At 38.1% G+C, this 72,089-nt stretch overlaps 1 long non-coding RNA gene across 1 annotated transcript; it reads right to left on the bottom strand.

Annotated features, from left to right (window-relative positions):
- Window positions 1-36,104: 36,104 nt before the first annotated feature.
- On the bottom strand, window positions 36,105-56,694 carry LOC136993187 (uncharacterized). The gene is made up of 3 exons (XR_010885420.1): window positions 56,661-56,694; window positions 45,341-45,417; window positions 36,105-36,159 (listed from the first exon to the last, which is right to left on the bottom strand). It is a non-coding gene; the product is annotated as an uncharacterized lncRNA (long non-coding RNA).
- Between the last annotated feature and the right edge of the window lie 15,395 nt (window positions 56,695-72,089).

Genomic DNA, 72,089 nt, shown 5'->3' with positions numbered 1-72,089 from the left:
ATATGACTACCTTACAAGTAGATACTTGCGCTTGCCTGTTTTCGCATTTGGGTTGAAGCACTGAGTAGAAAGTCTATTGATGCAGCTCAATATTAGTATGGAATATATTTTGGGATTTGGCCCAGTTTAGAAGAGCTGAGCAGAAAAAAATATTTTAATCAAACATGGTGGATGGTTTGAAAATTATCAGGTTTTGAATAAAATTAATTCCATTATCCAGCAAAGATGTATACCTTTGCTTCATACTTCCTCCTTCAGACCATTAAAGATCAATAAGAATATTCACATGTCCAAAATTAAGTTTGTGTATAAGTGCTTTCTTGATATATCCAGTACCTAAGTCTTTGTAAGATGGGAACAAAATCAGGTGCTATAAATTTTTTCAAGTAGAAAAAATGAGCATTATCAGTAAGGGCAAACCTGTATTTCATTATGAAAATAATTTGGATATTTCAGATTTTTTTTTCAGTTATATAGTGATATTTTTCTGATATGTAAATAGTTGTACAATATTTAGAGAACAAACAAGATACCCAGTACTGATCAGGTTTTTTTAACTACTAAAGAAAACATTTCATTTCAAGGATTGCAAAACATTCATAAATGGGCTGGACATAGTCACAAATTGCTTTTCAATTGTGATCAGCCTTTCCTAATGAATTTGGATTTCCTAAAACTTCTCAAATTGAATTTGTATGCGTAATGTTTCTATGAACTTTTCAGATGTTCACAAATAATTGCACTTGGCAATGGATCTTTTGAAAAAGGATTGTATTACCTTTTGGAGAACTTGGCTTGAAATATGCAAACTTACTGGTGAAATAAGTAATGGTCCTACAGAAGATTATGTTACTTAAGAATCTTGGCCTTTTCATGTTCAAATTTGTGATGTAGCTTTTCACTTTGTGTACCTTGCTGCAGCTAGCATTTGTGGAATTAATGGTATTTTTTTAATTTAGAGAAGTTTAAAAATCATAGAAAATATTTTTATCACTACATTTCAGATTCTTTATACTACTGTTAGGTGAGTTATATGGAAAACTGTAAAAAATGAGTCAGTATCAGCCTTTTCTCTGTTTTAAAGGCTGGGTTACTTCTTACCTTACTGCTTTCAAAATAGTATCTTTGTGTGCTGGGACACTTCAGATTATTGTGCTCTGTGTCTCTCCTTTTCATAACTCACTATGTGAATAAAACCAAAAGTAGCAAAATAACAGAATGGAATAATTATGCTCTCTGTTACTGTGCCATCTTTTAGGAGAATGTAGCATGGATGATTTGAGTAGACTTTCTTATAGACCACCAGTTAGGTTCTCTGTGTTGTGTGGACTGATCTGGAAACTCTGCCTGTGAGACATATTCGTCTAATAGATTGATTTAAAATATACTAGATTAAGTGTTGAGTAAGTTGGTATTAAATCCCTGCTGTATATTTGCTATATTGAAGACTATAACCTCACCTCTGGGGGTTAACAAATTTAGTGGCTTAAATTAAAGACATTTTGTAAATACAACCCATAAATTACACATTATTTGAGAATAATCCAGATTGCACTATGGGACACACATCTAGACTACAAAGTAAGTCAGGGTGGCCAACATGTGGCTTTTCCATTGCATGTGGTTCTCAGGAATGTTCTCAGGTATGTTTCCGAGGTGGGGGCTTTGCCAGCCCGTCAGCGTTTTGCACTGGGTCGTGGATTGTGGGAGGAAGTGAAGCAGGAAGCGCTGAGGAAGCCAGTATGGCAGGTCATGCAGAGATCCAGACCCATCTCAGGGTGGAGAAGTGGCACTGCTGTGGGTCCGCTGTCACTTCCTGACTGCAGACATGTTGGAGAAGCTCCGCGCTCAGGGATGTGAGTCACAGGGACCTCAGTGGCATCAGGATCCTTGTGTGAATCTAGGAGGGTCAAGAGGCCATCCTACGTTCTCTTTCTTCTGCCTGTTCTTCTATACAGCTTTCTTTATAATGCCGTATAGTAGCAAAAGTAAAACCTGTTTCTTCCCTACCATTAGTCCTGAAGCTGCATTTCTTAATATGGAGCAACTTGATTCTCTACTGCTAACAGCTTGGTATATCTTTTCTACATTTAGTTGCATCATCACACATTGTGCACTACCAAGTACACTCAGGAAAAAAGCAGTTTTCAGTATTAAATTGGGATAGCCTGTACTAATAAGGAAGCATGTATTTCCTGCCCCCCCCCCTTCTACTTTCTAATATAACTAAATTCAAATTAATGCTTTCAACTTACTATATGTTGGCCTAACTTACATCATGGATAAATCTCATATTTCATTCGGTCCTGTGATCTGATATACATTGCCACATGCATGTGCTACATATTATGAATAAAGCTTTAAAAAGCCTCCTTTTATAGCTGTTTATGTTATGTGATTGAGTTCTTGTAGAGAGAGAATTTGCCAGGACTAAAGGTTATTACTGGCTGTTCTGTAACTAATATTGCCCAGAACTGAAGCAATTAGGCTTGACAAAATATGAGCTGCTTAAAAAACCGTGCTTTTGAAAGTTAGGCCTGTAATGGAACTTGATTTAATACATGCTACTGACATGAAGATTTTAATTAAAAGAAAAAGAGAAAAATAGCTGCACTATTAAAATAGGAAGTGAAGGGAGATTGTTTTGCAGGTGACCAGAGCAGAGTTCTTTTTGTAGAGGAAAGCAATATCAAACCTCTAAGGGGATGGATGAGAGGACAGATGTATTCTGAGTTGTAGAGCAATGATTAACATAAAACTGTGCAAAAAGCTTATAAGCATTTTGTTGTTGTCTCTTTCCCTCTTAGGACCCCAGAAACATTGGGTACTCGCTGGTATTTTTCAATGGATTGCCTTCACTAGGCATAGCAAACCCTAGAGGTTTTGGCCATGCATCAGGAAGTACTAATTTCCATGCTTTATTACGTGGTTGTCAAAAAGAAGAAGATGAAAAAAATGCTATAAAGTTGTCCTTAAGATTCTCACTCCTCCTTCTGCAAGTGAGCCCTATTTTAGACCTTTTAGTTTACAGCAGCTGTATCTAAAATATGATGAGTTCTTTATTCTTTTAATTTCTCTGGCCCATAGCCAAAAATTTTGGGCTTAGCAAATCATTCTGAGTCACTATAAAATGAAAACCATTTGGCTTTCTCAAAAAAAAAAAAAGAATCCTTAAAAACCCAAACCAAAATGCTTAGTTCAAAAAATAAAAGTTTTAGTTGGATTATTTTTGCAGTTTTAATTTTAAATTAAGTAAGCTTGAAATGTCTTGAAATAGTGTTTAAACAAAAAAATAGTATTTAAGTAAGACTGATTTTTTTTTTTGAATTATGGACTTTTTTATTTTATTGTTGGCTGAAACTCTTGCCTGAATTATTTGGCATTCCTTATCTCTTGCTCAACTCTTGGAAGAGGAAGCATTGCTATTTCCATTTACCTGAGCAGGTGGTACTCCCCCATGAATCTCTTCCCTATCAGTGTTAGTATTTTTTAAATTGTATTTTACCAGTGCTGTTGTCTCATTTGATTCTCTCAGTCTCCTTGGATTTAATTTTCAGTTATCAATCACTGATAAACTGAGGTAGATATTATACTTACAATTCTCTGTTGTTTTCTATACTGTGAATAAACCGAGTGTCATCTTAGAAATAAGTATTATGCTTAGTGCCTTGAGTGCTACGTTCTCCATTAGTTGGTAATTTAGCACTATTTCAAACAGCTAGATTGAATACAATTATAATATAGTTGTACCTTATACATAGTGTTTTAAATCAAATGCTATTTTCTAAGAAAGATTTAGCTTAAAATTAACCATCACTTAGATAAGCAAAATGCACATACAGAAGACTGTTGGCTGCTTTGTGGAACTGGCACACGTGTGTGTCCTCTAACTTAAGTTCTTTCAGATAGTTTCATTCAAGGTGTTATGACAGCTGTTTTCTTGTAATCTTCCTGGATTTTTCATCAGACTTGAGGCAGAAGAATTCATAGGATGCTTGTTCATGACAAGCTGCAAGTAGTGATGAGGCAGGACGTTCTCCCAGCAGATACTCAGCTGCAGTCCTGTGGCCCCAGCCAGGTGTTTTGACTGAGCATTTTGCACATTACCCCTGGGCTGTGCTGCATGGTTCCTCCTCTTGAGAGGCTGAGCTCTGGCTGTGTACATGGTGAAGTGAGCTACTTGACGAGGAGTGAGCTGTGGTCCTTCTCCTTACCCAGTGTGGCTCTTTAACATTTTCCTTCCAAGCAGGTTGCGTTGGAGAATGGAGCAGGTGGTCTCAGAGGTGCAGGGCAGGCAGTGATGCCCTTCGGTGCGTTCAGGACTTCTGCATAGTTGTTCTGGCAGGTGAGTGGTGAACAGAAGAGCCTGGCTGATTATATGTCAGCACTTTCACTTCTGGACAAACCTTCGTATCCTTCTTTCATTCCTTACCACAAGCATTCAGATCTACTCTGGACATGGAAGAAAGAGGATATACACAACACGAGTTGTTCTAATGTGGTTGGACATAGCTCATTTAAGTTAATCTGTTATAGAAGGGGGTGTGCACCTGTCCATCTTGCTTTTGTTAACTGCAAGGTGGTATTTAAGATCCAGCCTGAGCTGAAAAGATGCGTTCAGCCTTGCATCCAAAACCTGCCCTTCAAAAGGTAAATGAGTCCTGCTGTGACTAACTTGAACTGTGAAAGATTGAAGACCATACTATTTTAAATCTGTGCAAAGTGATGCCATTCCCTGCTTCTTTTCTTTAGTTAGGTTTATCACAAGAACTGATTAATTATCTATGTAGAAGTCCATTTGTTAATTTACTGACCAAAAGTTTTATGTGGCAGTCTAAGTTTGTATCCAGTGAGAAACAATACTATAACTGATCATTCACAAGCAAGAAAAACAGCTCAATGTTGATATTTGTGATTAAACCATAAAGAAAAAAATAATTAAAGGGTTTTTTTTCTTTTTTTTTTTAATGCATCTTTTAAACCTTGTTGGAAAAATGCCATTCAGCTTAATGACATTAGACTAGACTAATAGTTAGATAACATTAATAAATATATGCATACAGTAATAACAGGCATTCATAATTACTGACCTAGGTGGGAAAGCAATGGACTGAGAGCAACTAAAACTGCATGTAACACTGAGTAAAATTTAGGTATAGTGACAGTAGTCCTTAATATAGCCAAGAGAAACTGTATAATCTCAAAGTGATTCTTTTAGAAGCTTTTTAAAATTTTCTATTGTGATATATTTTGTGATTTTTTTTTTTAATTTCAAGGGTTTTCAATCAAATGGAACCATTTACCATAAAAAAAAAATCATATATATGCTGTTAAATAATATTGCTGTGACATATATCTAGGAAAAGCTTTATTTACAATATCTGTCACAAGTGTCTATGGAGATTGCCCATATAATGAACCAAAAATCTAGTTTACTGAATGTATTTTCAAGTGTTTGACAGTTGAAAGACAGAAAATAATGTGAATTACTTTACATGCAGAAGGCCGTAGAAACCTTCAAGGTTTTTTCAATTTAGAATCCTAGTGAATCATAAAAAGAGTATAATTATTTTTATTTTGCCCTGTTTTCCAAACTGCATAATACAGTCATTCTTCTGGATCTTAAAGTTGTCATTTTACAGTACAGTTCAGGACTGCAGTGGTAACATATTTTCCAAAGGTCAGTTTTCCAATTATAATCCAAAATTTGACGTTAATATTTTTTCTTATAGCCATGTTGTAACCGCATTCTGTTAATTTCATAAAGATACCATTTAGCTGAGGTAGGTGGTATTCTGGGCATACGAACAGTCACCTAATGTCAACAGTAAGCAGTAACTGTAACTACTGACTTCCCATCATTTGCAAAAAAATATTTTCCCAAAAATTATAGCATGTAGAAGTAGTCAGCATCCAAGTTTTTCGGTGGGAAATTACAAAGATTTTCTTATTGCTTTATGTAGTCTAGGTTACTTTTTAAGTCCCATTAGATTTTGCAGGCTACCTCATATGCTCTTCCATTAATATCTGAGATACACTTGTTTTCAAAGTGCTAAAAATTGTAGCTAATAACAACTCTTTAATATTTTTATCTAATTCCTTTAGATCTTCTGCAACTAAAACATACCTTTAGTAACTTTCAGATAAGACTTGAAATAACTAATGTAAATATTAGAATTGAAATAAAAGATAGTACTTCTTTACTTATTGCTGTTTTTCAGGTTCCTATATTTTCTTTACCCTGTTCACAATAAACTTGTTATTTATACACTTAGGAGTATTTAATATAAGCTTCCATGCTAAAAGTTCAAAAATGCTGAGATGTAACCTCAGTGTGACAGCTGCCATAGAAATTCTGTAATTTGCTTTGGCCTCAGATATCCAAAAGCTCTTCTGTTCACCTCGTTTTCTACTTGGTTTTACAGTGCGAGCTGTAAGATCCTGCTCTTTCACATTTTCCTAAAGCCAGTGTGCATAAACTGCATACAGGTGAGCTAAGTTTTATTCCATGATAAAGCAGGGATAGACAGCTGACATCTCAGTAGTCTAGACAACATGGCTTTTACCCATTTTCATATCTGTCAAATGGAAAAATTTTACTGACTTTTTTTAAATGTATAATCAACTTGGCACAATTTGAACTTTAATTCAGCAGTAGTTTTCTAATCTGTATATATGTAAGTAATCTAGCATTTTGCAGTCAGCATTTCAGTGTTATGTCACATAATTTCTGCTCAATAAATGTTGTCTCTGTTCTAATTTGAGCTAGTAAGTGAGGTGTACGCTCTCTGAAGCAGATAATTATCTGATGGCAAAGGCACTGGTTCATGGTCAGATCCAGCAACCAATTTAAGAAAATCCAGTTACTGAAAGGAACAAAACTCCCTCCAATAAATGGTAAAAGACTACTTCTCTTCCCATTCTGAAGCAATGGATACAACTCATTTCATTCAGGCTGATGTAGAATGTTAGAATTTTATGTTAATGAACTATGTAGCACATTTCAGTCACTGTAAACAAACAGGTAGTTTCGGGTGCAGTTGTTCAAACACATTCCAGGTGAAAATGGTGAAGGGTTGAGAAACCCTTATGGATTTTGCCCTTTTGGTCATTTACTCATGGATATTCTAAATGTGCCACTTGGGATCTGAAAATCTCTTACTGGAAAGGCTCAGGAAAATTTATGTGCATTCATTCTGCAAGCAAGACAAATACCTCTCTGGCACTTTCATGTTCTGTGTCTAAAAGCAGAATTTTCAAAAACGAAATATTTAAAACAAATTCAGTGTTGGCCTATTTCTTGACCTTTACATCATTTCTTTTAATAATTTAAATAAATTACTGAATTCTGGGAGGAGTAATTACTTTCTGGTAATTTTGTTTGATATTTCAGATAGAATTAGTGTGTGGTAAAGAACAAAAATCTTTAATTTTGTCCAGTTATCCAATATTTAAGTTATTTTATAGAAATGTATTTTCAATAGATATGTAACATAATATATTTTCAATTGTAATGTTTTGTAATGTTTCTTGAAGCACTTTTAAATCAGAAATGACTGGTTTCCTATTTCCTCATTGTTTCTATTTGGAATAACGCAGACTCTGCGGGGAAAATGTGGCAAAATGAAATGACTATAATGAAATTCCAGTTTCATTGAAATTAATGAAAAAGCTCTGAGTGAAATCAGTGGAGTCAGAGCTTCACCTTTCAGTTTTTCTAAGTATTTTTAATTACTTTACAAAAGTTCTCTGAAAAACTTCAGATTTCAGCTGCTGGAACATTTCTAAAGTCTTTTGAAATCGAACAGAATCTTACAAAAAACTAAAATTTCTTCTGTATTACACATATAAAAGGATAATGTCTTTTGCTGCTAATCATCAGTTTAGAGATTCGTGGTGAAATGGATGATATGCATGAGGCTGTTACCTCTATAAGATCTATTCATAGAGCAGGCAAGCAATAATGTTTTCCCACATACTCCAGTTGGCATACCGCAAAGCCAACCTGCAGCATTCCAGCTATTTCACTCTGGTCTTCTGAGCAAAAACATTCAATTGAGTAGATGTGTGCCAAATTATGTGGTGGTTTTGTAGCATATGGACAAATGTGTTTTGCTTTGAGACCACCAAACTCATTTTCACTTGTGACTTGAACTAAATTTGAACCCAGGACTCCAGAAAGAAAGGAGTAATACATTAACCCTCTCGGCCCCCATTACATTTAATGTCAAAGACTATGTGCAACCATAAACACACAAATATCATACGTGTCTGCCACAAGTGATAATGTCTTCCAGGTAATATTTTTATATAAATACCTATGTAAAGTTACCTTAATATAATAAATATTAAACTAATAAAATAGCAGATTAACATTCATTTTACTTCACAATTTGTTTCATTTCTCATTTTACACTTGTAGGTACATTTTGTTTTCAAGGAATATTTGGAGAAACAGTTATACATGGATATGCTAAATCCTTGCTTTTGATATGCTCTGACAGAGCTGCTCTTATGTGTTAACACCTTCTACATTGCATTTGGGAAATAAATATTTGATTCAGCAGGCCAAATTCCATTTTCGACCATACTCTGCATTTTCATTTATCTACAGGAAAATGAATGTAACAAGTAACTACCCTGAAATAGTAATTATTGGAATCAAGTATATCTGGTGCAGGAAGGAGGTGTGGAGTTCTTTCATTTTTGCAGTGCATGATAAATCATGCACATAAATGCAGAAATCGTGGATAAATAAATGACTTGTTTTAAGGAAGGAACAGTGCATTTCACAGTGGAATATTGAATATGATGCCTAAAAGTCTTTCCAAAAAATAAATCTTATTCAACACGTGATTGTTAGAGAAATTTTTAAAGGTACTGTAGCAAATTTTTTATAAGTCAGTCCTTCCTAACTTTACGCAGTCATGTCATAAAATACAATGTTCATTTAACTTCTGCTGGATATCCAGCTGTGGCTTCCACAAACTGTTAAAAAGTTTTTTACAAAATAAATTACCAAGTGCTTTCTGCATCATTGATACTCACTCTTCCATGACTGTTAAATGCAATCCTGGGTAAGCGAAGTTTAAGTAAAGGAGAGCTTTCTTAAGGACACGATTTTGTACCTTTATTCCCACAATCCTAGAGCTTTGTCTCTGAATCAGAGTCGAAAAAATTGGCGCTTGTATTTTAGTTTTTGATTATCTTGGTCATGTGGTTGTTTCTGAGTGGTTGTGCTACCTGAGATAATGAAACATTTTAGTTATAATTTCTAAAAGGTCTTGCTATTGCAAGAATTGTTGTTTAATGTGCAGTTTATGTGATTCAGTATTCATTACATGTTGGAACTACCTTTTTATTCATTAGGACATGTCTGTTACTTGAAACACTGACTTGGAGGAAGTAATTATTGCTGTTTTTACATAGTGGGCTCAGTGGCTCAAATCTGAAATGAGATCTGCATCTTCCTTGATATGACAAAAAAAGAAAAACATGCTGGAAGTTTCTGTTCAATGCTTGCAAGCTGACAGTGTTACTTTTTTTTCCCTTTAGATTATATCCAAATAACCGTGCATCTAACACACCAGTGCAGAGAGATTCTTCCAGAGGAATTAACAGGATAGCTCACCTACTGTTAGTAAGTTTTGCAGTCCTGGAAGAGAATGTTGAGAAATTTAGTAGGAATAGAAATGTTCTGTTAGGAATGAAGACTTGAAGTTGTGTGAAAGGTGCATCTGTGGAGAAAACTTATGAGCAGGTTAGCTGAGAGAAGGAAAAACTTGGTCTGAAATTTGTCCTTCGTTGTTTTGAGTTATAAATTCAGTCAAATCTCAAGTGTTTTTGGATTAAGCACACTGGAGAGAACATTCTTTATTTTGCTGATCCTTTAGGAAGGCAAATCTGGCAACGTAAGACGCCTTGAAAGGGCTGAAATTGTTCCCTTCATAGTTATGCTTGATTGCATGAAACTGGCCAAAAGTATCCCTCCTTAGCTAGTAAGGCTGGTGGAAGGGGCACAGGTAGAGGGCAGCTCTCCCTGGCTGCTCTGGGCTCCTGAAAGGGCTGTCTGTAGCCACCACTCATTTAAACAGCTCTGAAGATACTCTGACTTACATGACTTGGGGTGCCTGAAGTGTTCATGCAGAAAGTTGCTGAAGGAGAGTGAATGAAGTGGGACCTTAGGAGGAGGTATGACTGAGGCATGACTGTGTGCCTCTCTGATCTGTATCTTCCTTGTGATGGTTGAATGAGCATTTGAGAGTGGAGGAGGGACAACTGTATTACTAGGTTAGCAGTTGCTTCTTTGCTTGTCTGGCTTTGGGTTAGGAAAAACCTGTTCTGTGGATAGCGGCCCTACCTCTCACTGCAAGCATTGATTTCATGCAGAGCTGGGATTAAGCACTGCAAATGAAGATGGTGGATGTATGGTAGTGAGAGGGGAGTTGGGAAGTATTTAATTCTGTAGCAGCTGTGCATGAATGTGCCTGTGTCAGCAAGCTGCCTAAGAGCCCTCCTTTACTATCAAATCTGACGGAAAAGAACAGCTCCCGACAAAAAAGATTCTCCCCTCCTTTCAACCCTCATCAATTATGCTCTCACGTTCTTTTACCTATCAGTCAAGCTTGTGTTTGCTCTCTGCCCTTTCCATTAACAATTCAGCCTTGTGTATGTTTCTGATTCCCCCTAGGTCCTCTGCGTAGGCATCACCCAGCCAGTCCGCTCCCATTCTGCCCATCCATGCCCATTGAGCAGACTTGCCATCCATCTCTGATATTTGCAGTAATGGTGCACAATATTGATCCTATAAAAGTATTGTCATATCACTGGAAAACTTGTTACACTTGTGCGTGTTGAGTCCTTGGCATAAGATATTGCAGTGTCGAACTGTAAAGTTTTGGTAAAACCTATCTGAGCGTAACCATCACACGAAAGCTAAATATAGAGATGAAACTTCTTTTTTTCTCCTCAAAATTGTGAAAATTGAAGATTTATTGACAGCTCAAAAAAAGGGGGGAGGGAGCACAGTATTCAATCACTACGAGTGCCAATGAGCCCAGAATTTTCCACAGAAAAATGTTTTTTCTACCCAAATTCCTAAGGGTGAAGCATAAGAGAAGTTCATAATGGTAACTCACAGAGTACTGGTAGAGAAGAATGTTGGTGGGAAGATGTATTCAGACTAAATTTTTCAAGAACATTTTTTAGATGGCTCCTGGCTTGTCCTGTTTGACTGTTGCTTAATTTGAGAATGAGAAGACTCCTGGTGCAGATGGCCCCTTCGCTATCAGATTAAGCAGCTCTGGAGTAGTCTGTGCTAGCCATTGTTCCAGCACATAAAAGCCGCCTTCAGAAGGGTGATAAACAGCAGTACTGGCACCTGATGATGGTCCCATGTTCTTACATAAAACTTAAAAACTGGCTGTAAGTATTGTGCAATGCAATAAAGTAGGAATAACTCACGCCTCATTTGTAAGTGCTTAGCCATAAAATATAAGCCTGGCTTCTATCCTGCCAGTTTGCATATTGCTAATTAATGAAGCATGTATAGGTATTGCCAATCAATTTAGTTTGCAGCTGGTTGCTGTTGATCAGGTTTATGTGCATAGCACATGTATTTTGAATGATAATAAGAATAATAATTAAAATAGACTCTCGTAGACTCTAAGGCAACATTGGTTATTAGTTGCTGTTGTATTGTTTGTTAATGCTGCTTTATTGTACATGTTGTCACTTGCTCATGAGTTAGGCAGTTAGACCTATATGTGTTCATGGGTTTATGTCTGTAAGTTGGTCCCAAATAAAATATTTCTAAATGCACATGTTATTTTTGAGAAATGCAACAAACTTACATAGCTAAATATTCTCTACATGTGGTGTCAGATAATTTGAAAATCACATAAACTGTATGTTAGGTAAAAGATATCTTCACTATACTTAATTATGGGAGTTAGAACTAAGGCAGTTGGGGAATCTGAAAATTTGAACAGCATGTTTTATATTTGCATATGGGAAACTAAACTGTGGGTTTAACAACTAACATAATAAATTAAGGAAATTAGACGCTAAGTTCATCCCTAGTATTTTCATTTGATTATTTCACTATGCATTTTGTTTTAGGAAGCTGCCTGCTACTCTGCAAAGCTAAAGAAAAATCAGAGCTTCTGAGAAGAATCCTTGTAAAGGTAAAAGCATGCAGTGGTATTAATGGAAGGGAAGAAATGACAATAGTGTGTTGAAAGATGGCTAGACTGCTAACTTCTTGCTAGCAGAGTGATTTTGGCAAGGCCAAAGGACAATGCACCAAAAGCAGTTGAGCTTTGATTTGCTTTGTTGTTCTGACAGAGTTTGTGTTAATTGCTTTTGAACAGATAGTAACACCTATCAAAGGATGAATGCATTTTTCACAGGCCTGTTAACAAATAGACATTCATGAGCAAACACAGGTGTAAACTCCTAAATAGATTTCTTTGGCTTCTTTCTTTCATAAGGATCATTATCCTTATAAAAGCCAAAATATGTATATTCCTTTTGCCTTAGCTGCTAATAAAGAATTATTTGGATATTCCAGAGCATATTATACGCAGTTTGAAATAAGAGCTGATGCTCTTTTTCTAGCAATAGTTCAGGAGTGCAAATATCTGTGCAAATTTTAAGAGTTAAATTTTCGTTCTTGATTAACAGTCCTACATTTCATTTGAGTTTTATTCAAAATAAGCTTCAAGTTCCATTCATCATAGAAGTGAAACAATTTTGAGTTAAGTTTGAAGTAAGTTATGACATGCACTAAACTGAGAATAACTGCGAATAACAAAGGTAAGGCACTGCAAGAAAAGCAGAGGGCAGAAGTAAGGGTGCCTGTAAAAGCATGTTAGTCTTCCAGTTTTTTGTACTAAATGGCACAGTGCATTTAATATAGTTACATTGATTATTAATATATTAATAGAATTAATTATTAATTTCAATGTTATTAAATAATTACATTAATAAATACATCAAATAATTACAATAGCCACAAGTTTTAATTGAATGTGTCCCTTGAATGAAAATGATTCTCTGCATTGAGAGTCAATGGAAGATCCCATAAGTAAATAGAATATCTCCCCCTCTGCAGAGCCTATTGACTGTTTTTGTACAAAATTTGTACCTTTATAACTGAATGTTCTCCAGGTGTTACAATACAGTGGTAAGAACAGGAACACAAAGAAAGGCAGCTGGGATCATACATATTTACAGCTTTTGTCAGTTACTGTGTGGCTGTACTGATACAGGTGATGTAGAAACATCGTGTGTTCATTTCATTGCCGAAACATAGTAAATAAATAACTGACATTGCCAAATCCAACGGAGAATTATAAGCCTATCCTTTGAGTAGACGAATGAAAAGTATTGTTTTTTCTCCACTGAAACAAGTGTACAGAAAGCCTATTTCTGTTCCACAAACTGTGAATCAGTATTAGCATTTTAAGAAATACAGATTAAGAAATGAAACAACAGCAACAGCAGAAGAAGCAACAGCATCACACACCTACTGCATTAGTATACATTTGTCTTTTCTTATTTTTGTCAGTCTTGCACATTCTGTTGCCTGAGTGTTACTGTACCAGTCTGGCAGATTTCTAAGTAACCAAAACTTTGTATAATACAGTCTTTCCTTGCTGCAGTACTGGGAGACATCTGGATTTGTGTGCTGGGGAAGTTTCTGTTAAGTTTGCAAAGAATGGCTAAGCAAAGCATTGCCACAGCCGCCTTTGTAGGAAAACAACTCGCAAAGGACCTTTCAAAATCTTGTTGAAACACTCTCTTTATGCCTTGTTTTAATGACAGTAGATGGAAGAATGTCTGTAACTAATAATTCTCTCATTTGGAAATTCATCAGATTCCACAGACATAAATTTGTGCCCATTGTGAAAGACTAATTCATTTGGATTTCCTTCATGACTGAAAATGAGGCCTTGATTACTGTTCTGGAAGTAACCTGGGAAGTAAAGGCTGCTCTAGCCATTTATTGAAGTAATCAGTTGCAGTAATAGCGTAATAGTAGCCTGCTGGTAGTGTTTCAAAAAGTTCTACTGAAGTTATGTCCATTCCAATCTTTTTTCCCTGCCAGTTGAATTCCAGTGCATATCAGTAAGTTACAGAATAGAAAAACAAGCCCTGAATATGTAGATAGCACCACAATTTCTTCACAATTTCTTCTCCCATACCTTCAAGATGTTCAATTAATTCCAAAACAGTTATTTTTAGTTTTTAGATTTCACTGACCACTTGCATAGTTAAAGTTTCTTTATTGGAGTAAGTTGTCCATGTAGTGACAGACTACATGGCCTGTACAGGCCATGACTACAGGCTGTTTCATGGCCTCTGAAATTTCTTCCTCATGTTGTCTGGGACATGGACTACTTTGGGGGAGTGAGGGAGTCCATTTGAACGTGTGAAATCAAGGCAGCTGTATTCAAGAAAATGATTTGTAAAGCCAATTTGAAGCAAGTTCAGCAAGGTGTGCAGAGCTGCAATGACAATAGTATTTCATATAAGACTGTTATAAAAGCATCCCATGAGAATGATTTTGTGTTACTGCTGGCTGCTGATAGATTTGACAGTGTGATTTAAAGCTGAAAAACTCAGTATCTTATTACGAATTGTTTGAGTCATTCAAACTCTTAGAGATTTTTTTTTAATTGGGAGAGCTATAGTAATGTTTAGTTGTACTAGCATTTGAAGACATTTTAAAAAATTAAATCAGGACTAATTTATTGATTGATTTAGTGGTAGTCATTTCATTCTTCTATAAGACTGATGAATATCAGTGATGAATGGCCACGCCATGCAAAACATTGCTACTGTATGTAGGTAATGGTCTTGAATAAACCTTATGCCTAATCTACTTCCAGTAAAAATATTTTTAGTTTATAAAAATAAAATTCTTGTTTGAAGTTACAGACTTCAGCTGGACTGATAATAGCTTGACTCAACAACATCTTTGATTAAAAAAATAAGAGTCTCCAGAAATCTCCAAGGGAGAGCTAATTACTGCTGAGTATATGCTGTGATAATATAAACAATGGGGTGGAACGGGTGGAGAGGTGCACAGTTGACTCTTGCTTTTCTTGACTGAGAAAGGACTTAATGATGCAGCCAAATTCTGCAGAGCCTGACCACTAGTGAAGACCAAGAGCAGCCCAGAATGCTTAACCAGAAGCACCAGAGCACCAGAAGAGCTTTCATGATTCTGTATTAGATTCTGTGACCTAATTCCAGGTCTAAAATCATGAAACATCATTTCCACACTTAGAAAGCAAAAAACAGATATATAAATGTAGAGATTTTTGAGACAGAGGTAGAAGAGAGAAGTTGTCCCTCTGTTTGTCTCTTGCTTTTTCTTAACATAATTCCAAAATGATGGTCTGCAGCTGCAGATTTTTTAACAGTCTCCTCCAAAGTTAGTTGCAGTTCGCCCAGAGAATATCTCCTCATCTGGGATGAATCACTGAAATACCATTCAACCAATACGGTTCACATTAGCTGAGAATCTGGTCCACAGAAAAAGTCTGTGAATGAATTCTGCAGTTCCACTGGGAAATAGCAGAAGGGACCCTTTACAGTAGCATGCCATTATACATCGTAGTTGCCTTTTCTACTCATTTCACAGGAAAAATACTGAATAAAGTTATTCGTGTTATTTTAGTGCTTAAGAATCTTGGCCTTTTGCCATGAGCCTACTGTAGAAAGCAATATGAAAACAGAAAACAAATGGAAAACTTCTTTATTGTTAGCTCTGGTTAAAAAAAAACAAACAGCGAATAGATATATGTCAGTGATTTGTGTTGTTCAGGTGTAAAGCCTGATCTTGACTACAAGTTAGCTGAAAGAATGCACACATATTAAAATGTGTGCATTAAAATTACATATTAAGTTTTAGAAATCTTTGCATGCTGTCTCTCTTTGTCTGCGGACAAATAGGGTTTTGTGCTTCAGTGGCTTAAAATGGGGAGACGTGTGGGAGGGGTACAGAGTGAAGATGGTTCATCTGAAGCGATGCCTCTTTTGCTTGCTTTCCTGCAGAAGCCCCAAGACAGCTCCCCCACTGGAGATAGGAAAGACACAGGTTGGTGTGGCAGGTAAATCATGTGGAAGTACTGCTTAAAAACATGTTGCAGAGGACCCTGTAGCTGGTTCCTGTGCTGACAAGTGCCACTTAAACAGAAGGCTGATCTGGGGGTAGTTTCTCCCTCCCTCTCTCTGTCTCATTAGTCTCATAAAAAGAAGTTAATTGTCTTAAATGGATAGCGTTCCTTGTCCTTCATGTGTAAATAATGCAAGTACGGGACAAATTGTCCCTGTTTTCAATAGATTAGTTGTAAACTGATGCTTTGTACCTTGTTTATTAACTTGGAACGATGTTGTCAGGATTAGAAAGGATTTTGTGGAGTATTTCAAATTAAATTGTTTGGTGCATTTATATTTGATTCAGCTGGCTTTGCTAAAACTGTTGCTTTAATTCATACATATAGTATATCTGAAGTTACCACAACGTTAGTATTTAGAGTTAATGTTGTGTATGCTATACTAGCATCAAAACTGCTTTAGTAATGCCAGTGTGAATGCTTGCATTTCGTTTTTAAAAAATTTATGTGAGCTATAGCTTTCTGGTTGCTTTTTCTTAAAATAAATAAAAAGTCCTTCATCACCCATGCAACACTGAAAACAAATCAAGGATTGCTTGATTGGCTTTTAGTCACCGCCATATGCTTTTTTCCTTAGCAAAAGCCAGTAGGAAATTATTGCATTACACAAGTGGAATTTAAAATGTTGCCGATGTACTTAAGGATGCTCTTTCCTGAGAAGAATCATTATGTATGACCATGCTCTTTAAAAATGTGATTACAACAGTTCAGCAGATGGTAGACACTTGGGGTCAGCTCTAAGGAGATCTGTATTTACAGTGTATTAATAATGGTTTAAACTTTCTCATAAATAGATGTTGATTAATTTTAAATCCATTTGTAGAAACCTAGCATTGCCAGACTATTTCCTGAAACCACAATACAAAGTATGATAAACACCATCCATTAATCCAGACTAATGTACTCCACACGTTAAAAAAATTCACTAAAAGGATTAATGTAATTTTTCAAACATGAAAAAAACCAGATTGTATATTTCATATGTACTTTGTGTGTTGAATTTTTGACAGTCAACTCTTTTCGTTGATAGAATTATGTGTTTTTATCCTTTGCTGTAACATACTTTCAAATAATTTATATTTAATTTTATATTCTGTTTGGGATTTCTTTTTCACTTTGTCTCACAGCTATTTCATACCATTGAGTGGAAAATAGATTAATCCAATCAGGTGAAACAGCAGGAGGAAAATTTAGGAAAAGCCTATTTTAAAGGCAGTCTGGCATAATTTTGCTAGAAATAAATAGCATTAAACAGTAATTCTTAACTTTTGGCCTATTGTGATCCTGTATTCTGTTTTTGGACCATCTAACAGTATAGGAAGTATCTACAACCCTGACACCCGTTTGGAAGCCCCAACCTGAAAATCATTTGGTCGAAATATTGATCCATTTATATCAGTTGTCAGTTTTGCCATGCTTTCAAATGAGTGAAAATTTCATCCCTGAGATGCAGTGTTCAGATACCTAAAATAGCTATGTACCTGCAAACATGCATACATACATAGTATTTTGAATATAGCATGTAAATATACACACAGATATATAAATATGTGTCTGTATGCATGCTTATGTACATATATAGTAAGTGTGCAAGCAAACAAATGCAGGAGCACATGCTCAGTGACTTTTAAATAACTTTCCTGAAATTTTAAGATCAGATTCAAATCAGATTCAAAGTTTAACCAATAACTGATACCCACCACATCACAATCAACAAAAATATAAAAAACAAATTTAGGTTTACAACAGTTTTTTTTTTTTTTTAATCTTCTTCCTGAAAGTTTGGTTAAGAGACAAGCTTTCATCTTAGTTTTAAGCAGTGGGGAATTTATAGGCCAAAAAGAAAAAATAAGTTGATCTTATTTGATTTGACTCAGTTACCACGTTCTTGAAACTGTATGAGGTGATGACATGTCTTAATATTGGAACTAGAGGGTCAAGAATTGATGTTGAGCTTTCAGCTTAACTTGCACTTACAAACTTTTGTGCATTTGATTTTTAAAATGTATAATTGCAGTAACTTTTTATTCATAGAGTTCCCTTTATTTTTCATTGTTTGTCTATTTCAGAAAGAAAAAGGCAGAAGTTGCCCACAGAGCAATAGCTGTAGGAGCTCCGAATTTCGACAGGGGCCATAGATTTCAGGCATCCTTACCAAGATCTCTTAGGCAGCCGGAAAATTATTCTCTTTAATCTTTGGTTGGCATCTTGTTTATTGTGGATTTAATGCTCCAGACTTGCATGTAAAGCTTATACTCTGTGTGTGCTCTTCTGCTGAAACAGATAAAGCCTAAGAATGAGGGAAAGCTCAAAATGTGTGCAAGTATCATAACATAATCCAAAAAAAGCAGTGAGGGATGCCAAAAAGTCTAAAACACACCTAAAGACAGTCTTTGCCATTATTAAAATTGTTGCTTTTACACTGTAAAATTTATTAATCTCAATTAGTAAGACATTTAAGGCACATTTTTAGATCACACAAAATTTAAGAACGTGCTTAGTTCAAATAGGAGTAGTCTTCAGAATGCACTTGCATCCTTTGCTGCACTGGAATAAGGGAATGATTATATTGTTCATATGAGGTAACTTCATCTTTATGCCCATTCTCAGTCTGTTTTCCAGTCCAGCAATCAACAGCTTTCTACTCTGATCTTTGTCTTCAGTTCCTACATGCTTATGCGTACACTGTTTTGGATGGTTAACATAACTCATCATAGAATTTGAATGGTTTCTACTATTTTTCAGTTTCTTTAATTCAACAATATTCTGGCAATCCTTGCACCCAGCATCTCAAAAATAAATGATCTGTATATGCCATATTCTAATGCAGTTCTCCTTTCTAAAGCATGATTTAGAAGCTCTATAAAAGATGTATGATGCTCCTGTATTCACCCTTATGTCTTAGCAGGATTTTTTCACTAATGTCTTTGCACCACTAATAACGCTTCAATGTCTTTCTCACTTGTATTTTGCTAGCATAGAAGCACATTCGCTGTCTGTCTGTTCACTATCCAGTTGCCCTTTCTCATTTTTTTCCTACATTGTTGCTGAAAATTCCCTTCTGGTTTCTGGTCATTGCTATTTTCATTCTATTTTCTGTGTCTGTAATTGAGAATATTCCAGCCAACCGGCTTCTGAAGCCATGACTCCTTAGCAAAAATGGACTGCTTCCTGTGTCAATAAGCTTTTTCAGGACAGACAAGCAGGCACAAGCAGTACCTTGAGGGTACTGACTGCATTTAAGGTTTTCCAAGTTCTTTTTATATTGGGTAACTTTAACTTCTGTCTCCTTTCTTATCATCATCAGACTTTGTCTTTTAAAATAATTTCTCAGAATTGGAAACTAGAACTGTGAATCACCTTGCACATCTGATAAATGCCTTTCCCAATACCAGTTTTATGTACACACACACACACATATGTGCATATCTATGTATATATGTGTACATACATACATACATACATATATATATATATATATGAGTTCTTTGGGATATATGCAAGAGGAGGATTGCTTTGGTTTCATTCCCAGGCATGCCATATGTAAATAGTGAGAGCTCATATTTACCCAAATGTGCTATTTCCAAGTAGCCCTAACATCATTTTTTTCCCCAGACCTGTGCTTACTTAGCAGTGTGATTTTTCGTTTATTAAACTGTTGCTTAACTTATACATAGGACTCACTGGTCTAATTGTTTTAGGTTAAATTCAAGTAGATAAGTTGATAGCCATTTTTTCTGTCCTTTAAAATCCTAAATGAATTTTACATTTTATGAGAATATTCATTTCCTATCAAATATTTTCTGAAATATTTAGAACAGCAGTAGCAGTAATATTTCTTGAAACTTCTTATTTTGAATGCTTTTCCTTAAGTGCTGTATTCCTTTTTTTAACCAATTACTAAACACAATGTTGGCCTTACTGTTTGGTTTCTTTATCAACTGACATGCTAAAATGCATTCCAATACTTTAATTTCCACGGTGTGTTTTGCTGTTCTGTACAGTATCTTCATTGCACCTTGATATTCCCAAGTTCATTACTACATAAACTATGTTAAAACAGTGTGAATTTATTTTTGGAAGCAAAGGAAAAGAGCATCAAGTATGGTAGTGAAATATTTCATAATGACTTCTGTTATAATTCTTTTGGATTCATTAAACTGTTTGTGCATAGTAAGTGCCATAATCATAGAATAATAGGCAGCTCATGGTAGCCCAGAATATGCTTGATGCTAAGGAAACTCATTTGCAGGTGTCCTTGAACCTTGACTGTTTATTGCCAGTGGAGCTAAATAGTCCTTGACTGAAGTGTCCCTTTGTTGTTCATGTCTGTAATATAGATATTTTAGCAGTGCTTGGGAGTAGTTATTGTTTGCTCTGTTAATGTGAGGTGGTAGTGAGAGCGTGAGAAGTTTCAGCAGTTTGCATCTGCTTCAGTAAAAGGGAAATGTTTGACTTTCTGCCCAGCTTTGCTAAATACAGAAACTTGGAAAAAAGGAGTGTAAAAATACCCTTTCCCTTGAAAATACTATGTGATGCTATTTCCCAGGATATGTGGGTTGTTTTTCTTTTTTTTAATAACATGAAGATGGGATTTTTTTTGTGCTAAAATATATGTTGTAGAATTGATTGTTTAATTTAGTCAGATGTAAATTGTAACAAGGAAGTGCAAAGACTTGGGTAACTTCCAGGAGATCTAGCAATTAGAGAGTCCATACTGTGACATTATGGCACTTTGATCTTAGCTTGTGTTCCTTACTTTCCTACCTCACAAAAATTTGGTGAAGATTTCTTTCTAGAACTTTTAAAAGCTGAATATTATAGAAATCCTCGGTATTATCTTATGCTGTTTAATTCAGTAATCAAAGCTTGAGTATGATATTACCAGTGGGTACTGGTTTAGGCCTTAGTTGAGCAAAATGCTTGAGTTCCTACTTAACTGGATTTGCACGATTAAATCCTGACTACATCAAATAAAGCGTAAGGGGAATTTTCAGGGAATGCACAGTGGCTTAATTACCTGTGTAAATTATCTCTGCATTTCAGCTGGTAATAAAGTTATCAAAACAGTTTAGTTAATTTTAAACATTTGTGAGTCACACTGTAATCGCAAGTTATAACACTGGGTAAGTGTGGTGGTTTTGTGTTACCACACCAACCGGTCGCTGAGAATGACCAACAAGTGCCTCATAAGAAAGGTGGAAATGCCGCTGTCCAAGTAAAGGACAATTGGGAATAACCAGTCCTTAAGTGCTCTGCTTCTGCCCAGGCACTAAAGTTTTGTATCTTTTGTGTTTTAATCCTGTTCCGTCCTGTGAGCATTCTTCTTAAACCCTGTAAGTATCTAAGTCTTTTTAGAGTCCTGTTAAACTGCTCAGTTTGCTCATAGGATTTTGCCATGGAGTTATTTGACCACATATGCTGAGTTACATGATAGGTGCATGCTGCACGTTGCGTTTTGAGATGATGTTAGAACTGTGGCACAAAGCCATAGCTGGGTTAGGTAGGATTTTTTGCTGTATTTCTTTGAGCCCTGGATCTGTGAGCTGAGAGGTCCCCCCAGTTCAGTACTGCAGCCTCCCTTACACCCCAGGATCCTGCGACATGGGCCAGGCTGCCTGGAGCATTGCACACCCCAGGCCAGGCGGCTGCGTTGGGCAGTCCGTTGCTGCAGAAGATGCCATGTGTCTGCAGCTGGATTGCACTGCCAAAGTGTGAATGACAGGCAGCATGATGGGAAATCTAGGGCTACTAGTGAATTTGGAGCTGAATATGTGAATCACCACATTCTACATTTTCATTGATTATTTTTGTATGTTTATTGCATTTTCATTACAAAGCAAAAACTCTGTAATTACTTCTGCCAACATTCATGGAGAAATCACAGAATCACCGAATGGTTGAGGTTGGAAGGGACCTCTGGAGATCATCTAGTACAACCCCCCCACTCAAGCAGGGTCACCTAGAGCACGTTGCACAGGATCGCGTCCAGGTGGGTTTTGAATATCTCCAGAGAAGGAGACTCCACAACCTCTCTGGGCAACCTGTTCCAGTGCTCTGTCACCCTCACAGTCAAGAAGTTTTTCCTCATGTTCAGATGGAACTGTCTGTGTTTCAGTTTGTGCCCCTAACTTTCAACAGGGGTGTGTTTGCATTTGGTTATGTGTTAATGAATATTTCTTCATATGCATCTTTCAAAGGTGGCTTTTGGAGTCAGAAAACTTAGAGCATTTAAGCACTTCTCATCTCTAGAGACCTAAGCTCAGATTTGTCACAGCTTATTTTGTTCTGATGCTTGTTCATTGTGGGTATGCTTCCATAGCACAACATCACTGGTTTGGTTGAAAGGATCATCCTTGCTTAGGAGGGTCTATAGACTGGAACAGTAGTAATGTTGCAGACCTGAAAAGCCTACAGGGTGCAAGTAGCAACTCTCCCTATCTAATGCCTGGCTGTGTTTGGTGCTGCCTTTGTTTTTTATAGCAAATAACCTCTGGCAGAATAAATTTGGTGGTTACGTGGTAGTATACAGACATACTATACATAGCACAGTTCTTTTAGTTGCTCATTAGTAATTTCCTGCATGATGGATGCAGCATTATGCTAAGAAACATAAATCTGTGGCACTCTGGTCATTCACTTTACTAGCATAGAAAAAAAACTTAGTATGCTGCAGCAGAAATTCAGCCTAATGCAAGTAGCAGCTGAAACCGTTCCTTAAACTCCATGGAGATTTGGCTTTTAGAACAATTTGGGGGGGGATCAGAGTGCTACTCAGGGTGAAAGCAAAGGCAGAGTACATGAGTGGCTTCATTGTTGGCCCAGATGGCATGACTTAATTAAATAAAATATCTGTGCTGCTTATGTGTTGATGTCTGACGCTAGCCCTGGGCCAGGCTTGCAAATAACTGTGGTTTGCTAACGTGTGGCTTTTCAAACAAAATCTGTATTAGCACTCGTGAACCGTGAGTAGTAATGTGGCCTGGGGTTGAGGCACAAGCTGGGTACAGAGAGATGAACAGAGTGAGGCTTGAAGAAGGAATTTAGCAACATTTAAGAAATGGTACATTTGTGATGGAATGTACCTACCATGAAATCCTAGAAATCAGTCTGATGAAAAAATTGAACCTCTTCAGTAATGGTTTTTAATTTCTCTTAGATATAGTAAGACCTTGGTTGTCAGTTGTTCTGTTTCAGTGAGAAACATGGGGAAAAGGGTAATATAAACTGAAGTTGTATTTCACCAGTCTCAGTGGGTAGGATGCAGAGGAGGCATAAGGCACCCTTCCACCTCCAGGCTCCAAGTTTGCTTCAAACTTCCTCTGATTTTCACTGTGCTACAGCAGCTCCCAACAGGACACTGCTATAACTGAGAAAGTGTTCTAGCCTCTTTCCCTTCCTCATGTCAGTGAGAGCTGTGGATGGGATAAGTAAGGAAATTTCTCTGCTCCACAGCAAAAAGATGTCATCTTCCCTATAGTAGCATCCTTCACTGGTGAATCTGCTGTCTCTGTGGCCCCTGTTCACCATCAGAATCTGGGTAAAGGATACCTAGGCAAACGGACTCGGGACTGCCAAAGTGGTGGTGTTTTTTCCTCTGTTTCCCCAGTGGTAAATATCGAGGTTCCACTTTCAGCTATAATGTGTGAAGTTACTGTGAAAAGATGCTGTCTGAGAAGCGAAAACAGACAGCGTATTCATGTCTAGACTAAAGCATGTGCAAGTTTCCAGTTTGGAAAAAAGGTCCAAAGAAAAGTGCTGAAAGAAGACTAAGTAAAAGTTACCCTTGCCACCTGTAGCTGATTGAGAATGTGAATAACTTAGCTGAAAGAGGGAAAGTACTCTGCATAGGGAAGCAAAGAGTGGGAAGAAGTCCATGGAGAGAGCAGGAAGGTCAGGTAAAGCGAGTTGCCATAGACAGTTACCAGGATTTAACTGTGATTGTTAGAGGGGTTTGTTTTTCTACAGAACTGTCATATCTACATTTCTGTTAGAACAAGTAATTTTAGATAATACATTTGTAGTTGAATCTTGAGTTAGCAGAGATACATTTCCTGTACCTTTAACTAGCTTTTGGCTTTGCAAATGAATCGTGTCAGGCATACATGTACATCTTTACAAACAGAAGTTTGGAGAAATGAGTCCTTTGTGTCCCATTTGGATTTTTTTTGGCATTTTAGTTTCTTTCATATAATGTCCAAGAAAGGCTTATTTTTCAAGTCTTAAGATTCAGTTCACAGAACTGAAACTTAGCCTATCAGTACTTGTAGATGGATCCTTGCAAACTGCAAGCACAAACATACTGGTGATTCAAAATGGATCCTCTTGTTAATAGATCTGACCTAAATACTTCTACTGTTTATTAGATGGTTTTCCAGACCTCTTATGGAATATGAGTAAGCAGGTATCAGGCTGATCCAAACTGAGTTTAAAGTCTAAAAACACCCTTTTAATGAAAACAATATAAAGTGCTGATGCATACTATTTCAAGAGTAACCTTTAAGGAATGTCTCTGAAATTTAATTCCTACTTTAAAATTGTACATATCTTGCATTAAGCAGAGGTGATTGCCATCATGCCATCTGGAAATTGAGACATTATTCTTTGATATTCTAAAATTTCAGATCATTTGTAAAGAATATTGAAAAATCTAGAACATTTCATCCTGCAGTACATGTCCTTTTTAACTACCACTGCCCTTTTCTTTAGCCAAATAAATCAGTATCTGGTCACATTTTGTATTTGATAAAAGATTTAAAAAAACAACAACAACATGTCTTCAGCTGGGAGGGAAAACAGCCTTTGCGATGGACGTTCTTGTAAGTATGCACTCTTTCCACCTTCCCCCAGTTTCACTGAGGGTGACTTGGTTTGTGATCTCTGATTCAGTAAAGCATGGAAGCACATGCCTAGCTTAACATATCTGCCTAAGTTGCATTTACTCAAATATAATTTAACATAGACTTAAGGGACCAATACAGTTTCTTTTAACAATATAATTCTAACCTTAGAATCAATTAGAGAAGAAATGGGTTATGCTTCAGTGCTCAAACTATGTGGATTAAAATCAAATTCTGACATAGAGGAAAGCACGCAAGTGAAGGCTACCCTGAGGCAGCCTTAATTTAAAAGCTGACAAGCCAATGCATACTTTCTTGCTTACTAATTTACTTTTTTTCAGCAAAAAGGTGAACTGATCATGGCAACTCCCTCATCACAAGGCACACATGGATAATCCTGTGAATACAATAAAATATGCCGTGCCCTCCTGCACTTTTTATCAACTCTAGTTCATGAAAAATTGATAAATGAAGTAGTTTATTGCAGTGCATATCTTCTCATCATTAGTTCATGGCTGTAAAATGAAATTTAGTTTAGCAATGTAGAAAAGGTAGTGCAAATAACCTGTAGTGATATGTACTATGTTAAAGAACATTCTATACTGAAGATGTAATAGTAGCATATATAGAATGTACTCTCTAAACAACTTCAAAAGGACCTGTGCATCCAAAATACTACCCATTTTTTCCATTTGTCTGAACTGATTTACTCTCCTCTCTACAAATTCTGTCCCTGCCATTCTTTTCTAACTGTTACAACTACAGCATTCACTATCTATTTCATTCTAGTCCCAATAGTATTAAAGGGTGGTGGAAGGACAAAACCACCAGGGTTTACGTAGATTGTTAGCCACTTATTCTTCCTTTTAAGTGCGTTGATAATATTACTCTGATCGTTTCAAAAACTGAAAAGAAATAGCTAAAAAAAAATAGTGGTTTGTTAGCAGAAATGCCCTTTACATTTTATAATATTGAACTTGTAACATAATATTGCGTAATTAAGCTGAGACAGAACAGTATCTTGTTTCTGCTATGAGTCTTTGACTGCAGTTATAATACTGTCATACCTCTTCATGTCTTTCTGTCTAAGAATAAGCAAGCTCCTGAGAGCTGTGGCACTGTTCTGGGCTGTTTTTGCAGAGAAGGAAGCTGCTAGTATCAGATGCAGAGCATTAGGCCACTGTTAGAACCTCGGCTTCAGAAGACGACCAGTGAATTTCTTAAACGATTACCACCAAAGACTCTGCAATCTGGGAACACAGAAACTGGCTTTTTTTCTGAGATACCCTGTACAGTCATTATGGTTGTTTTTATTTAAGCACTGGGGGGTGGAGACTGGCAGACAAAAATTGCTGAACAGCAATTTCATATATGGTAATCCCCAGAATTTCGTCTGCAAAAAAGGTGGATTTCATCATGCTTCTGAAGTCGCTGCCTGTTGTCCATGGCACTAAGACACAGACATCTTCAAGTATTCAGTGAGGGGAGGTGTCACATTGTGTGTAACTGGTAGTGAAACAATTCTGTAAGGCTCGGGAAGTGTTAATTTTTATTAGTCTGGTCAGCTTTGATGTTTAATAGGGAAGACTGAAAAGAGGGGCTACATTAAAAGATTACTGTAGAAAAATTGTAATGAACAAACAGAAGCATGCAGCATGGAAAGAAATATGGAAGAGAAGAAATAGAAGCACTGAACCCAGAATAGTTTTCTTTTGTTAGACTAAAACAATAACTAATGAAAATACTTGCAATTTGGAAAACGGAATAACTACTCAGATCTGGATCTGCTTTGAGGGTGCAGTTTTAGTGCGCATAGCTAGATAGCTCATCTGTGCCATTTTCGGCAATTGTGTACCAAGAGCAGTGTCACCGTGGCAGCACAAGGTTGGGTGCAGACTGTACGAACCCTAGTCAGATTAAAACTGGCTTGATACTAGATTAAAGGAAGTTTGGATTTGTTGCCGTTGCACAATTTATTTCAGTGTGGACATACCCCACGGAAACTGTTCAGGCTTGTTTCTTCAGCCAATTCTGCGATGGCTTATCAATTTGGAACCAGTTTGTAAGAGTCTTACAGTTTATTAAACTTTACAAGCAGCTTTATTGACTTCAGTGGAATTGTTTGCCCCCTTTGGAGTAAGTAAGGCTATCTCAGATCCATACTGACAGAAATTATTAAAGTGCTTCTAAAGCTTTAATAGGCCTGGTGGGGACTCTTCCTGTTTTCTTTCTTAGCTTGCCAGCTTAGCCCTGGCAATGGCATTTTAATCACGCATACCCACCAACGCCACCACCTTGTTTAGCCAGACCAAGAGGCTACAGCTCTGGTCATTATATTCACAATAAAACAGTTGTACTCGAGCTGTCAGTAAATGTTTCTATTTAACTAGTGATTTAGTGCCCTGGATTATGCTGAAAATACTTTGAACTGATGGTTTTCTTATAAGGCCAAACCGCTTCTTATATTGCATCCAGTATTACTTTGAATACACTGGGAAGACTTATCCAGCACTGAATGCTTCTGCAGACTTCTAATATGTTGGGAACAAATTCAGAGGATGAAAAATTGCTTTGAAGGTTCTCAAAGTTCTCACATTTGATGGAAGACACAGTAGATCTTACTATTTTTCCTTAGGATTAACTGTGCCTTCAATATCAGTGGATTTCCCTATGTAAAAGCAAGGAGAGTCTGTCCCATAGCAGATCTTTATTTGCTACCATGGGTATATTTTCCAGATGATTTCTGGAGTTTTCACAGTGTGCTTTCCATTAATCTCAGGATGAGTGCTATGTAAATCCCTAGTCAGCACTTAGAATAGGTACCAATTATTAAAAAAAAAATACAGAATTCTTTATAACTGGAGTCACAATATTTATAGTTATTAGTGATATTCTTTAGAGATAAATATTCTGCAAATTATTAAATGTTTTGAGGTGAACTGTTGTCATTAGCGTGCTAATGCTGGGAGCCAGGTTTTCTGAATGTGAAGGTGCTGTTAAAAGGAAAATGCTACTATGGTTTAAAAGTATCAGAAAGTCCAAGTTTTAATTACATTAGAGAATATGTCCAGCCTATCTAAAGATGCAGGTTGGTGCCTTGTGGGATACTTGGAAATGACTGTGTTTGACCAGACTTCAAAAAATTCAGTTAAGTGATGAAAGTACTTAGGCGTTTCAGAAAAATCCCACTATGCCTCAGTCTACAACTTTAGGCATAGGTGTAGTATTTAGGCCTAAATACTCTCAAAATCTCCCCTTCCACCCGAGGCCTTGGTTTTTGTACTGTTCTATAAAAAAATCAGTCTACGTAGTGAAGACAAGTTTGATATGCTTCAGATGATTGGAAAGAAAAACTAATTAAATCAGCAGAGTAGCTGATTATGGTTTCTGGGTATGTGTGTTTAATAATTTTTTGGGCCTGTCCCAAAGGCTGTTGAAATGGGTAAGTCTTTCTATTGAGCTTGCTGTGCTTTAGAGAGAGTTCTTAATCTCTCCATGGATGTACACATTCATCAAAAAGTGCTGCTACAGTCCCAAAACTGCAGCCCTAAAGTTGTTTTTAGAAAGGCTTTAAAATGCTGTTGTTTATTCTGTAGCTTAATGTTTGATCACAAAACTGAAGATACGCACCCTGAAGGCAAATTGTGCACTGTTAGGGTAAAGAACTCCCTCAGGAAGAGATTCCTGGCACTATTTGCAAAAATGATAGATAATAAAAGATATTTGTGAATGTAACACGCTGCTTTTTTCTTCTGAATGGTTTTAGTACCATTAGATGATGTTACTTGTGACATGTTTGCATGTGTAGCTGTAATCCTAAGCTAATTTTCAGCAGTAATAGAAATAAAAATAGAAATAAGCTGTGCACTAATTCTAACTGTAAAATTAAAAAAAACTTTATCTTGTATAACACAGCCAGTTTATTAGTCTTTCCTTTATATTTCTTGGTGTACAGCTTTATATGTAGATTAATTGGTTGTTCATAGTGTAAACTGCAGTGGTAAAAGCACAGAATTTAAATTCTGATAACAACTCTGAAGCAGATGCTCTGTCACTTAAGTCCTGTTCTACCAGTTTGGAGATGATAATAGGGCTTCTAATAATAATAGTAGAATTGCACAGAAATCAAAGAATGAATCATTCTAAACTTATCATGAAGATGAAAACCACCAAGTAGCTAGCAGTTCCTACTGTATTTTACTGCTTCTTCTCCCCAGTTGCTTACACTTAAGAAATTTATACAGTTCCCAAATTATAATAAATCCTTACTGTATCATGAAATACTATTTGTAACTCCTTTTCAAAAAGTGAGTGCAGTACGGGAGGAAGAAACTACATAGTTTTTGTTACTGTTTCAAGGAACACTTCACCAATACAGGGTGTGTAAAATGCAAGAAATTATCTCTTTTTCGCTAAGCAATGCCATCTAGTGGTGTGCTGTCCCACCTGGCCCTGCCGACGGAGCTAGCCGTAGGGTCGTGTCAGCAAGCTCGGGCTAGCCATTGGTCCCCACTGCCTTTTTGTCGATTACTTGCTCTGCAGAGAGTAGAGGTCCTGTTGCAAGAATCTGATAATTGCGTTGGCTATCATGTGCATACGCTCCAACATTTCCTTTTACATTATTTTGAATGCAGGTTCATGGGGGACAAAGGATGTCGGGAATGGCTGGGCTGGGGTATGAGCAGAGCCATTTGCTTACACTTGCCATATGGTAACCCACTCAGCTCAATTAATCCCTCTAAAGAGGGAGAAATAATTGATGCCAGGTTGGAATATTGGCATGATTTGCTCCCAAATGCAGTAAAAGATAATCAAGAATTGGATGGTAACTGGTTAGAATTCTTTCTATCCAAAACTCGGATGACACCGTGATTTAGTCATTATTAGTGTTGATTGAAATATCCCTGTAAGCTGTGAAGCTGTGGTAGCCATTTTTTCCCTGGAGTTACTGTTTGTGTTAACATGGACCAAATCATGCTTCCTTGCACTGACCTTGATGGAGTTCCCCTAGATTTATATTGGTATCACCAAGAAGTGGCTGTTTAATTTCCCCTGTATCTACTTTGTACCCAATTTTCCTATCTCCCAGTAAGGAGAAATTAAATCAATAGCAGTTGCAGCCATGCTCCGAGGGGGTGCCACTCATCAGTGACTGGGCAAGTGGAATACCCCTGCCAACTCCGTGGGAATCTGGACAGATTGTTTTTTCAAAACTCCCCAGCATTTCCTTCAGTACAGGTCAGCAATGAAGTCCTTCGGTCATTTATGAAGAAGTCATTATGCCAAATTATTTCTCACAAAGCTGCATTTGGACTTATGGCTACATTTAATTATTACACATATCTTTGGGAAAGAAAAAGCCACTGAACTGGATTTTTCTTAGGCTCAGTAAATATCGTTGCTACAAAGGTTGTTCACAAATATTTCTGAAACAAGTTTCTTTAAAAGAGGAACCACACACAGCGGTCTTACCTTTCTATCATTACAAAAGCTGTTTTTTAAAAAAACTAAGCAAATGTTTAAATGTTTGTCTTCTTATTATACTGAAATAATAGTGTGGAAATCCTCTTTATGTTTTCTGTCATAATAGGGCATGCTTTTCTATCCTTATTTTGCATGCTTCATACCTTGCCAGTTGGTTCTTGAGAAAGAAGTGCTAATGCTGTTCCTCTCAGTAGTGTTTTCTGTGTCTCCAGGAGGATTTTGCTGTAAGATATCAGTGTGGGTGGGATGAAGGAAAAAGCAAATGCAGCTTTACAAGCATAAAATAGCAAATTCTGGACAGTTTTAGAGCTGCACATTGTATTGATTTGTGATAACAAGGTGTATATATAGAATCTCAATGAAGATCAGCACAAGAACTTCAGAGAAAAGACAGTAAAGCTAGTATTAATGGGAGAGAAATATATAAAGAGACAAATGCAAATTTAGTTTTCTGTTATATTAGCACTAATTTTAGGTGCATTTTTTTTTCTTAAATTCCATTTTATTTGGTCACTAAGCAGGAAAAAAAAGGAAAAACTATATATAAAGAATAGACTTGAAGAACTCATTAGTAAACTATACTTGTCCATACAGAATATCATTCTGGCAATGAAAATATAGAAATTGTTTCCAATAGAAACCATTAGAAACCACAAAAATAGACTTTATTGCCATCAAAACAAAACTCTGATCTGATTCTTACAAGTAGAGCAGCATCTATTTGCTCTAGCTGAGGTTTTTTATTTTCTAGTTACCTAAAGAACTCCTTTGTAATGAGTATTCTGCAGGTTTTGTGTTGACAAAGTGAGTAAATATTGAGCATGTGTGACTAATAGAAGAAAAATTTAACTGTTGAAGATCAGTAATGGAGACATCATTAATAAATCTAACTTCTGTATGTTCAGCATGTTTTAAGAATAGGTATTATATATCAGCTCTTGAACTACTCTTGCTGAGGGTCTCATTTTAAATTTTTGTTTTCAGAAATGTTATAAAGAATTGCTGATAACTTTCTGCTTGCTTAAAGTTGGACTGTGTGTTATCAGCAAAGTTAGAAATCTGAGCGTTAAGGGTTGAGGTAGGTTTTGAAAATACAAAATCGCAAAGCTGTTCAAAGCATCTGTCATTTAAAAATGCTTAAAAAAAACTTCTGCAACTGCTTGTATGTTGGAATCAGATCTTATATGGAAAACCTCAGTGTAACTCCAGTGAAGTTACTACTTTAAAGTAGTATCTAGTAAACTTCCTACTTTAAATCAGTTGGTTAATGAGCTCTTGTTTCTTTAAAATTTAACTACCTGCATAATTGTTTCATCATACAAACTACAGCATCACAACTTTGTCATTTAAGTTTATATAAGTTACGAATTTCTGGGTGTTGCACTAATGAAGTAACATGCATATTTGTATTAGCATCAGCTTGTAAAAACAGTTGGCATGTTTAAATAGATGATGCAGTAGATTGCTGTTTGCACAACAGGATGTAAACTGGGCTAATCTTGTTGAAAGTTAAAAACATTTTGTTATTTTTGTCTTACTCTTTTGGCACCATTCATGTAAGTAAAAATTGCAGCTCTTGGAGAATAACCTTGATCTCACTCTACACCTGCTTGCACTTAAGAAAAGAAACATTTGTCACTCTTACTTAGGTAATTGCTTAAATTGCATTTTAATTTAGCAGCTTAAGTATGTTGGTGAAGAAAAATGTTTTCTGAATGAAAATTTGATCAAAAGCCCAGGGAGCCAGTGCAAGCCTTTCCATTGACTAGAGAGATGTTGTTTCAGGCTTTTATTTAAACAATACTCCTCTGAACTGTAACTAAACAAAGTTACATGTTTTTGAAAAAAATCTGAACAAAAAATTTCAGATAGCAATATTTAATGTTAATGTTCTTGAGGAAAATTACTGAAAATAAATTCTTTCCATTTTATGTTTTTAATAATTTTTAAAATATACAGAAACCTGCGTTTAAATTTTTTTTAAATAGTATATCTGTTTGAGTATTACAAAACTCAATTTCTTCTTGCTAAAATGGAAATTGGATTAGATTCCGCTGCAGTAAACTCAGCAATTGCTTAACTTCTTTTGTGTTATTCTTCATTCCCATTAATAGGAATAACATGATACCTATAGTCAGCAATTCCCATCACTGTGAGCTTTTAAATAAACGTCAGGAAATACTAGTCTCAAAGCTAAAGACTCCATTTAGCACATTGCCCTGCTATGCATTTTATATTTGCAAATAGGAATGGCAGTCCAGATTTTTTTTGACCACTCATTACACTAATGCTCACAGGCTTTCCTGGCAAGACTCTTTACAGAGCCGAGCAGGTTCAAAATGTATCAGCAGGCCTTATCACTCAAAGTAAACATTCGCAGCATATTTCCCCTTTGCTGAAAGATTTACATTAGTTCCCTGTTAGACAGCATATCAATTACAGCGCTGCATTTCCTACATCTCAGAGGTATGAACTTCCCCTTTTCTGTCACCCCAGCTAAAGTTTAATGTGCAGATGTTATAAAAGCGGGATCTGGCTACATTTATTTAATGAAAGTCTTTCAAACCATTCAGGTGAAGTCTTGAAGGCATTAAGTCACACCTATGTTTGCATCCTCGGATCCAGGCTTTGATGCTGCTAATTGTGCCAAACAGCACACGGTGCTGCAAACTTCCAAAGGCTTATCAGTGCTACCGTGTAAACAGCACTTAGGTCATCTGATAAAGCTTATCTGCTTTGCCTGTCCCTGAGATACGCGATCCTGAGCTAATCTGAGTAATAATTCAGGCAATATGTTTACCGATGAGCACGTGTGGAGTAAAGTTACGTTTTAGATATCTGATTCTTCAAAGAGTAAGATTCAGCAGTAATTCCCCTGCTGCGTGTATCGGTGAGAATTGCTTCACAGTTCCGCTCGGGATATAATCGTGGACCAGACACTGCAGCTGGGGTGCAGTCTGCTCGGCAATGTTCGGGAACGGTAATTCACAAGATTGTGAAAATGCGAGTCAGGATAAATCTATTTTAATCTCTGCAGATCCAGCAGGGATGCTTTTCTTAATGTGTGAAGTAGCCCTAGATCATTGCAACTTAACATCTCTTTCTCAAACGCATTCCAGGTAAATTCACGTCACCCAGCAAACACACAAAGATTAGTAATTTCTAGTGATAGATATCAGAATTTTTGGAGCATCAGATATTTTTGATTAGTTTTACAGGTGAAAAAGCACTGAAAATATAACAACTAAAATTATAACTAACACAAAAGAGTTAATGGTAACAAAAAGTTGCCAGCATTCCATACTTATGTTCCATACTTTCCAGGAAAGCTTTCCTTTTTACAAAATCTTTTTATGAATCATGATTTTGATATTTTTTATTTAGATAAATTGGAACAGGATTTAGATTAACCTAGACATCATGAAAAATGAAACACAATTAGGAATGGGAAAACAAAGTAGGTTGAAAATAAGTTGCTGGGGAAGATGTAGGTTCAGTTGTCCTCGGGAAAGGAAAATGTGTCTTTTGTTTAGTTAGGGGTTCAATTCTGTTCCCATTTTCAAGAATTGTTTTTTGTTATAAAGTAGAAATATTCATTGCCTGTATATATAATCTCTTTATTTGAAAATTTTGCAGGAAGTCTGTATGTTTTTCTAAAAGATATGTTACAATAAAACAAAATTTGTTTTCGGGATACTGAAGGTATTAATTGAAGTTCTATGTGAGAAGTAATTTTGCAGGAAGTCAAAATAGGTCACTGAAATAGTCCTTTCTTGTTTTAGTGTCTGTGGCTCTATTAAAATTTAGTTTTCTTTTTGTAATTTGCTTCAGAGATCCTAAAATAAATACTTTTTTATTACTGAATAGATTCAGTGAAATGGGACTTAGTCATGTACAAATATTTAAATTTACAAAAGTCCCAGTTCGCATTGCTGATTGCTGTATATTTTACAGAGATGAAAATGAAGGAACACACAATTACCTAAAGGTATAAAGCCAGTATCAGTGGGTCATGTGAACCTCTCTTAGTGGAACTGAACTAGGGATAATATATGACTGAATTTAAAAACTGAAGCGCTAAAGGTTTAGAGTAATCCCTTTATTGAAAGATCTTTTTTTTTCCCTCAGAGTCATTTCCAAGTCTTGAAAAAATCTGAACATTTTTTCTTGGAATGTAAAATGCAAACTGTCTGGGAAAGATCAACCCTTAATCATCATGGGGTTTCTTAGTGTTGATATGGATATCAGAATCTTTCCTATGTTGTATGAACTGAAATGTTCCATTTTAGTTTTATCATTCATTGAATCTATGATCAGCGTTTTTCTTATTAAAAGTGGACAAAAAATGAACCCTCGTGTAAGTAGACATTCCCACACAGCTATCTATGCACCTTAATTCTGCCTGATGTCTGCAGACATGATCAAACGAGTGCAACCGTGGTGAATTCTCTCCCCCTACACATGTTGAGACTTGCTCCATGTGTAATATCTCATTTGTTTTAATGGCTGTTGTGAGTAAGGCTGAGAAACTGAAGCCATTTATAAACTTAAGACTTACAAGGCAGGAAGTTGGTAAAACCCATCAAAAGTAATTTCTTCCTGTGGCAGAATGTCATTTGTCATGAATGAATAAGTGTTATGGGAAGAATGAGAATGACAGAACATGGACCAGCACCCAGGACAAGGTTGCAGTGAAAGAACAGCACCACCGTCTGTTCTTACAGACATAAAGTAGCTCCTGCCAGTCAAAGACCTTGACTCCGTGTGTCTTGTCCAAAGGCCGATTGCATATGGAGCAACCTGGAATACATTTAAGATCAGAATTATGAACTGAGAACTTTAATTATTCAGTAGATTGAGAGTTTCTCTATTCTGTGCTTTAGAAGTTTTTGGTTTTATGTCTTTTTATATTCTCATTCTCCCTACTGAAACATTAGCAATTGTTGTCTGATGCTTCTGTTCAAAAACTTGTACATTTTAGTTAGCTGCTGACAAATGAATTGCTCTGGTTTTTGCACTGGAGCAATGAAATAATGAATCAGTCCACCAGCCCTTAATTTTCATTTCATATGCATAAAGTTGAAAAGATAAGCAAAAGCCTGTCCAACAGCTGCTGTTTAGAATACCAGTTGTTGGTTGACTTTTGATGTGATATTTTTGCTGTGAAATTCCACATTGTAACTACTTATTGCACTTTACCAAGCTAATGCTCACTGGACACTTCAAACCTATAAGCATTCTGATCTGCCTTAATCAAAATTTCTGTCTAATCTGTCCAGTACCTTGGCAAATGCTCCAGCCAGCTATACTGATATATGAATGTATATAGCTCTCCAATATGTAATGCTGTCTCAGTTTAGGATCCTCGGGGGGGGGGGGGAACCCCACCATATGGTCCATATTTCAATACTACTGGCTTCATTGAGGTTCTTCAGTCCAGGGGCGGAATAACAGAATTTGCTAAAAGGTGAGCAGTGGGCTACCACAGAATTTCACTTGTACAGCGATGGATGGTAGAATACTTCCCTATGAAGCTTTCATATGGTGAAGAAATATGCCCAGTTCTCACTCTTGTGTTGTTGTTCAGAAGGACCTCTGAGAAGTGACTTTTGTAGGGATTTTGCCACCTTTATTAAGCTTAGAGATATCTGAGAAACAGAATAATAAGAAAGGATAAAACAAAGAAGAGAATGGTATGATTACACAGCAGGTAACACATGAAACTTTCACTCATCTCATCTCAGAAAACCCTGTGGACCTAGGTGCTATATACTTGCCAAAAGTTATTTTGCTTTTTGTAAGTTCTTTCTCAAATATGGCTGTTTTATTAAATATATATAATATTGCAAAAGATTCCAGTGTATAGTTTTTTTGCTTAAATGAGAACAAGTGCTTCTATTTGAAATTCTAGAGTAAATAAATCTTAATCCAATATCTTCAAAGTTACCAAATGAATGGTGTGACAGTGTCTGCAGTAGTGATAAGCCAGCCATCAACTGAATGTTCCTGGAATCAACCCCAGTTTGGGGCTGGGCTTGTTTTTTGTATTGATTGGTATTTGTCATTTGAAAATATTTGTGTTGTAATAATTTGGCTTTAGCAGAATGAGTTAATAAAACTACAGCTTGGCATTGTTTGGTTACAGGAATGACTGAAAAAATAAATAGCTCATGTGATGTCAGAGTCCTGGACTTAGCAATAAAACTTCTGATTGATTTTAAAAGGAGCAGGATCCGAACCTTACAAATGTGCTTGCTCTTTCAGCAAGCACAGTTTGGGTGATATCCTCTTCACACTGCTTTTATTTGTAGTTTTCATGACGTTTTTAGGGTTGGTGTGCCATTTGGTCTGGTGTCTCAGAAGGCATAGCAGAAACTGCAAGTGGAGGAAGTTTATATTAAAATTTCACTCAAATCATAGCAGGCAGCATCAGGTTGATCTACTGCGATTTTTAAAATTTGTTGGTTATGGTAAAATTAAATGGTGTGTCACTGTTTATTACAGATGTGTAATTTTTATTGGAAATAATATCTGCAATTGTTCTCTGTAGCTCTTTGTACTTGCCTTTTGGTTTACAGCAGCAGTGATCTTTAGGTCACAGCTGACAGGGCAGATTTTTTACAAGAATAACATAATTAGTGTTCAGACCATATATGAGTGCTTGTATCAGGTGACACAGAGTTAAAATTCCATTTGCAAAAGCTATATTATGTTGTATTGCTGGTTTCTATACTGTAAACACGCTTCTTTCTTCCAGGCAATGAGCGATTGAATATGTTGCCTGCTTGTACTTGATGTAACTGTGAATTAAGGCCTTCAGATTTTTTCTGAACAGTAGTTTTGCCAGCAATGCTTAGAAAGAGATACCGATATATAAAGAGAATCCGTTAGTTTTCAGGTTTCTGGTTGTACAGAAAAAATGTACACTTTTAAAGTAAAAGCTAACCTTTAAAAACATGACATAGAGACATTTCACATGCGTGAGACAGAATTCCTTCTAGATACAGTTTGTCCACTTCATTAAATGTAGACAGTAGAGTAGGCTATTTTAGAAACTGCCCTTGAAGATTTTGCTCTGTTTTCACTGCTGATGAACAAGAAGCAGTGGTTCCCCAAAAGAGATACGAAAAATGTTATTTCATAGTTTGTTCATCATCCTATATACATACATATATATATACACACTTGTGTGTGTATATATATATATATATATATATATATATGCATCCTTGCTCAAAGAATCAGCCTGCAAGAAACAGTTATATTTCTAGAGGTTCAAATGTTTGTGTAGATGCCTGCGTTTTGCCAGGTAATAGACCACTCTCTTATTTTCAGCTCAGTGGTATTATCCTTAGTGCGGTTATATGCAGCTTGTGTTTGCAAAATAAGAATTCATGTCCAAAAGCAGGCAAAGTTGCTCATGCGTTTCCAGAGACTGAAGACTTTTCCTATTACCAGCAAAAAAGAACAGGGCTGATGCTTGTTTCCCAGTGCATGCTGGGATAGTACTTCAAAATGTAAATTTAGATTAAACAATCAAACTTGCTTATGTTTTCTGTCATAGAATAAGGCCAAATATATCTGTGCTTTAATGGCTTTGAATATGAATGCTTGGAATTGGGGATATATTTGGTCGAGTGACTGCATAAATGAAAAATCATGGATATGCAAGCTTTTCCTTTCATTCCTCATGTGAACCTTTCCTAAACTTTTTATAGTATATGTCAGCCAATAAAGAAGTAATGTGATACATTAGAGTAGAAGAATCTAGTCAGTATTTTGGGCTGGAACTGTGTTGTGTTAGGTTTCACAGGCTTTGGTGAAGCTTGCATTCTCATTATTGAAGAGTTTGCATATGATAAGCCAAATTTTGCTTGCCTTAATCAGCGAATCATCCCACTGATTTCAGTTAGTCAGCTCCCCTGATTAACTCTAGCAAGATTTTGGCACATTGAGGATTTTTCTGGTTATCAAAAGCAGCAGCCTTAATATGACGCAGCATTGGATTCCAGTTCACAAAGGACAGGAAGAATGGACACGATAATACTTGGGTGTCTCAGCAGTGCTATTAGTAAGTGTTTAAGATGTGAAAGTGGGAACCTGGAAACCATGCCACCACATACTCAAATACAGACGTGGATTTAATACAGCTCATTTATAACTGGTGATTGCTTAGAGGCACAGTGGACAAAATCCTTAATGTAAGAGGAAAAAGTGTAGGCTGTCACTTTCAGTTCCAGACTTTAATTTCAATTGTATGAGCAGGAGCAGCTGCATGTTGCTATCAGGCATATGAAGTTTTTAGTGCTAAAAAGGCAGCTGGACTGGAAATACCCCAGAAGTACATATCCATTTGTCTGGTTAACTTCAGCACTTAGACTATCAATCAGGTCAGCCTAAAGAAAAATGAATGACATCAGTCAAAACAATAGGATATCTCTGTGCAGTGATTAGCTCCGTGTAGTACAAAAACTTAAATAATTTGTTCTTTGAAAATGTGATGATTGATTGGCTTCCATTAGGCTTGGATTTTAAAACATTCCATGAACTCTCAGATAAAATGGCACTAAAATGTTATTGCAATAACCAAATAAATCATATCAGACTATAGTGTATATAAGTACTTTAAAACATTATAGATACTAGAATTCTGTGTATAATAAAAAGGTGAAGAATGTAATCCGTGAATTTTTTTATGCTCTCATCTCACACTGGCATTATCCTGGGCTGTTTTCTAGGATAATGTTCTTAAGGATATGAATTTTTTTTTATTATTATTTTCATACATTAAATATACATATGTACAAGTTATGTAGTTCTGGATATGTTTGGTCAAAGGGAGGTATTTTAAAGCTATTGCTGTGTGGAATTTATCTGAGCTTTTGATACTGATAGTTTACCATTAATACAGAATTGAAGACCTTAAACTGTATCTGATCATATCTGACAGTTTTAATTTGATCTCAGCCTTGCAATCAGCTTCAAGCTGAGAAATACACAGTTACTCTTTAAACATGGTGCTTTTTTCAGTTTCAGAGGTTTGTGGTTCTTTTCATAGTCCTGTAGTTCTGGCCAAAGAATCTCTGACATTTAATAATGTTTTGCCTTGAATATTGTGTAGAGGAATAAAAACAAAATCTTGCTCTGATGTGTAGGCTGGCAGTATGATTAACACTTGCAATTTATGATTGTTCTCCCAATACTTCACAGTTGTCTAATGACCCAGTTTCTGCAGGAAAATAATTCGGAGAGAATCATCTCTTACTTTAAAGCGAGCTCTAGTCCAAATGTGTACAAGAACAGCCTAAATACTATGAGTCCTATGGGCTCATAAACCAGAAGGCATTGAAAACAGTCCCATCAAAAACATTTTATTATTTTAGGATTTTACTTACGAATTATGAGCATTGGTGTTGAGCTTAAACAATTGGTGGCACTGTAAATCTTCGGAGAATCAAAGGCAAACCTGTCTTTCAGCAACATGCACGTGATTGTCTTTAAAGTCAGTGAGAAGTGCATGGCGTTTATACTGTTTACCAGTGCTATTTCATAACTTGTTTTCTAATGAGAGAGAAAAATGAGCATATTCAAAGGTCTAGGTACCTTCCAAATAGTGTTTGAAGGGTTATGTGTGATTACATTGACTATTGTCCTCTAAACAATAATACTTGTGATCTGGGATATTGCTTCATACCAGAAGTACTAATAACAAATTATCACGTTTCTGCAGTGAATGGCAGACTTCAGTGAAAGTATCATGTTTGAGACTTAGTCTCATACTCCAGAACTGATGAATACTTTAGTTAGCTAGTGAGGAAGCCATGGCTAACATCTCAGGTTCATCTAGGTGTGTTTATAAAGTCGTTGTTATTAAAGAAACAGGTCAATTCAGTTTCTAAATCTCAAAAAAGGAAAGCTCAGATGGATGTTATGACTGTGTGTAAATACCTGATGGGAGGGAGTAAAAAAAGATGGAACCAAACTCCTCTCAGTGGTGCCCAGTGACAGGATGAGAGGCAACAGGCATACACTGAAATGCAGGAGATTCCACTTAAACATAAGAAACAAGTTCGTTATTGTGAGGGTGGGCAAACACTGAAACAGATTGCCCAGAGAGGTTGTGGGGTCTCCCTCCTTGGAAATATTCAAAATCTGACTGGACAGGGTCCTGGACAACCTACTCTAGGTGACCTTGCTTGAGCAGGAGGGTTGGACTAAATGATTTCCAGTGGTGCCTTCCAGCCTCACCTCTCCTGTGATTCCATAATTCTAATGCAAAAATTCCGCAGAGGTGAGAACATCTTCAAGAAATGACTAATTACTAGTAGCATCACCAAAAATACATATTACTTTCCTCGTATCATAAAATCATATGCAACATTTATTATTAACTGATATCCACAAACTGTTATTCTAATTTAGGCTGTCTGAGATAGGTTTGCATTTTCATTTGTGCACTGGGGTTAGAATTTGTCCTAATATAAGGAGCAAGCACAAAAACTGTACCTTCAGATTAGGTTGAACTGGGATGTAATTGATGCATAGCCTCAACATTATACAAGGAAGAATTGTATCCTGAATTCATATTGTTCATTAAAAGGACTAGATGGAATGTGAGCTCCTGTTTTAGAGCATCAATTATTTGAATTTGGAAACAAATCTATACATAATAAAAGCTAAAGGGTTTGGGTTTTTTAATCTTTGTTAATAAATTGTGTATGTGGAAAAATCTTTTAAGTTTCTAAATGTCAGTAAGATCAAACCTAGTCCTGGGCTGTGTTGAATTTCCTGATGATATCTGCTGATAATATCTATTGCTGCTTGCTTACTTTTTAATTTTTTTCGGTAGTTTATTTTGGGATTGGGTGCCTTGAAGGGAAACAACTAATTTGCTGTATTTATCCAGTGCCTCACTCAGCGAGGATGCTGTGTCACTGGATTCCAGAGTGCTGACTGTTACTGGCGTATCTTTACTGCCTTTGGATTAGGCAAAAAGTAAAGTTTGGCTCCTGACCAGAATTAGGTAGTGGAACTACTTCTAATGCCTTGATAATTGGGCTGTCTCCTACTTTTCACAACAAATTCTCAACTCCTCCTACTTTATAGCAAATTTTCACTCTGTATATATTACTTACAGCACTGTCGTGAAATGTGAATACAGTTATAAAGCAGTGCTCATTCTTAAGAGCATCAAATAAAAACCTTGAGGATAATTGCACTTTAAACATATTCACAAGTGAAATTCGTTCTAGATTAATTTCCTTCGTTATTTAGTTCCCAGTCTAAAGTTTAGTATCGTGCCCATCTTGTTACCTACCTGCACATTACCTCTTAGCATTTGAACTGGGATGCTGGAGAGCCCTCAGCTGTGAAGATGGTATGTCCACTAGGAAGATGCCTGGACAGAAGTGCACTGGGCATGGGTACTGAGCTGGACAGTCCCTCTCTAAGGACCTGTAGTGTTTGCCATGCGTTTCTTGCTGCTTCTCTGTTATTAGGCTCTGTTTGCACATTCTTAATCCGTTCCAATGCAAAGTAAATAGCCTTGTGTTAACTACCTTCCATGTTGATTTTCTGGTAATCTCTTCTATTTTGAAAACGCAGAGGCAACTGAAGAATCCACTCCCACTCAGTTGGTAGTTATTTCCTTTCTACTAGCCATATGATAAATGACCTTTCAGTATAAGGTAAAGCAACTCAAACTGGCACTGAACCTAGTTTAACCTAACATGTTTTACCTTGTACTGGAACAGAGGAGGGTGGCCTATCTTAGCTTTACTGTACATCTGCAAAGAGGGAACAGTGAACAGCTGAAAGTCAAAAATAGCCTAAGTCTAAGCTCTTTTATGTAGCTGGAGTTGCTGAGGTATGACTCTGAAGAAGACTTCATGGGCTTTTGAATTTGTTTTTAGTTATCTCATTGGCTTCACCAGGTCTGGAAGTCAGCCCTGCAGTGGCTAACCCTTTGACATAAAGGATCATCTTTTAGAAACTTACTCCAGGACCACATTTTGCAATGCTCTTTCCAACATACAGTTAGAACTCAACAATAAGATTTCAATGCATGGCATCTTCAGGGCAGAGCAAAGTCCTGAGAGGTGCCTTAGTTAGGTATATATGCAGCTGTTTGTGGTTCCAGTTTACCACGTAATGCTTTCATCTGAAGTGTCACCCTTTGTTGCTTGGTCTGGATCCTGCTTCTTCAAACCAATGAATAACAGCCAACATGTGATTGCAGCACATAGAAAAAAAGTGCTTTGAAATATGTCACTAGGTAAGGTATGATTCTCAGCAGTAACGCAAGGAACTTACGTGTCGGCCTAACACAGGAAGTCAGAGCACCTCTCTACACATTTACAGTACATTATTTATTGCTGTGTGCTGCTTGACTTCCTGCAGGCTACAGATAAGCTGTTACAGCTTTTTGCAACTTTTAACTGGCTTTAATATAAGATATTTAGACCCTGTTGGATATCTAAAACCACTCTACTTTACCTCAAAGCATTATCTCAACTTTTTGCTTCAACAGCAAAAACAATTTTGGGTTTATCATGTGGCTTGCTTCACTTACCAGATTAATGTCTTCTAGATACTGTGTATACGCAAAGAGAAAGTGTGGTTCTGTGACTTGTATACCTAAGTTTCCTGGTTTAGAGTCCAAAATCACCAAAGTTATCTACCTGTTTCTGGAACCTTTACCTGGGAAAATAGTTATCTGTTATTACTCAAAATAGCATCAGTTTAGCTGCCTACCCGGTAGGTGGTTTCAGCTCCTACTGAAATATCTGAAACTGCTGATAAATGCAAAGCTGCAGCCAGGAGGGATAGGCCCCTGCTATTTGCAGGTGACCTACTTCCATGTGAGAGACAGTGACTTACTGAAATAAAAATAAAAATAAATAAATAAAAGTTCATTTGCTAGCTTACTCAGTGGCCTGCAGAATGCTTTTGGGCAAATTGCTTTCTCTATCTTCATTTTCTTGTTGCAGTGATAAATTATACTGCCCAGAAATGGCTTTGCATGGGTGTGGGACAAGCCCTGTGGAAGACCTAGGTGGTGTTGCATGATGAAAGTGAAGGTTCAAGACCAGTCTTTTGTAAGAAATTTCAGAATCTTTTTACTCCTCTAGTGACAAAATGGCAAAGAATCAAAGCTGGAACAAACTGCAGATTCTTACTGCTAGCAAAATATTTTCCAGAAAGTTTCAGGAGGATAAGGGAGGACTAAGAAACACAAGGAAGTTTTTGCATTTTAGACTGTCTTATTGTCTATGTGCCTGATTCCAGGCCTGAGCTTATAGAGGTGCTCAGAATTTCAGCATAAAACTGTATGAGATTTGTCAGTAATTAGTATTTTAGCAAAACAGTTGGAATTATTGTTTTAAACTAAGGAAACCTACTGCCCTTCAAGGGCAAGTGTTTTATCTTCTATCTATACCAACCACAGACATTCCACACTTCCTTATGTAATCTTCTTTACGAAAGCACAATAATGCAATCCAGTGAGTTTACTTGCCCTGACCTGCTTAATCTGAGTAGGGAACCATACATAAGCATAATAATGGATTTCCACCTCTGGTTTCCTTATGTTACATAGCAAGGGAATCTAACTAATTTCAAGGTAAAGCTGGAACCTGTTAGGGTATTGGGTAGGCTACTTTGCTCAGGAAAATAGGAGCTCTTTTATAGAACAGATGGGGAAAAACGATACCAGTGCTTACACATTTCCTCAAAACATCACATTCTGCTATAGCTTTACTTAGGTAAAAAAAAGTTCAGCAGAGGATCCTGTTAATATTTTGCCTGAGACAGAGCAATGCTGTCTATACAAATTATATACTATATAAGATAATCGCAAATTGTACTGAAATTATTTTTAAGAGTAAAAAGAAAAATGCTGGCCAAGCTGTTGGGGAGACAGAAATCAAAGAAACAAGACAGCCTTGGGCAAGCCCTTGTGCATGCTTTCACATAAAAAAATTGCTTGGGATATCCACTGATATCGATCTGTTCAATTTCAGTCCTACAATTATTCCTTTGAGTTCTTTTCTTCCACTGAATGCAGCTTCACCAAACGTAGCAACTTGGCCTTGCTGTGAGTTCTCTGCTGCTGGAGAGGGGAAGATGCAGATTTTATATTGAATAGTAAATGTTTTATTGGGATACCTCATCACAATTTTGGGAAGAGTGTTAGACTAATATGTTATTAGGGGGTGTGCCGCAGCAGAGAGAGTACATGAAATGCATGATACATGGTAATCAATATAAGGCAGATAAATAATGATGTGTAGCACATTATTACTTGAAAGTAAGCACCCTTTGTAGAAATAATAGTGATGGGTACATCATTGCCTCTTAGTACTTCATGTGTTTCTTTATGGGATCTGCATTTCTTCTTTAAATGGTATGTAAATACCCTCTCCGTTACTGTATATCTACTGGAGGCTGTGTCTTTAAGCTACATAATAAACCACTTCTGCTTGGAATTAGCCAAATCTGTTCATAACAGATTACTATCAATAGCTTTTATAGAGGTCATTATCAGTTCCAATTGTCTGCCAAGCAGCATTAGGTTTAGTGTTTCCATCCGCCTAGTCATTTAGCACATGTCAAACTCAAAGTAACTGGTAATTTCTGCAATTAAGGCCACCATTATTGTTTCCTTTACTTAAAGGGGGAGTCCAAATTACATGGTTAAATGTAACCACCAGTTGTCCCCCACCTCCATCCTGCACACTTACGGCCTGTGCTGCAGAATAGTGTTAACCCTATGAGAATACACAATTAGTAAGATAACTGTAGATTAAGTTTGCTACTGTGAGCTCTAACCTTAAAAGATAATATCCTCTTGAAGGCATCTAATTTGAGGGGAATCTCAGTGAATGGTGAAAGGAATGACCTGCAATCTAAAAAACATATAAATGAAAGTTTAAAACTTCTGCTTAAAGTTATGCATATGCTCAACAATATACAAATAGGACAAAATAGTTGTATACAATCAGAACAAAACTTTTTTCTGGCTGTTGATACAAAGAGTTCAATTTCTTATTTGAAAGAATGAAGAAATCATTAATATGCTCAGTGGGAAAGAAGGTAAGCTGAGGGAAAGCATTACAGGAAATTGATGAACAGGAAAAATAAACAAAAATTATCTGAGAATTTCTTGATCTGTTCTTACAGGACCTGATCCAAAGTCCATTCACAGTCACTAGGAGGAGTTCCTACTGACTGCTCCAGTAGGTTGGGTCTTAGTTCAGGGTCTTAATTCTTATGTTTGAGTGTTGATGTTAGATAAAACCTATATCACTATAAAGGTATTCATCTGAAATGAACTAGCTGATCCTCTCTCACACTGCGCAGTGAATGGGAATGGGGCTGAGAACAAGATAATGGATACTCCATTTTACACTGACTACCAATAATTAGAATGGGTATTTATATTTGCAGGTACTAATTTACTTTAGAGACTGATAACTTTGTAATAACTTCTAAAATAATTTGTCACTTTATTTCTCATCTTCAGGATGGAAGTCTAGCACAACAAACAATTACCTGGTACTAAGAGCCTAGTGTCAGCAATGCAAAGCTGCAGAGACTCCCAAGGGAAAGCAGGTAAATCGTTTCTGTTTGACAGTGGTGCCCTTCTCTTTATAAAATAGGACTAAGGAGGAAGGTGGTGTCACTCCCTCACTGCAACCTTTTCCTGCTTGTTGGTTTAAGCCAAGCTGTAACATTTAAATGTTGGTTTCTGTATTTGATTGAATGTGCCTTTATTGAGAGAAGCAATGCTCTCATATGAATGTGACACAGATTTTTTCCAAGGGAAAACAAACCTATTCAAGTCACTTAAAGAAATCTGTAAAAGCTACAGTGAATTTAATTTAATCTGTATGTTTAATCACATTTAAGGCACTTAAGGGATTTTGTTGATTTATATGTTTATTAACAAGGGTTCTTTTAGATCCTGATTCATGAATGTACAGCTCCTTCAAATTAAGAGTAATGTTACATGTCTATTTTCCTCTCTTTTGGTCAAATCTAGTAATTCCTGGAATGGGCAACACAGTGTATGTAAACTGCTGAGGGACCCATACCCTGCAGGGCTAGCAAACCGCTGGGTGGGTAGAACTGGGACACAGTGAAAAAGAGGAGGTGAACTGTTTTTACTCAGCTGAAACAGAGCTGTTTAAGGATGAGCCGTCTATTCCCTTTGGCCCTTGCCAATTTAGCCCTTGCATCCTGCTTTCCTTCTCTCCTGAAGCATCTGTCCCCTTGGGGGGCACTTCTTGTCCCTCCTTCCTTGAGGTGTTACAGAGCTATGAATCTAGGTAATGCTGCCTTTGACTGGGTGGATTTTTCACTGTGGAGATTTTTTTGAAGCACATAGATAATGTTGTCAGCTGAATTTAGATAATATTATTTATTTCACTGAGACACATGTATGTACACTTTAACCTACCATTAAAAGGGAAAAACCTAAAACCCTGTTACTTCCTGATTTTTGAAAATACATACTGGTTATGCCCTGCGATATGGCTGTCCAAAACAGGTATATTTCAAGGTATCTTAAGGATTTGATTCTAACATTAGCTCTTAAAGTTGTTCTGAAACAGCAGAAGGATATTTCTGCATTATTGGGCAGTCACTGGCTGCCTATGCGCAGTAACATGTATGCCTAACCAATGCCATGCTGCAATGCAGCCATCTTTTATGGAATTTCGTGGGCCTGAAATGGTCCCATGAATGTTTAGCATCCCCGATGATATGCAGGCTTTAACCAAATGTAGTTATTTTATCCCTCAATTTGATTTTTCACTGGCAGCTGTAGCTCATCCCCTGAATCCATCAGCAATATCAAAACATATAAGAAACTATCAGGCTCCAGCTGAAATGTGCAGGAAAAAAGGAGAAAACTGGAAGATCAGATTTATTCCTCAGAGAACTGTTGTTCATTTGAAATGGCGATGGCTTGATTGGCAAGTAGGACTCAGGACATCTTATGTGCCAAAGCACTTACGAATGTGCTGAATCACGTGCTGGAGTGGTCCCTATGACCCTGTTTGGGGTGGATGTGGGTACCCCACCAAAGGGCTTGTGCTCTGCGTGAGGGGCCATTGAGTAAAGCTGCTTACCCTAAATTGAGGAGTTCTTCCAGTGACCAGTGTAGGAATGGGAAAAAACTGCCCGTACGTAGAGGAGGGATGAATTCCAGTCCCCCTTGGATTGGTAAAAAAATCTGTCTTCAGAGCCAAGAGTTTGTCCGATGCGTTAAGATGCGCTAGCAGTCAACCGTACGAAGATCTAGGCCCAGGAGTGCCTCTGCCGGAGTGAACAAAGCTTTGCTGAGGGACTCGGTAGGAAGCACTCCCTTCCCTACCGCAACAGCTATGTAATTTCTCCCTTAAAACATTGTCACAGCTCTTTATCTTGGGGATAAATATTGATAAAGCTGCTCTGTCAAGCAGGTTCTGTAAGTGAACCGGCGTGGGAGGGGGCCGCGTGAGAGCCATCCAGGCCGTGACAAACTGCAGGCCTAGCAGTCCACTCAGGCACTTGTTACAAGCACATAAACACTTGCTGTTTCAAGATATGAGAGAAGGGCAGCAGCTGAAAACAAGCTAAATCAGAGGGTCTGTGCGACTCTGCTATTTATCAACTCCTAATTAACTGTTAATTTGCTGGTCTTTAGGTTCAAGCACAGCCCTAATTCATCACAGGCAGCAATGACAATGTCAAAGCTGGGGGGAAGGTACTCTACACAGCACTTTAGCACTCTTTTCATTAACAAAAAAACATTATGTGAAGCAATTCATATTGCTGTCTGAGGCAGAGATAAGACTGCATGTAAAATGCAGGAATATTTCAATGCAGCTTGCTCTAGACTGTAATGTGTATGTGAGCTGGCTGCTGACCTCCCTGCTGCCACCATTTTGGCGGCTGCTGAAGCACAGGCAGTGGGCTCTGTCTGACTGCGGTGCTTTTTGGAGGGAGCATTTCATTTACATCAGGCATTGCAAGACTGGAGCCAAGAAGGTAACAGCCTGCAAGGTCTCCTAGTAATGTTAAACTAGTTTCTGGTTGTACCGGGAATTAGCAACTAAAATAGTCCATAGGAATTGTTATAAAACATTTGTCCCTAGCAGAATGATTGTTATTTTTTATTCTTTACCCGTGCATAGAAAATGCTGTGGTCAATTTATTAGGGCTTTATTTTAAGTTTGGTTTGTATTCAGCTTTTGTATATACCAAAACAATCCTATCACATCATGTTTTAACACATCATCTCTTCAACAACTTAAGACTGCCCTTTCCAAAAATATTTCTTCTGAGATCTCACATAACCTAGTATGTCTCTGTTGTAGGGGCTTGATCCTTCAATACCTGCCTAATAAATTATTTAGGACTGTGAATAGCTCCATTTGGGTGATGAGTTCAATATTGTTGCTGGATTAGGCTCACAGACTTCTGCCTTGCACATGTTAATCCATATGAATAGTCCCATGGATTTACCAAGTGTATAAAGTTAAGAACATACATAAACATGAGGCTGTAAATGTTCATGGGAGGAAGCACAGTTTATGTTGTATCTATAACATTTGTGGCACTCTATAAACAGCTTTTAATACAAATACAGGCATGCCTCAGAGGTATTGCGGGTTCGGTTCCAGACCGCTGCAATAAAGCGAATATCGCAATAAAGCGAGTCACACAAATTTTTTGGTTTCTCAGTGCATATAAAAGTTACGTTTACACTATACTGTAGTCTATTAAGTGTGCAAGAGCATTATGTCTAAAAACAATGTACATACCTTCATTAAAAAATACTTTATTGCTAAAAAATGCTAACCATCATCTGAGCCTTCAGTGAGTCATAATCTTTTTGCTGATGGAGGGTCCTGCCTCGATGTTGATGGCTGCTGACTGATCGGGGTGGTGGTTGCTGAAGGCTGGGGTGGCTGTGGCAATTTCTTAAAATAAGACAGCAATGAAGTTTGCCGCATCAATTGACTCTTCCTTTCGCGAAGGATTTCTCTGTAGCATGCAATGCTGTTTGATTGCATTTTACCCACAAGAGAACTTCTTTCAAAATTGGAGTCAACCCTCTCAAATCCCGCCGCTGCTTTATCAACTAAGTTTATGTAATACTCTAAATCCTTTGTTGTCATTTCAACAATGTTCACAGCATCTTCACCAGGAGCAGATTCCATCTCAAGAAACCACTTTCTTTGCTCATCCCTAAGAAGCAACTCCTCATCTGTTAAAATTTTATCATGAGGTTGCAGCAATTCAGTCACATCTTCAGGCTCCACTTCTAATTCTAGTTCTCTTGCTGTCAGCCTGTCCTTTGAAGCTTTGAAGCCAGGCATTCACTTCTCCTCTCTAGCTATCAAAGTCCTAGCTGGCATCTTCTTCCAATAGAAAGCTGTTTCATCTACTTTGAAACTCTGTTGTTTAGTGTAGCCACCTTCATCAATTCTCTTAGCTAGATCTTCTGGATAACTTGCTGCAGTTTCTACATCGGCACTTGCTGCTTCCCCTTGCACTTTTATGTTACGGCGACGGCTTCTTTCCTTAAACCTCATGAACCAACCTCTGCTAGCTTCAAACTTTTCTTCTGCAGCTTCCTCACCCCTCTCAGCCTTCATAGAATTGAAGAGAGTTAGGGCCTTGCTCTTCATTTGGCTTTGGCTTAAGGGAATGTTGTGGCTGGTTTGATCTTCTGTCCAGACCACTAAGACTTCCTCCATATCAGCAATAAGGCTGTTTCGCTTTCTTATCATTCGTGTGTTCACTGGAGTAGCACGCTGAATTTCCTTCAAGAACTTTTCCTTTGCCTTCACAAGCTTTCGGCCTGTCTCAGCTTTCGCCATGCCTTCCTCACTAAGCTTCATCATTTCTAGCTTTTGATTTAAAGCGAGAGACGTGCGACTCTTCCTTTCCCTTGAACACTTAGAGGCCATTGTAGGGTTATTAATTGCCCTAATTTCAATATTGTTGTGTCTCAGGGGATAGAGAGGCCCGAGGAGAGGGAGTGAGACGGGAGAACGGCTGGTCCGTGGAGCAGTCAGAACACACACAACATTTATCGATTAAGTTCACCGTCTTATGTGGGCGCAGCACATGGCGCCCCAAAACAATTACAATAGTAACATCAAAGATCACTGATCACAGATCACCATAACAGATATAACAATAATGGAAAATCTTGAAATATTGTGAGAATTACCAAAACGTGGCACAGAGACACGAAGTGAGCACATGCTGTTGGAAAAATGGTGCCGCTAGACTTGCTCGACGCAGGATTGCCACAAACCTTCAATATGTAAAAACCGCAATATCTGCAAAGCGCAATAAAATGAGGTAGGTCTGTACATGTTTGCTTTTGTTATCAGGCTGTGTACTCTTGTTTCTCTCCAGTGCTGTGATCTATGCTGCCGTCCCAGAAACCAGCCATCACACATACTGCTAAAATTATCATTTTCACTCTTGTTATCAAAATATTTTAAAAGGAGCAGCAGAAGAAGGAAAATGTTTCACCCAGAGAGGCTAAGATGAGGAAAACTTTTAATATAGAGGCCTTGTAGAGAGCTCATGACATTTACATACTTTGTGCCACTTCATATCCCCTTGTTGTAACACCTAGTTAATGTTTTCCCTTTATGGTCTTTCAGGCATGGAACACCTTATTAATGTCAAGCATCTTGCTCTCCTTGGCAAAGGCTGGCTGTTGCATGTTTAAATGAGCCCTCCCTTCTAGGGGATAATGATTTTGGTGGGTGCCTTGAATTAAAGTTAAGGGGAAAGTCATGCTAGTTATAGTTCTTTTTGTGCTCTGATACCAGAAAATGCTCTATTGTTTACACTGAAATTTGGCAGGATGCTAGAGTATTTATTACAATCTTGGGAACTGGGGTGTTTCTTAGCAAAACTGGCTGGTTTATTAGCACTTGAAAATCACCTGCTGCGCAACAGTAGCTTTTCACTGTGATTTCATTAAACTCATCTGCATTGAGAGGTGACCGGCAAATCCAACACCTCCCTTTTCTCTTTACAGACTCTTGGTTTTGGGAAAAATGCCTGAGTCCAAATCTTGTAGCTCAAGCTGATATTTGCTATTGGACTGGTTGAACCCAAATCTAAATGACCTGATCAAAAAGAATGTTATTTCTGGATCCATAGGATCAAAGACAAAATTGCTTGTTTCATTATAGGATTGATGGGGCTAATTTAGAAGGTAGGTGTTGATTCACAAATGCAGACAGACAAATGTAGGATGATTCTGTGATTTACTAAATCACGAGGAGTTGTCAACCTCATCTCTTTATTACAGTTCTTGCTTCTGCAGCGTGATAGATGAACTGCATATAAAGGAGCCAGAGGTGCTGCATTTTTACAGCCTTGTATATATAGCCTTTTACTGATTATATGCTGGGCTGATAAGCCTAATAAATAATATAAGTATTAAATTTATCAATTTCTTTAGACTTCTGTTGAATTACTGTTTTTCATGTCATCTTGTTTTTCTAGATTAGGGTAATTTGTTAGGCCTAATAGGCTGCATTCGCTTTGCAACCGGAAATGCAAAATGGTTCTCATAAACACAGCTACATTCAGGAACCACTGGCAGGTCTGAAGCCTGCCAGCAATGGTGCAAAACTTCAACATCTTTCTGCAGCACTCCACAGTGTCTAGATTGTCCTGCTGAACTGTCATGAGCTCTGTGAAAGATGAGGTGGCACCAGCAGAGCACAGAACTCTGTTTGCTGCATTGTGCACACTAAATTAGGGGTAATAGATGGGCAAGGACCGTTGGACTATGACTTACAGAGAAAAATCCTGTCCTCTTGGTTTCTGTTTCCATTTGGTGTTGTAGTTGAGCTCAGCCCTATGTTAGTGGCAAGCAACTAAACTGTGCCGAGAGGTGGACTAACGTAGTAAGAAAAATTAGGAGGGCAGTGACGGCTTATTTCTGTGACAGCATACGAGATGCTACCATTCAAGCCACTGTTACAACATAGTCTTTAAATTTCTGCACAGGAGGTCAATGTGATTGAGCTGAATTTCCCCACTTCCTTTATAGGGAGTTTGTATACAGGGAATTTGTATTTTCAGCACACAACTTCTTGTACTAAGAAAAGTATGTGGGTGTTTTGTACTCTTGTGAAAATGATGAATGGCTTCGCACCTTCACAGGAGGAAAATGTACTGCCTTTGTGGAGTCACCATACTAAAGCAAATTGCCAACGAGCTGTGAAAGTGAATACTTGTCCCTTGAGCCTGCAGACAGGACATAGGCAGCCATTCGTTGCCAGTGCTGGGTGCTGTGATGTTTTACTCTGCTGTAGTCAGTGAGGTTCAGCATTTTTGGACCAAATGAGCATCAAAACATAGTCACCTAATAGGCACTTTCCTCTTTTATCCCCACCCTTCTTTCTTCTGGTAAAAGGTATACGCTGTACCTGTTCTTTCTGCTGCATTCTAAAATACTCATTATTCAAGCTTTTAAAGTAAGTTTAAAATATACATTTATTCTGTTCAGTGGGCACTTTTCATGTGATCTTTCTTTGTAATCTTGTACTTGGGCATCTAGAGGCCAGATTCTAGTTAGCTCCAGGCATCAGAGAGTTTCCTGGTAAAGAACATCATTTCTTTGGCAGTTTCCTTTCTCTCAATCCAGCATAGGAGGCAGGTAGGTGTAAGGTGTGACAACAGCAGGCAGAAAGACAGCTAGGTCCTGGGCAACATGTCCCAATCTTTGCTGGTCCCTGTGCAAGAATCCTAAGCTAGCATCACTTGTAGTCATTGTTGTATATCTCTCTTCCTGTCAGCTCTGGAAACAGCAGCAAAGTTTTCTTGTGCTTGTAGGCACTGTTGCAGGTCCCTTGACAGTGTTTCGCCAATAAGCCCCAGGATATGGGTGTTTCTCCAGACTTTACTGTAAACGAGCTCACAGCAGAGACAGCTATGGAACTGGAGAGGTGGCAGATAGACTGACACCTGATTTATTTATCTTTTTTCTTTCTCCAAAGCTGGTGTAAGAAGAATCAGGTCAGTTCATATTACTTTAATATTGTGATATTATACAACAGTATGTTGTACAGTATCATGTTTTACTTTATTATTGCCCTGTATCACAAGCAATTCTGGGTGAATTAGGATTCATTTCTTTGTTTTTAAGTTAAGTTTAAAGTGAAGACATATTTGTTTGCACTCACCGTTACATCAGTAATACTCATCAATTACCTAACTTTGGAGATGTGGAATTAACTCATAGACATTGATTGTGCTTTTCAAATAATCTTTAATTAAGATATAGGATGGTGACAACTGCTCTTTTAGTAGTGGAAGATACTGAAAAGCAAGAAAAAAAGTCTCTTCAAATGACTGTAAAAAAACACAGTACTCCATTATGAAAAGAAAAAATAATCTACATACTTTGTGTTCTTACCAGCTAGTATGTTCTTTTGTTAGCTTACTTTTCATAAGGCTGCCAGGCAGACAGTGAATTGCCAGCAGAATATAAAATCTAGCTATAGTCAAATAAGCCTCTAATTCATTTTGATGACGGCTTACATCCCCGTAATGGGTGCAGCTCACTTAAATGCAGCTGTTGACAGCCAACTATTATGAGAAGTGTACGAACAACATGACTTCCATATCTTCTTATTTTCTATGAGATAAATGCATCATTCACCCTCTTCCCTCCCAGTCTTTATGTATATGCAAATACTCCCTAAAACAGATATTTGCATGAAGGCAAAAGAAGTTAATGAATTCCTAGCTAATAAGTTTCTAGCGAATTATTACAAATATTTTTTCTATACAGTAGTGCCTCAACTATGGGCATGTATCCTGAGGAGTACTCACTTCTTTAAAATGTATATGCAAAAAGGAGTTTTTCATCCTCCATGTTCCCTTGAGTCTTGTATCTCTGTGATTTATGTCAAACTTCACACGGAAGAGATGGAATATATTCTCTTTGTTGCCTTTGTTTCAATGATTAGAGTTGTAGACCATCTGCATTGGCCTGAACTGTGACTCTGAAGCCTAAGATTTTCAGCTCTGACATAGGACTGTTGTGCTCCCCTACAACGTGCCAGATAATGATGTTCCTGAGTTGCACTGTGGTGACTGTAAAGGAGCATCTTTCCTCTTTTCTTACCCTCCAAAGATTCAGCTCTCTGGCTGGAAGTCCTGTAAGTGGCATGTCTCTTAGACACATACCACACATCATTTGCACATAGTATCGGTATGCTTAATACCTGGCATGCCTCAGCTGGTGACTTTGGGTGCCACTGAAGTGCTTGACAGTGTTACTGTTGTAAGTGGATCATATTCTGGTACTGGAGTCTGTGTGTAAGGCTCTGTCCTATGACAACGACTAGATAAGGAATTTGTTCCCTTTGGTAGGGCTATCAGAATCCCCACAACTGTTTGCAGTTTCCTGGTTAAGCAGTACATGCCCCATCCATCAAACTTACTAACTTGGTTAGTGTGAACAACTCAATCTATGTGCATAGCTCCACTAAAAAGGGTGCTGTTAACAATCTCATGTAGTATACTACATGTCCAAGACCTCTGGATGTTTCAAGCTGTCAGAGCTGGAAATACTAGATATCTGGAAAGCCTGGAAGAGTATATGAAATCATCAAATTTTCCTGGACAAAACTTCTGGAAGGGGAAGAGGATCGTGTAGGGTAACCCTATGCTTTGCAGATCCCAGCAGTCCAGGTGGTAAGTGTAAAAATTGTTTCAAAGTTTGGCTGAGTTGTGCTCTGTCGCAGGAAGTTTACTGAAGGTTTATGAAAACATTTTTTTTTTCATTATTTTCCTCAGTCTTCTTTGTGATTTCTTAAACCATGTCTTTGTTTCCCTCCCTTTTCTCAATGGCATTTCCATGGGCTAATTTCTGTGGAATTTTACGCAGGCAGTGTAAAGAGAACCCCCTCAGCCCTGGGGTGCTGTTCTGCCTGTGCAAAATAAAATACTTTTTATGAGACTCTCGCATGAGAGAAATGAAATACTAAAATTAGATAAATAATTAAACAAAAGCTATTTCACTTAAATGAACAATATGAAAAAGGCCCTTCAAAAAGTGATGACCATCTTGTAGTGGAAAAACAACATACCCAACCTACCAATTACATCCTTGAATCCTCCTGATTATTTTGACTGATAACTTTGTTTTCTCTATACATCTCTAGATCTTCTTTCGAGTGACAGTTATATACATCAAAATGATTTAAGACCTACTTCATCACCACATTATCCCTTCCCTTTGACCAGTGCTGGAGCCTTCACTGCTAATTCATTTGTCTGCTACAGGAGAGGAAGAGTCCCCTTAAGCTTCCTTATCTTTCCTTTCAAGTTGTCCTGAGACTAATCTAGACTTCCCAAAGGCCCTCTTTGTAAATATGTGCTCTATCTGGCTCTGTGATGTACATGGCTTGTGAGTTGTTGAGCGCTGTAATTAGCAGACTCAATTAACAGTGACTTGAAGATGTTCAGCATCTTACAGGATTATCACTAATGTTGGGAGCAAAAAGGTGGCTTCTCCTAAATCAAGAGATGTCTGTTTCCTTTAACTGTAGACAAATTCAGGCATTTTCATCTGCATTTTGAATAGCAAGTACTTTAATCTTCAAGAGACTGTTAGCTATGACATGTGGTATACTTACTCCCATGACCTAAACTAGATTGCTCTTGTTCCTTATTCGTTCTCATGTCTGATTTCTTTCTCAGTCAAGGTTAGAAGTCTTTGCCTTTTTTATCAAACTGTATTCTGTATTACCAGCAGGTAAGAAAATCCACATGATGTGATCCCATTTGATTAGCCTGGAATTTGAGCCAGTATGTGTGAGCCTGGAAACCAGCAATCCAAACAATGTCTGTGCCCACTGGACTTTCAAGAACTGCAGAACAAATGCTGGTATGTTTGGAGCAGGGGTAGGCACCACATTTATTTGCTAGCTTTCATGAGCGAGCATAGGAAACAAAGTCATAGGGAAAATGGTAAGAGGGTCTTAATCAGCACCTCCCCAAACAAGGACCTGGGTTTCTGGCAAACTGGTACAACCTGTGATGATGACCATTTCATGCACCATCCAAAACAGCTTGTGTAAAGGTGAAATCCATGTGAAATACGTACCTTTGTTTTGCTTTGTGGATGCACTTTGAGCATCTGTCCTAAGGGGAGAAGGAGGGACCTCACTGCCTTGTTAGGCTGAGCTGTGGACACATCAGTAACGTTGGTCAGTGCAGCCTGGAGCTCTGCGTCTTTGCCACTGCGGTGTGGCACGTGCGGCTGATGCTGTTGGGATAATTTTACAGATCTGCAGCTGCACATAGCAGCACCTTTGTGAACCTTTTCCTAGGGTTTATGTGAAAGAGAGACAGAAAACAGTAAACAGATGACTCAAGGTGCCTAAACATAGGTTTCTGCTGCTGTTTCTAGTGCCAACCCTAACCCCGTCTGGTCTCCAGGTGCACAAGGCTCCTGCAGACTCTGCACCACATCTGCCAGCCCAGGGAGCAGGCTGTGGTCTCACAGCGACAGCTGCCACGTAGGTAAGACTTGAGGCACTGAGAGGATAGTTCCCCACTACACACTGGTTTGGTGTGACCATGGCTTGACCCCAAAAGGACTGTTCCTACTCCTCTGACTATCCAAGACACTCTTTCCCCTTTCCTTGCCTTAAATCTAGAAGTTCAGTGGCTGCAGAGTGATACAGCAAACAATTTGGGGTTTTTTTGGTGGCTGTTAGATCTGATGTTTCATCTGATTCTCCCTGAGGCAGCTCTGTAGCTCTCTCGGAGTTGCTCTGGGTAGAGGAAATGTGGAACTGCACCCACAGGTCACTAGTGTTTTTTTCTGAAAGGCCTCTCAGCTGCAAAACATCCAAGTCCAGTAAGCAGGGCATCATTCAACTGTGTGTCTTTTTTTCTCTTGTTTCTATAGCCTTTTGAAAAGAAGAAAACTAGGACAAGGCATGTAAAAGGACTGACTCTTGAACCAAAGTGCTACAGACAGATCTTCCTTGATTCAGGGGTACTTGGATTGACTGATGTCATGACTACATGAAGTCCAGGTCAGAGAGAAAGAGGGAGAGACATCTTGTTTTAATTGTCTAGTTACATCCCATCCCCTCTCCTCAAAAGTCCTCTTAAATCTCTCCCTTAGGTGGATATGGGAAATCTGGAGGAGGAAATGGAATTTTCACCTGCCCTCTCCAAAAACCTTCAAACCAAAAGAGAAATTCAGTGTGAAAACTCTTTTTCCACCTATGTCCCATGTGTACATGTATGTACTATGTACAGGTGTTAGCTTGGGATTCTGTGCTGCACAGCCCCAAATTTGAATAAGGGCATCATATCTGCATATGTGAAGTGTATTTTAAAATGACTGTTAGTAGGATCAGATTAGCAGTAATTTAATTTTAATGGGGATGTTTATGCTTAAACATCTACAAGTACAAATAGCTACAAATCATATCTGCCTTTAATTAATTCTCTTGATAAATCAGTTTCTCATACTGCATCAAGTTGCCTTAATGAGGAAAAATTCTTGTTTATATCAACAGCATTTAGCCAAATGTGAAATGTTTATAGCAATAATTCAACAATGCCCTTCAAGGAGCACAAACAACAATGATGAATGTTCAGGTTGTGCAGCTCTTTCTGTTCTTTTCCCTCCCATCAAATAAATAATATGTTTGGTTTAAAAATAAATGGAGATGTTTTGCATAAGCAGTAGTATTGCTGAAGGGGAAATGGGCTAAATTATAGCACTAAATTATTTGCTTGGGTAGGTGAAGGTCCCACCTAGTTTGAAACAGACTGTGCACAGACCCTTGATAAAACAGACTCACCCTGAGGTCTGGCTTTATTTTGGCAACAATTTGGTTAATTTGTTACTTTATCAATAAAGTAAACTTCATGTAAAGCTTGCATTAAAAGCTTGGTTGGTCTGAGAAATTCCTTCTCTCTCCCAGCACCACACAGCTCACCCGTTTCTGCCCCCGGCCTCTGTTTGATACACCTGCTGGCATGAATTCCAGCTATTTTTTCCTGTGCAGGCTCTTCAGCTGCTACATGGGATCCCACAACTTGCTGCAGCACCCTTAAGGGATTCAGAAACGTCTGGAAGATCCATACTTGATTTCTATTGCGTGCCACAGCCTTTGCCTCCACGTCCTCAGTGCTGTTGCCTTTCCCAGGGAGGTTTAAAGCGTGCGCTGTCGGAGAGTGGCATACCATCAAGGGAGCAGCCAGGCGAGCTGCCTGCGAGCCAGCGGCTGGCAGGTAAGGGGCGTTCCCGTCCGGCCGAGGTGGACCGTGCGCAATGGAACACGACAGTTCTGCTGCCATGCTGGTGCTGGTGGAGTGCGGTATTTCTGGCTGATTTGAATGCTGCATATACTTTTGAGAGTGTATCAGGGCTGCTGATTCTAGATGTAATGTTTCTGATTTTGAGCACAATGTTTTGCCTGTCCATGGGCAGAGATTTTGCTGTGTTCAGTGACAGTTCAGGTTAGGAACAGAGGAGAAAGAGGAAGATGATTATAAAGAAGATATGATGAAGTCAGTGTGGAAGAGAGACTTGCTCTGCTTCTGTTTTTTTTCTGAGAAAAACCCAGTCCTTCCTGACAGTGTAAGGTTGGGGCAACAGGGTAAACCCTTGTGGAGGTTTTATATTGTTTTCCTTGGTCTCTATATTCTTCTTTTTAGTTAGAGCAAGAAAGCTATACTTGGATTTGTTCATGATTAGGGCCAAGCAAGACATTCTTAGCAAACAGATTTTTTTAATGAATTTTGTGTTTTTCTCTGAATTCTTGAATTCTCTTTCCAACATATTTGTTGTTTGAAATCCTTCTCCCTTTAATTTCTTTCCATTCTTAATTTGTGAACAAGTTTTATAAAACATTGTCAGTATTTATTTTAAACATAATTCAGACATTTTGGGTTTATGCAGAAGTCATGTAATATTTTTATTCTGCTTGTTTGAGTTAGCATCTTGCTGAAAAGGTTGCCTGAGTATTTGCATGAATTTGTGAATTCAGTATTTTATTTCTGCAAATATTTTTCCAGGATTCACTTTCAGGCAAGTTCTTGTCCACCCTGGGGTTAACCACAACAGTTTCTGTAGAATGTCAATATAAAAAGGATGCAAGCACAGATTAGATGAATTGGTTTAAAAATATTGAATAGATGCACCAAGTATATATCTTTCGTTCAGCCGTGTTCATCATATTGAATAACGCTGATTGTCATACTCAGAATGAAAATGGCACTCTTTCAGCTTCTGTTTGTATGCTTTTAGTTTTACAGCACAGTTGATTTGCCTTGTCTTTGCACGTATTTCTGTGTAGATTTGAAGAAAAGCTAATATTAATCCAAGTGAACCATAGGTATTTCATAGCAAAAAATCCATCAGAATCTTCTATGCTCTTGTATAATCTTGTATGCTCTGTACAATATTATGTATTGTAGCGGGGAAAAAAATGCTCTTGTAAGAACAGCGCTCACCACCTGTGAGAATTATCTTTTTCCTTTCATTTCTGTTTGCTGTCCCTTTCACTTTCCAAAACAACTCAAATGATTCCCGGAGAGAAAAAAAAAGAACTTTTTATTTAATAAATCAAAATTGAATATAAATAATACTTTGCAATTATGAGTGTTTAAATTCCAAATTTTTTAGGCTAATCACTTTCAGAAACAAGCAAGAGATTGAATTTATATCGCCTGCAGTTGTTATTGGAAAGGTATGCCTAGAGATTGCTAAATGAAGTCAGTCCCAGTGCAATTATGATCACTCAAGCATGCTTTCAACGTATCGTGCCAAATTAGGTAGATTTGAGCAATTTGACTTCCTGTAACAAATCTCTAGGGCACTTTTGAGAAAGTACAGACTGTTTACAAACACTCTCAGATTTCATGAGTAACTCGGCGCAACAGCAGTCCTAGCAGCACACAGGCACACACCTGTCAAACTGTGACAGCATGGACTTCTCATGCCACATGTGCTGGAGAAAGACCTCACTCTCTAGGTTTTGTTATCCTTTATTTGCAATTTAAAAACTGAAAGGCCACCAAAGTTTTAATTACCTTGGACTCAATCTTTTGAAAACCAAAATGCTACAATCTGTTAAATGTAAATATTGTTGGTTTTCTGCATTACATTTTTTCTTTGAATTTTTTTTTGTTGCCAGAGTTAAGTTTTTTTCTTTCTGTCTAGCACAAAAACCAGAGACTGTATATCTGGACTATATATGATGGAGGCATAACAATTTAGCTAATAAGAACTGCTGTTGCCCTATTCCGGATCCAATGTAGACGGTCAGTATTTCTGAAACCACAAGTTTCAGCAGATCTTTAACTGACAATAGACATCTCAAAAATAGCCCCACCATTCTAATATATATGTTTTCCACTGGAAACAGGCCAAACTTCCTAAGAAGATAAAATTGAATTTTGCAGAATGTACTAAATTTGCTCATATGTCATGAGTACCAGATTTGTAGAGTACTGTTCTTCCTGAGACAGAGATCAGGTTGCTGTAATGCAATGATGAACAGCAGTGAACAGCAATGTTTTTTCCTATTCAATGTACTATAATGACAATAGTTTCTGGTTCAGGGCATTGGGCCCAATCCTGTACCTATACCTAAGCTGCCTGCTTACTACAGTAGTAAGTGCCGTATGTTCAGAGCCTGAAGGCTTGAGTACGTAGGATTACTCTCTAGGTAGGCTGGTGTTTAAATGCTTTCCTGGGTCATGGCCAATATGCTCAGCACCTTGAAGGACTGAGCTCTAATGAGGTGTTAAAGTGCTTATTCTTCCATAAGCATTGTAATTTTAAAAAATAAGTCTTTTTACTAATTGTGTTGTACAGCACAGCACTACTGCAACTTTATCAGCATGACCACACTGAGCTTCTGTTACTGTCCTGTTCATCACTGAATTGCAGTAAAATCCCTTAGGTGCTGGTTCTGTATAAATATAGTAAAAAATGCACTGCTTTGAAAAGTGCGTCTTTTGGGGGAGGTGGAAGGAGGGTGGGTGGATGGATGGTGTTAAGAGCAGCCAAATGGAGTGAAATGTTTTTAAGCCCTTCCAAACTGCTACACACACTTTCACTCACACAGATCCTCGGTGAAAGCAGAATCCAATTAGATTTTAGCGCTTGGCAATAGCCAAGTTTTCTGCAGGTCACTGTAAAATTAAAAATCAGTCCTCTGTGTAATATTAAAGATTAGAAGTGGCACCACTGTGCAGTCTGCCGATATTTTAGTACAACACAAAAACCCCTTGTTATGCTGGTATCTTCTGCACCTATCCTGCACTTTTCATGATGTATATGGAGAAAATGGGTGGTGAGCACAAATATTCCATTGTGGAAACTAGTAGTTCATCAGTTTATAATGCTTCTCACCTTTATAAATGAGGACTAAAAACTTACTGAAATGCTCTGGCAGCTGTTTTTTTCCTCAGTTCTGTTTAACAGCTGGAATGGCTTGACCTATTGGAGAAAATGGGGTCTCCCCCCTTGTGTTTCGGTACTTGCTGCATTGCTATCTTGGCCTCTATTGGATTACTCCTTTACTGTTTTGCAATTCTGCTCACATTGTAGTTGGGTTTTGTGCATTCCAGTTTTCTCTTTTAGCTGTGCCTGTCCTTCTTTTAGTACATATAGCCCCTGTTCTGGAGTCCGCAATTCCCTAAGCAAGTTGGTGCTCAGATGTGTGCTTTGTGCCAGCTTTTCTCTACCCACTTTAAGGCAGACAATTAGTTGTTTCTCAGGAAAATGTAAACCAAATAAGATATCTTTCGCCTTCGGTCTCAAGTGCTGTGTTGCAGATGTGCAGTATGCCAAGGTGTCATCGTGGACCCAAGAGACTGAATGGTTTGGGCTTCAGAAATGCACAAGTTGATCTTTGGAAAACCAAACTGTCTCAGGGAAGGTCTCCTCTTCCCTGAAGAGAACCTGAGCAAATCCCCTTCTCCAGGGGACTCCCAGAGCGTTGGGCCACAAACGAAGTCTCGCGCTCTCCTCCCCAGAACTGTGCTCGCTCCACCATCCTGCCTGCCAGCATGCTGGGCAGAGACTCCGACAGGGAGACGCATGTGTACTGCTCCTGTCGCTCCTTCTTCCTCCTCTGGACCCGACGATGGTCGGGGTCTTCTGGGGTACAAGCACATGACAGGAGGACAATGAGGAGCCTGAGCTGGGCTCCCAGCCCAGACCCTGAAAAAGGACTCATGCCCTTCCAGTCTAGTACTAATGTGTGCTCCTCCCTAACTGTGCTAATCACAAAGGCATATTTTAAAGAATTGGCTAATTTAAAATTAATAGTTGTTTTTGGTTTTTTTAACTCTGAAGCTGTAACGTAACAACCTTTTTCCCCTTCTGTAAAGCATATAAACAGTGTGCAAAATCTTCACCTTGTGGGCATGCAGAAATAGGTTTTCATCAGGATACTGCATTAATTGAAAGTTTGTCTTGCCTAATGAGTGTGTGGTCCTGAGCACGCTGTGCCAGAGGCCTGGCACTTAAGAGTTTATTGATCAATTAAAGACCCCTACAGCTAATTATACAATTAAAGGCATTTCATTCTGAAAGATATCTGAGGCTGGCTTAACAACTGGCCTTTTAGAGGTACAGACCAAAATGAACTACTTAGAGCTGGTTTCGAGGGAGGATGATTCTGTATTGCTAAAAAAGCACATTTCCTACTCACTTCAGCTGACAAGTCTAAACTTAAAATAGTTGCATGGAAGTATGTGTGAATAGTCAAGCCAGATTATTTGTGGGTGTACCAGCAACCATATCTCCCACCTGCACGTTTGCTGTAGGTTTGCGGTGTCAATGTGTTTGCGTACGTGAACGCGCCCGCTGGTTGGTGTGAGGAGCAAGGGCGCTGGGGGCTTCCATACCCGGCGAGCAGGAGGAGCTGCTCCGGAGTGCGGGCACAGGCAGGTCTGGGGGCCAGGGTCTGGGCAGGGGGTGCCAGCCGCCTGCTGCTCCCAGGTCTCAGCTGGAGGTGGGGGAGCCACTCATATGATGAATTAGATGTGCCCTGTGCCATAATCTGAGGTTAGACAGCGGTGGATGCTTAAAATTTTGCTTGCTGTAGTTTCATCTGTGTGGCAAATTGGCGATTCATTGTGCAGAGCATAACCTAGGTTAATTAATGTTTTGTGAGACAATTTCTGTGCAATGGGCTGGGGTTTTGAGATCTACTGTATAAACATTTAATCTGCAGTGTCATCGCTCACTTGCACTATTTGTTCCCATGATGCTAAACATTATGGTTCAGCAGTTGGTAATACATCATCTGAAAACATTTTTTTCTCTCCAGCCTACTGCTTTGCCAACCCACACCTTGTTTACCTTTTGTTTATTTTTAATAACAGTAATAAACAAGATAAAATATTGATTCTATTTTTCATGAAACAAGTGATTCACAGCTTTTTTATTGTGGTTTTTTTAATAGCTGTCTTTGCAAATCTTCCGCTATGTTTATGCGGTACTGGTCTACTTAATTTTAAGAAAACTAGGTAGGAAATATTTGGAAATAAATATGTAGTATCTATTTTAAAGTAAAAATTGGTTGGATGCACGTCTTTTGTGTTTAACACTCAGCTGACCTGACTGTCCAAGTTTTAAACCCAATCACAATTGTGGGCTAGTCTCATCACGCAGCAGTATTTTTAACTTCTTAACTTAACTCCGTCTTCACCGGAGGCTCTTATTTAGGCTGATGTCAGTGAGTGTGCCATTAGGCCCAGGTGTGTACAATAACTTTAGATACATCTCTTTGTTACCTTCTTGTGTTTCTTTATAGCTGTACAAAATGAGGAAGGTACTGAGTCAGCAGAGCTGTTAAACAGGTGATCCTTGACTTCAGCAAGATTCACAGAATCACAGAATCGCAGAATGGTTGAGGTTGGAAGGGACCTCTGGAGATCATCTAATCCAACCCCCCCACTCAAGTAGGGTCACCTAGAGCACGTTGCACAGGATCGCGTCCAGGTGGGTTTTGAATATCTCCAGAGAAGGAAACTCCACAACCTCTCTGAGCAACCTGTTCCAGTGCTCTGTCACCCTCACAGTCAAGAAGTTTTTCCTCATGTTCAGATGGAACTGCCTGTGTTTCAGTTTGTGCCCGTTGCCTCGCATCCTGTCGCTGGGCACCACTGAAAAGAGTCTGGTCCCATCCTCTCGACACCCTCCCTTCAGATACTTGTACACGTTGATAAGATCTCCTCTCAGCCTTCTCTTCTCTAGGCTAAACAGGCCGAGGTCTCTCAGCCTTTCCTCATAAGAGAGATGTTCCAGTCCCCTAATCATCTTTGGAGCCCTCCACTGGACTCTCTCCAGTAGTGCCACGTCTCTCTTGTACTGGGAAGCCCAGAACTGGACACAGGACTCCAGATGTGGCCTCACCAGGGCTGAGCAGAGGGGGAGGATCACCTCCCTCGACCTGCTGGCAACACTCTTCCTGATGCACCCCAGGATACCATTGGCCTTCTTGGCCACAAGGGCACAAATTGTCTATGTACTAAAAATTTGACATATGCTTAAGCATTTTATGGGATCAGAGCTGTGGCCACTTGGAGTTGCAATGAATGTTGTATGCATGGGGGAAGAAAGGGGAGTCATAGTAATATTGATGTCCCATTAGCAGTTAACTTTATACAGACCTACCTCATTTTGTTGCGCTTTGCAGATATTGCGGTTTTTACATATTGAAGGTTTGTGGCAACCCTGCGTCGAGCAAGTCTAGCGGCACCATTTTTCCAACAGCATGTGCTCACTTCGTGTCTCTGTGCCACGTTTTGGTAATTCTCACAATATTTCAAGATTTTCCATTATTGTTATATCTGTTATGGTGATCTGTGATCAGTGATCTTTGATGTTACTATTGTAATTGTTTTGGGGCGCCATGTGCTGCGCCCACATAAGACGGTGAACTTAATCGATAAATGTTGTGTGTGTTCTGACTGCTCCACGGACCAGCCGTTCTCCCGTCTCACTCCCTCTCCTCGGGCCTCTCTATCCCCTGAGACACAACAATATTGAAATTAGGGCAATTAATAACCCTACAATGGCCTCTAAGTGTTCAAGGGAAAGGAAGAGTCGCACGTCTCTCGCTTTAAATCAAAAGCTAGAAATGATGAAGCTTAGTGAGGAAGGCATGGCGAAAGCTGAGACAGGCCGAAAGCTTGTGAAGGCAAAGGAAAAGTTCTTGAAGGAAATTCAGCGTGCTACTCCAGTGAACACACGAATGATAAGAAAGCGAAACAGCCTTATTGCTGATATGGAGGAAGTCTTAGTGGTCTGGACAGAAGATCAAACCAGCCACAACATTCCCTTAAGCCAAAGCCAAATGAAGAGCAAGGCCCTAACTCTCTTCAATTCTATGAAGGCTGAGAGGGGTGAGGAAGCTGCAGAAGAAAAGTTTGAAGCTAGCAGAGGTTGGTTCATGAGGTTTAAGGAAAGAAGCCGTCGCCGTAACATAAAAGTGCAAGGGGAAGCAGCAAGTGCCGATGTAGAAACTGCAGCAAGTTATCCAGAAGATCTAGCTAAGAGAATTGATGAAGGTGGCTACACTAAACAACAGAGTTTCAAAGTAGATGAAACAGCGTTCTGTTGGAAGAAGATGCAGCTAGGACTTTGATAGCTAGAGAGGAGAAGTGAATGCCTGGCTTCAAAGCTTCAAAGGACAGGCTGACAGCAAGAGAACTAGAATTAGAAGTGGAGCCTGAAGATGTGACTGAATTGCTGCAACCTCATGATAAAATTTTAACAGATGAGGAGTTGCTTCTTAGGGATGAGCAAAGAAAGTGGTTTCTTGAGATGGAATCTGCTCCTGGTGAAGATGCTGTGAACATTGTTGAAATGACAACAAAGGATTTAGAGTATTACATAAACTTAGTTGATAAAGCAGCGGCGGGATTTGAGAGGGTTGACTCCAATTTTGAAAGAAGTTCTCTTGTGGGTAAAATGCAATCAAACAGCATTGCATGCTACAGAGAAATCCTTCGCGAAAGGAAGAGTCAATTGATGCGGCAAACTTCATTGCTGTCTTATTTTAAGAAATTGCCACAGCCACCCCAGCCTTCAGCAACCACCACCCCGATCAGTCAGCAGCCATCAACATCGAGGCAAGACCCTCCATCAGCAAAAAGAATATGACTCACTGAAGGCTCAGATGATGGTTAGCATTTTTTAGCAATAAAGTATTTTTTAATGAAGGTATGTACATTGTTTTTAGACATAATGCTCTTGCACACTTAATAGACTACAGTATAGTGTAAACGTAACTTTTATATGCACTGAGAAACCAAAAAATTTGTGTGACTCGCTTTATTGCGATATTCGCTTTATTGCAGTGGTCTGGAACCGAACCCACAATATCTCCAAGGTATGCCTGTATTAAGAATATGGGATACAGCTGACCTGTAGGAGGGAAAGTTTTGGATGGTTTGTGGAGGGCTGAGCTGCTTGTGGTGTAAATGTGCTCAAGAGTGAATCTGTTACCAGACTAAAGGTGCTGTTGTGGCATGCTCCAAACTTCTCTTCCTGCTACTGCTCACCACTGTCCATGCTTCTCTACAAGGTCTCTGCATGGGCTCAAAACCCACTTGGTTTATTTTTTCCTTTTTTTAATATTTGAGTTTTTGTGAGTCAGCACCCGAAGAATAGCCTGAATAAGGAATTGCCTCTCTTGGGATTGGGAATAGGGACAGGTTGTGACTTAAGGAAGGATCATGAATGATGAAAGGAACCTCTTAGGGTATAAGAGGCAAGCAGGGAGACAGAGAAGTGCTCTTTGCAAATAAGGGACAAAGAACAACATAGCTATGGTTTATAATCCTGATGGTATGGGACTAATGCTCTAGCTGAGCAATTCCCAGATTTTGGTGTCTATGGAGAAATGTTCTTGTAGGGTTATGAGAGAGAATAGTGGGAAACGAGCACAGACAGCTTTCTTGTCAAGGGAGAAGGTTGTCTGCATCCCATATTTCCTACTGATGGTGGACAAAAGATTTTCTTGCTTTAGAGGAGAGCAATATTCTTGCTGATCCTCCATAAATGCAGGATATGAATCCTGAAAGGTCTTTGTCAGGTTAGATTTTAAAGCTAGATTTTAAAATGTTTGTAAAAGGGTATGTCTTAAGCTGTTTTACAGCAGTAAGATATGCTAAAGCTCTTGTTTACAGCTAGAATACTAAACACGACTGCAGTGTGAATTATATTTAATAATGTTCACAGCATAACTGTGATACTATTTCCTACTGGTAGTTTCCAGTTTTGCCCCTCACGTTACCCCCTAACATTTCATATCCCTCTGGAGGCTTCTAAGCCTCAGCTCATGTTTAGCATGCTGTATATGGTAAATAAGCACTAACAGACAACATCTAGAATTATTTTCAACTTTGAACATTTTTCCAAGAAATAGAAAGGTCAAGTGTAGTGAAGTTTTTAAAAACAAACAAGCCAACAAAGAAAAAAATTAATTGCAGGTTTGAAATAACATAATGACATCGAAAAATAGCAAAACTGGATTTGTAGCTTGAAATCTTATTTCAAATGATTTATATTCATCATATTTCTGCTTGTAAACAGAGATTAGAGAATAAACTTAATAAATCTCCCACTAAGGCATAGAAAGGCACATGTGCATTGTTAATGTTTTAAAAGTTCCCGTAAAAGCTTTAGATTTCACTAACAAGCAGACACATTTTCTGTAATGAAAGACGAGTAGAAAATACTTTCCTGTGAATTAATGAGCTAATTTTTGGATTACATTCACAGCTGTTGCTACATAGGCTGGCTTTGGTCATTATAATATGTTCTGATAGTCCCCCTAGTAACAAGTAAAGCAGTCACACAAGCTATGAATAGTTCAAAGCTTTTGATTACACACAGGTCCTTGAAGCCTCCAGTCAACCACTTTCTATTATGCATGCTCTCGTTCTGAAAGAGCATCCAAATGACAGAAGCTTGCAAGAAGGCCTGCTTGAGCAATGCTTTCAAGATGTCAGTAATCAGCTAACAGCAGACATTAAGAGCACCTATTACAGCCTTTGCCATCCAGGTTTGGGGATTTCTGTGTTCCTTCAGGAATGATCAAACTTAATCTCAATAATTTAGAGCACAGGCCCTCCAAAAGAGATCCAGGCTTGTCATGTGTCACATTGTTTTCTCAGTGTATTTTTTCCTTCAACTTCTAAGTTTCATCTGCTGAAACATTTGAAATATAACATGTGCACTGAATGGCTACGTTGGTAAACCTAACCTCGCTGTCTCTATGCAGGCAAGGCTTTAAATGGGAATTCTCTCCGAGAAAGGCCTGAAACACTGACCTGTAGTTGCATTAACTTTGTGAATGGTTGGGGTTTGCCTTTCTGTTCCAAACTTCACTTCTGTGAGCCCTCAGGTCCCCTTCAGCTTTGTGCATTATACACTTTCCATTAACAGATGCCACATGTTAACAGCTTTAATAGAACTTATTAGGTTTAATGGGATGGCGGTAGGGAAGTAGTAAGCAGAATGATGGATAGTTACAATTCATCCATTAAGAAAGCTTACTTTAAAAGTCTTTGTCGGTGTTTTACCTGTGTTTAAAGCATCTCTAAAGTGATCAATTAGCCAAGAACTTTTAAACAAAATTTAAACCTCAGAGCTGACTTGCAGCCTAACAGAAAGGATGAAAGATAAATGACTTTTGTAGTGCCTCAGCATTTAAACTAATGTATGTATGGAGGGTAATTGCATCATTTTATAGGCTTTCATTTACATAAAAAGGAAATCAGTGGTTGACATGTAACAAAGTTATATGAGAAATAACCACAATTTACTGTACTGTGCACTAATAAAATTCTGTTTGTTTAAAATGGTTTGTTCATGAGATGGTTGTTTGCACAAATGATAATATAAGCAAAGGAAAATGTTTTACAATCTGTTTTTTTTCTTGTTCACTCCGAGTGCTGTGCATGCTGCAGTAAATTTTATATTAAAATATTCTTAGCTTATATGTTTCATAAATAAAATCAAAATAAAAAGGCTAGTAATCTACCGTTGCAACTAACTTTCTCCACTGTGAATTTAAAGGAAAAAGGACCTTGTTACTCTTTTAGAATGTAAAGCACCTTAAATACTCTTGGAACTGTACAACTCATTATTAAATTGAACTTTCTCTGTATTTCAGGTTTTAAAGTGACTTTTTAAAAACATTTGCAGAGGTTCTCTCTGGTGTTACTCTGAGATATTGTTGGAGATGTGTAAATGTGCAATAATTCAGCTGCCTATTGGCTAGTGAACTTGAATAGTCATGAGTTAGTCTGATAACAGGCTGTAGCCCAACAGAGAAAGAAAAACGTTCTCACTCCTGCCATTTCTGTATTAGCAATACAATGTCCTGTTGCTGGTTGGCAGGTTCTGTAATAAAGTTCTGTTTCTGTGCAGCCTGATCCATGTTCCGCTTTTCTGATTTTTAGATAAGTTGTTGATTATTTTTGGCAAGTATTGGTATCCATATTTCCATGCACTTCATGCTTATTGTGCTCTGCAAGAGGAAAAACAGGGGCGTTGGTGAAAGGCAATGTTAGTGCAAATGTGGGCAACACATGGTTTGGGCACTTTGAGGGAAGTTACCTTCAGGTAAAGCATCAGAAGTAGAAATGGCCTTAGCTTGCCTTGTGCTGAACCAATTCTGAATTCTATGATTTGGGGAACGTTCAGAGGAAGGGTTTTGAACTGAGTGCCATTCCAGTGCTGCTGTTTCAGTAAACTGACAACAAAAGCATTGGTTCTCTTTGCATCAGAGATTGAGACTAATTCCTCAGATTTCTTCTTGAAAATAATTTTTATATGTTATTTTTCTGAAAGGTGCAATTGTTACTCTGGGTGAGAATGATTCCATATTTAAATCACAGAATATGAGTAAGGGTTTATTTATATCCAGTCAGTTCCTTAAATGGGAAACAATGCACTAGTGTTTGTTCTAATGCATTATTAATTTGTCTGCTGGATTTCTTTTCTTCTAGAATATGAACCTATTGTCGAGAAACAGCAGAATTTTGTGTATATTTAAATATATACAGATTCCCAAAGTTTGAAATGGCATGATTTGTATGCTTCACAATATATTTACCCAGAAAGGTCTGGCTCAGATTGAGCATCTGGTTCTCAGTGTGTTCCTACTTTTTAACTCAGTTTTGTTTTTGACATAAGAAGACCAAGTGACAGAAGGTCACACACTGATCCTCTGACTCAGCTGGAATTAAGAACTAAGATCCTTCTGTCTGCGTGCCTGTTGCTCAAAGCACTGCAGACCAGCCTGAGCATCCACGGATTGTGGGTGCTTGTACAAGTTGTTCCTCTGAAATCAGCAGGGCTACTTGCACTAGCAACAGGTCATCAGAGATTAACGTTCCAACCCAAGCTGTCTTTCAGGATGGAAAGTAGTGAAAACTTTGCTGGTATGCGGGAACATTTCCTTTTCTTAGGTCTTCTGTTGTAACCCAGATCCTCTCCAGTCTCAGGGGGGAGGTGGGCAAGACATTCATTTCCCTTTTTTTTATGGGAAGTTGCCAGGATGCTTGTGGCTCCTGGGTGGACAGACAGCACAGGAGTATGTGATGTGTGTGATTTAGACGCGGTGGTCTTTATGACTTTTCTATATAGAAAAGACCACATATTAATGGTTAGAAAAAGCATTGGGAGCCTCTAGTGGTTTTGTAGAGGGAATTTCCATGCATGTGTCTGTGTGTGTATGGTGGGAGTGCAGGAAGAGGGAAGACTTGGTCTACTGGTCTTGTCTGTTGTCTGTAGACTAGATTTGAAGAGCTGTCCATGTAATTGTAAGAAAATCTAAGTCCAGGAAGTTGAACTGAATACAGTAACTGCTTTTTTATTTCAGCTTAAATGGAGAGACCAGCACACTAGGACAACTCTTCAGCTCTGTAGGTGCAGCTTCCCTTTACATGAATGCAAAAGTATAGATTTAAACAAGTTTGGACTTGGAGCATTTATGTTTTTGCTGCATTTCACCTATAAATCTCTACAGTAAAATCATACTACTTTCCCAAAGCAAGGCAGTACTTTTATGCCATATCTGCAAACAATTAGTCAAAAATGGTACTTATTTGAACTGTAATCGTCTTAATCTTCCTATGCTAGAAAATTCCCAAACTTTGAGCCAATGTTGTGACAGTTAGTTTATTATTTGATAACATAGGCATTCTGTATAACAACATTGCTCTGGATGTGGAGTGTCCTTTAATCAAGTGCAGGGCTGGAAACAAATCATGGATGTGTCAATCTCATAAGTGATAGGAAGTCATCAACACTGATTTGCTCTGCAGAAAGCACATAGTCAACATAAACTGTCTCTTTTTTTTTTTTCTCTAGAAACTACCTAGAATGCCCATGCCACCACTCAGAGAAGCCTGTCCTCTTACTTCCTTTCTTCCCTTCTTTCCCTGTCTGAATGGAAGCATATTTACATAGTGCCTGATTAAGGTAAGGTTTACATTTGCTTCTAGAATTACTAGAAACAGAGATGGT

Source organism: Apteryx mantelli, chromosome 12 (assembly GCF_036417845.1).
Source record: "Apteryx mantelli isolate bAptMan1 chromosome 12, bAptMan1.hap1, whole genome shotgun sequence".
NCBI lineage: Eukaryota > Metazoa > Chordata > Aves > Apterygiformes > Apterygidae > Apteryx > Apteryx mantelli.
Note: the sequence above shows the minus strand (reverse complement) of the source record. Positions and strands in the feature narration are given on the sequence as shown.